The 72,089-nt window shown below is 40.7% G+C and overlaps 2 protein-coding genes across 2 annotated transcripts in view; both read right to left on the reverse strand.

The window, feature by feature from the left end:
* The window catches only part of LOC308662815 (olfactory receptor 5AR1-like), a gene marked incomplete at both ends in the record, with an annotated part of 1,482 nt that extends 603 nt beyond the window's left edge, over window positions 1–879 (reverse strand). Inside the window, 2 exons of the mRNA XM_081318960.1 lie at window positions 1–370; window positions 848–879. The exon at window positions 1–370 is cut by the window's left edge and continues 603 nt beyond it. Coding sequence (XP_081175086.1) covers window positions 1–370; window positions 848–879 — 402 coding nt within the window. The remainder of the gene's footprint in view (window positions 371–847) is intronic.
* Window positions 880–29,132: 28,253 nt separating this feature from the next.
* Window positions 29,133–54,982, reverse strand: COLGALT1 (collagen beta(1-O)galactosyltransferase 1). The gene is made up of 12 exons (XM_081316576.1): window positions 54,692–54,982; window positions 51,894–52,004; window positions 49,236–49,353; window positions 46,743–46,877; window positions 45,374–45,578; window positions 43,740–43,859; window positions 40,901–40,977; window positions 37,619–37,725; window positions 36,611–36,743; window positions 34,735–34,862; window positions 33,703–33,909; window positions 29,133–32,199 (listed from the first exon to the last, which is right to left on the reverse strand). The coding sequence occupies exons 1-12, from the start codon at window positions 54,910–54,912 to the stop codon at window positions 31,932–31,934; spliced, it is 1,830 nt and encodes a 609-aa protein (XP_081172702.1). The 5' UTR covers window positions 54,913–54,982; the 3' UTR covers window positions 29,133–31,931.
* Between the last annotated feature and the right edge of the window lie 17,107 nt (window positions 54,983–72,089).

Here is a 72,089-nt window from a genome sequence, read left to right on the forward strand (position 1 = left end):
GAGAAAACATTCTGTTGTCACCACAGTAGTAAAACAAAACATCTGAGCTGCACAAGATGGAAGGGAAATGGAAGCCTTGCCCTGTTGTAGCTGAGCCTCCAGTGCCTTGGGTGCAATGACCGAGGAATAGCAAAGATCCAAGAGAGAGAGGTTGCTGAGGAAGAAGTACATTGGAGTGTGCAGACGCTGTTGAGTTCTGATCAAGATGACCATCCACCCATTGCCAAGTACCGTAAGCACATACAGGAGAAGGAACATGCTGGAGAAGAGAGGACTCAGTTCAGGTTTCTCTGTAAAGCCTAGGAGAATGAATGTGGTCACAGTGCTTCTATTTTCATCTTCTGAGGAACTGTAGCTGGGCCTGTGAGATCTTCAGACGAAACCATAGATATGATACATCACAATAAATAGGCATAGGGTTAAAAGTAACCGTAAAACTTAAAATACAAACAAAGATGCTTCTTTAAAAGAAAGTGGAAGGAAAGCAGAAGCATTGGTAGATTAGATTATGTATCTATAAAATTGCCCATGGATGCACACGCGTGTACACAGAGATCCATACACACAAGCCAGAAAGCTAGAGGTAAGCAAACAAGACACCATCAGTGCAATCCCTTAATATGCCTATAACAGGGGTCCCTGACCCCCAAGCTGTGGACTGGTACCAGTCTGTGGCCATGCAGGCCATGCCAGCGAGTGAAGCTTCACCTGCGCATGTGCAGAATTTAGGCAAGTGTGTGAAACCATGACACCACCACCACCCCAAGTTTGTAGATTTTTTTCTCCAGTGAACTGGTCCCCAGTGCCCCAAAAGGTAGAGGGCTGCTGGTCTATAATTAGTCCTCACTTTGTGATCACAATAGGATCAGGAATATCCATCACTAAGAAATTCATTGTAAAGTCTGACATCACATGACCATGTGGCCATTGTAACTCTAGATGAACAGGTCGTTCACCAGAAAGCAGGCAGTTGAGGGACTCCCAAAGAAGGGTAGGAGGACCACAGGGGGATGGGGAAGTCCTGGAAGTCTCAGCACCAGCTGCACATGGGTTGCGGCTGCTACAGTGCGTCCTAAGCTTAGGGGATCCGGGGAAAGAGAGCGTGGGGTGCATGCAGGCCTGTATATGAGCGCAGAAAGGTTATTGAAAGAAGGCACCAGCTCAGGAGCTTCCTGGGGTATTGCAGCGCTGGAGCTCCAAGAAGCCTCTGAGTCACTGCGTGACACTAAGCTGCAGCCACCCCTGTATGCCTCAGCCAGCAACTCAGCGCAAAGCTGTATGCCCCGTCCAGCAACTCAGCGTAAAGCTGCTGTTTCCCTGGGAAGCACCAGCAGCATGGCACAAAGCTGTGGGTCTGGGTCTACAAGAAGCCCCCAAGCTGCAGCACAGTGTAAAGCCCAGCCCCAGCAGCCCAGGACAAAGGGGCTTCTTGGCATTCGGTGGCATTCTGGGTCTGCAAGAAACCCCTGGGCTACAGCGCGGTGCAGTACAGAGACCGGCCCCAGTTCAGCAGCATAAAGCAAAGGGATTTAACAAAGATATAAATCTGCATATTAGAATGGCACATCAGTTTGGAGGTTTAAATCAGTACTAAAATAATTAAAATGTTAAAGCTACAGTAATTAACTGCAATAAAGATGATTCAAACTGTAAGTCACAGACTGCAATAATTTCTGCCTAGTCAAGAAAATTGGGGGAATTTAACTGATCATAATATAATGAAATATTTTAGTTTTATGTTAGGAAAGCCATAAACCTGGGTTATAATAAAACCCATTTAGAAGATTTTAATCCAAAACTGGTTTCCAAATTGAGTTATGTTCTATGTCAGATTTCTTTTTCAGATATGAAATTAGTTTTGACACCAGTGCATGCTTCTGTAATTTAATGAATTATTCTTCTGCAAAAAGGATTGTTCATAATTTCCAGTAAGAAGCATAAAGAATCCTCGCAGTTGTTACCATGTAAACATTTTGTTTTGTATTCTCTGTAGGGATATTAGCAGTGGTGGCATTCAGCCGGTTCGCACCACTTCGGCAGAACCGGTAGCTAATTTTTTCTTGCCCAGTCCCAGAATGGACTTCCGGAAGCGGCATCCACACACAGAACTGGTTGTTTACATATTTGAAGCCCACCACTGAATATTAGTATTTCTCTGACAAATCATTTTTCAAAATCACTGGGTTTTACAACCCTACTAAGTGATACGAAAAAGTGATCCAACATGATTGTTACATTTCCAATAGTGCAATGAATTGTCTATTTCCACAATCAACACTGGAGTAATAGATAGAACATCTTACTGTATGCCAATTTGCTCCATGCACAGTATTGTAATGAACAGAAGGAATAACCTTGAGGGACAACAGTCAGATAAAAGAAACTTGAGTTCAGAGCAGTACTATAACCTAACAAAACATCTCCGACAAGATCCTCGCTGCCTCTCACGAAGACAATGGGAGGGAAGGGGGAAGCACATTTCAGACATGCAAGACTCTGTTATTATAACCTTATAATAAAAATGATATTACCCTGCATGGTTTTGGTTTCCTAATCTGGTCTACTAGGAATGGCTGACAAATATTGGCTGCAAATTTGACCGTTTTCTTCCACTGATATTCCCATTGTTGCATACCAATTATTCTATTTAAACTATGCATCCACTTTAAATCAAACGGTCTTTCTGATCTGTTCTTCACCAGCAACTCATCCATTTAAGTGTAAAGTATAAAGTGTAAGTCTACAAACTTTGCCATTACTTTTATGATATAATAGTTCATGCATTATTTTCATTTTCCATTATAAACATTGCTAAATCTTGCCATTGTGGCTTTGGAGAGGCTTTGGGGCTCCATCCTGCTCCGGGTTAGAATCCAGATCTGTGGCTGCTTTTATGTTTCCAGATCCCAGAAGGAAAAAATATACTAAGCCAAGCTTGCATCTTTAATAATATTTTCCAAGTGATATTACTGTACAATAAATACAGTAAACAATAAATAAGTAAACATTCAGCTCCATCCAATTGCCCTGACTCTACCTTGAAATAAGGGATTACAGAGTCATAAGAAAAGGAATTACTGTATAATAAATATGCCAAGTTAATTATGCATTTAGTTGGGAAAAATAACACCTAAAAGCTGTTTATCAAGCATTTTATTTTATTTGTTTGTGTAACTAATGATTAGGTATAGCTTATTTATTTATAAAACATATTTGTTGCTCCTTTCGTATCCATAGACTCTGCACAGCTTACAACAGTGAGAAGGGCTAGGAAACTAATAGATTTCGTTTTAAGCTGGTATTTTCTAACCTACACATTGTTTATCTGGAAGGCTGCCAAGGGGTAAATAGATGACAAGGGTAATGCAACAATGCACAAACTCAGAAGCTTCCACCCATACTGAGCCTGTTAGATGTTTAGTGCCAGCCATTGGCAGTTCCCCAAAAGGATCATCAGATGGAGGCAAAGAGGCTTCTTTGCTTCCACTGATGAGCCAAGGGTCCCAGACCCGACAGCCCCATTGGTGAGAGAGTTTTATGGTCAGGGAGGGACCAAGACCCCCCATAAATACCTCTGCACGAGGGGCTGCTCTTTGTTCTGCTTCTTGCTTCCAGTTCTCCTGTTTAGTCATGTAATGCTAGCTTGTTTTCTTTTATTTTATTTCTCTCTCACATGCAGGCATGAATGCTTTCATGCCAAGTATTTCTTTCTCTTTGATCTATCATGAATAAAGCTAATATGATTGCATCTCTGCGTGATGCTTTTTGCTTGGAAGCTCCTTTAACGATTCACTCGTGAGAACACCTCACAGAGCCCTCTGTTTTTGCCTGCCCCAAAAGGACAAATGAACAGATAGCAGCATGTGAGGAAGCCCTGCTATGTTTGGGTCAGGTTGGAAAGAAGTTTGATTATTTTAGAAAATGAATTATATACATTTACTAACTTTTAGTAGACATTATCAGTATTTTAAAATACTAGACAGGAAAGCAGCTTCCCACCGTCCTGCTTGCTGCTTCCATGTCTGTTTCACTTTGATTCCAGCTTCACTCCAACTTTGGCTCCAGATTTTGAGCCAGCTTCAGAGCTCAATCATTCCTTTTTTTCGTTCCTTCTGTTGGGAGGTTTTGTGGAATATTTTCCTATATCCAGTTATCACCCTTTTCTACCACCTGATTTCATTCCAGTGAAAGTTAAAAAGGAAAGAACTAGGGATGATTTGGGTTAAAAATTGTGCAGCATACTGAATAAATGCCATATAGTTACTTTTCTACTGATTTCTTGAAACTCTATTAACCACAGTTTTTAGAATTCATTTTAAATGATTGGCAGTGTCAACCCACACAAACCCACTGAGTAGGAAGAGGATCAGTGGTGGATTATTTCAGATCCGGAGTCCTACATTGCACCAACTTGTAAGGTAGAGGGCGGGTTTAACTCAATAAATTTAAATTTAACAAAACTATATTTCTGGATCTGATTCCAACAAGAAGAAAAATTAACTATTCCAGCTTCAGGGTTGATATGACTTCTGCCCTATTTGGGGGATCACATTCAAAATTTAATGGGGTTTTAGTTCTAGCAGGCTGAAACCTGCTCAATTTTTTATGTGTTCCTACCATGTCTTGTTTTTACTCTGAATTAATCAAATCAGTAGCAAGGCTATGAGAGGAATGGAGCTTTTTGATCATGGTAAAGGAGAAATCTTTTTACAAAAAATCTGACTGGATCCTGTATTATCCCAGAGACTATAGGAATGCATTCTTAATTGCCTTTATTTGATTGCATTAAAATCAATTTCTAATGAATATCAAGACTGGCTTTTTCAAAAGCAAACTGAAAGATTTAACATTCAAAAAATCATTTTTAAATTTTAATAATGCATAACATGAAACAAAGTATTCCAGCTAAGCTCTGTAAGATAAAGTTGTTTTAGTGACTCACCTGTCCATGATTTCTCATTGAACATTTATCAGCAAGCTACAAAAGAAGAATCATCAGATCACTTGATGGTAAGGAACAAAAGGGGCAATGGTGGATGCCAGCATTTGAGAAAATAATGATGCTAATTTGGGAAAGATAGAATGTTTTGCCAGCTAGCACTGGCATATTGGAAGTTTTCACATATATTGGTGTTTTTTTAAAAAAAAATAATAGTGTGCACATTTTTGAGCTTCCATTGAGGATATTTAATTTTCAAACATTTTACCTCAGAATAAGACTTCTTAAATGTTGGGTCCTGAAATCCTTCAGCAGTAAAAAAAAGTGTCCAGATTAAGTAACTGAAAGACCTTCTCCTTAATCATAGCATTGGAGATAGAGAGAAGTAAAGGTGTTCAAGATATAACCTTCTCCTCTCAGTTCTAGTCATAAATCATTTCAGTTGAATGTGGTAAAAGATGTAGCTGGACAATGGCTGGAAGATACAAGTTTTACCCTTGGCTCTGTGGAAGAGGATGCCTTTTATTTTAGAAGTGAAAGAAATAGATGTTACTTTCAGTCCTTCTGGGAACTAGTCTAATGCAATTACTAGCTGTGCAACAAATAATAATAATAATAATAATAATAATAATAATAATAATAATAATAATAATAATAATAATAATAATAATAATAATAATAATAATAATAATAATAATAATAATAATAATAATGTTGGAAGGTACCTTGGAGGTTATCTAGTCCAACCCCCTGCTCAGGCAGGAAACCCTATACCATTTCGGACAAATAGCTGTCCAGTCTCTTCTTAAAAACTTCCAGTGTTGGACCATTCACAGCTTCTGGAGGCAGGTTGTTCCACTGGTTAATTGTTCTAACTATCAGGAAGTTTCTCCTTAGCTCTAGGTTGCTTCTCTCCTTGACTAGTTTCCATCCGTTGCTTCTTGTCCTACTTTCAGGTGCTTTGGAGAATAGCTTGACTCCCTCTTCTTTGTGGCAGCCCTTGAAATATTGGAACACTGCTATCATGTCCCCCCCTTGTCCTTTTCTTCATTAAACTAGACATACCCTTTTGTTTGTTTGTTCATTCACTCAATTTCTACTAAAAACATTGTAAAACAATAAAAGCAATGAAAAATAATAAAACATCCAAGTTAACTTAAATAATGCATTAACCTAGATAATATTTCAATCATCTGCTTGTTAGGTTATTTGCATACTGTGAGAATTAGACCACCCAGATATGAAGACCTGGAATAAGGCAATCCTTGCTTCACCTAGAATTTGTTTTCAGGCAGTTTTCGTAAAATCATGAATTGGAAGGATCCAGTGCACTGCTCAGTGCAGGAATCCAAATTAAAAGCTCTCATATAGATGGCTATGTATCTTCTTCTCAAACACATCCATCTCTAAATGGTCAGGGCTAACTGCTTCCATTGTTGATTTGTTCTTAATGTTAGGACGTTTTTCAAGCAGAATGTCCTTTTCTATAATAAAGACAAGTATTCCATGTCTGGTATTTTGGAATGATATGTGAATAGTGATAGTCTTCCGTATGACATTTTTTCAGTTACATAAAGAGTGCTCTCCTGTTGTTCTATCCTATGTTAACATTCCCTCATATATAAGAAAAAGCGTGAAAGAGAGTTTAGTATAATAATGTGCCTATGGCAATGGTGAAAGAATATTTAAGAAAGACCACAGTGTCAACATATACTGGCTCTTAAAGCAATGCCCTCCGTGGGAGACTTACCTTCAATGCAAATTAGCTACCAATGAACAAGAAATCAGCAACAAATGCATTTGAGAGAGTTTAGTTCTGGACCTTGACTTCTCTGGTCTTTTATGAAAGCTGTGCCAGAGGTACAAATCTGTGATGTACAACCTGGCCTGAAAGCTCCATTAATTGTGATGCATCTGTGAGCTTTTATTTGTGATCTCACAGGAACTGGGGGAGTTGTAACCTGGCCTGAAAACTCCATTAACTGTTGCATCTGTGAGTGTTTGTTTCTGATGTCATAGGAACTGGGGTGAGGAAGGACCAAGAGAACATTCCAGGAAAAGTGCCAGCTCTGATTAATTCATCACCTAAGAATAGCAGCAAATGACAATTACATCAAATTCACATATAGGGAAAAGAGGGCAAATTCAGCTTCAGTCTGGCAAATCAAGAATGGCAGATAGCAGTTCTTTAAAACTGAGTTGTTTACCTATAGACAAAATCTTGCCAGACTGAGCACTCTGCGATCTGCATCTACAATATATTCCTCTTTCTCATACACATACTGTAGTATCTGAGCTGAGTTGCCTCTTACTCCTCTGGAATGCACCTCTTCCTTCCTGGGGACCCAACTCCTCACTACACTCCATCACTTCATTAAACACTAGACACGATCTATATCATAGAAAATAATGCATAATATTTCTTTCACAACCACCATTTTATATTCATTATGACTTGAGTTTTGATAAGCCCTTGGGGAGGACCAGAAATAAGGAAAAAAGTTTTACCATTAACCATTTCCTTGCCCTTTTCTTTAATACGTATCATGGTCCACAATAAAAAGTTGTTGCTTTTCCCTTGGTCATGACTTAAAGATAGCAAATCTTCAAGAGTAACATTAAAAAGTAAATTAAGGTCCTGTGAGCTCTGGAAAGTAACTACTGGGTCCCTGCTGACAGCAATGCCAGGAGCACATCTTGATATTGCTAGAACTTATTCTGTGCCACTATCCAATACTTTTAGGTCTCAGGATCCTTTGCCAGCTTAGCTCCCTCCAGCTTTGTGGGCTTTGGGTGATACGTAGATTGGAAATTCTTGGAATGGAAGACCAACTTACTTGAAGTGTTCAACATTTGGGAAGACTAGCATAGTGGATTCTGTCACAACTCTCCAACAACCTCATAAATATTAAATCTTTGGTGAGAAGGATGAAGCAGAAATGAAAAGAAATCAAGTTCTAGGACACTATTTTAAATGGATTAAAAACCAAGACTTTGAACGTTTATTTGATCAAGATTAAAATAGATATCATATCTCTGGTTACTCTTAATGAACTTTTGCTGACTGACTGAGATGCTGATGTTTTATGAATTTGTTTATAGATAAGAGATGGGCTATAGAAACGAGTTTATTTGTGGTGTTTAAGAGAAGATAATAAGTTTATTACCTTCTGTTAAACGTCACAAATGAACTTTTCTTTCTATATCCCATCTGTTATCTATAAACAAATCCATAAACAAATGCATTTGTGGTATTGAAGAAAAGGTAATAAGTGATAGCTCAGCACTTAAAGTTGCTGAGCTTTCAGATGGGAAAGCTGACAGCCCAGGTTCGAGACCCTAGCTCCATGCAACAGGATAAGCTCCCATTATTTGCCCCAGCTCTTGCCCACTCAGCAGTTTGAAAGCCTGCAAATGCAAGTAGATTAATAGGTACCACTTCGGTAGGAAGGTAACAGCATTCTGTGAGCTTTTGGCATATAGCCATGCTGGCCACATGACCATGGAAATCGTCTTCAGACAATGCTGGTTCCCTCAGCTAAGAAACAGATGAGCAGCATGCCCGAGAGTTGGACACAACTGGTACGGAAATATTTACCTTTCTAATAGGTTACTAAAATTATTTATAGGGAGATGTCATATATACATATGCATATACCTATACATAAACATATACAATTATTAGGCAAATATTTTGACCATATTGTCATTTTCATGCATATTTTCCACCTCTAAGTTGTATATACCTGAATGCTTAGTGGATATAAGCATATCAGGTGATGTGTATTTGTGTAATGTGGGAGGGTGTGACCTAAGGAGATCAACACCCTATATCAAGGTGTGCATTGTTATTAGGCAGCTTCTTTTCCTCAGGCAAAAGGGGGCAAAAAGAGATTTAACTGACTTTGAAAAGTGAAAACATGTAAAAAGTCTTTCAGAGGGATGCAACACTCTTGAATTTGCTAAGATATTGGGGCACAAACACAGAACCACAAAATGTTTTGTTGCAAATAATCAACAGGGTTGCAAGAAACCTGTTGAGAAAAAAAAGATGCACATTAACTGCCAAAAATTGGAGAAGAATCAAATTATCCTCCAGGGCTGTCATATTCCCAAACTGCAACGTGCCTGGAGTGCCCAGAAATACAAGGTGTTAATTGTTCAGAGACATGGCCAAAGTAAGGAAGGCTAAAACCCGACCACCACTGAACAAGACACATAAGTTGAAATGGCAAGACTGGGCCGAGAAATATCTGAAGACAGATTTTTCAAAGGTTTATGTACTGATGAAATGAGAGTGACTCTTGACGGACCAGATGGATGGGTCCATTGCTGGATCAGTAACAGTCACAGAGCTCCACTTTGACTCAGACCCTGGCAAGGTGGAGGTGGGATACTGGTATAGGCTGGTATTTTTTTTAATGTTTTATTGATTTTCTAATTTTACATTTGGGTATTTAAAAAGCAAAGTGGCGGCTGAGTTAATCGATAATTCAATGACATACAAGTATCTTTAGTACAAGTCTCAAACTACCACATTAAATATTTCTTCTCTTGTCTCCTTAGTATTTACTGTCTCTTGCTTAAACTAATACAATTCTTATTATATCGATTAAATAAAAATAACATTCTTACATTTATCAATAATTTTTAGCTTATACATGTCCTGCTTGTTTTAACATTCAGTCTTTATAGACAAGCAATGTCCTAATTATTTTTTCCTAATTTTTAATTTCCGAATAATATTTAAATTTAACATTTAATATTTATAATTTCCAAGTTTTAAGTAACCAAAGTTCCCTTTATCACAATTCCTCACAAAATCTAATATTCAGGATACACATCTTATCTATTTCAATATATTCTATTTCTCACCATCTTACATCATCTAATAATACAGTATAACATTCTTATTTTTTATTAATTTCCAAATGTCTTAAATTTAGTAACCAAAGTTTCTCTTTTTTTTATATTTAATACTTTATTAAATTTATTATTTAAAAACATTGGACACGGACTGACATACCTTCTTGTCTACAATATTCATATATATATATATGTACACATAAAATACACTTAAATACACTTAAGATACAAATCAATTAAATATAATACAATACTTAGAACAATCAACCAATCTATAAGTTCTAATAGAGACCTTCCTTTTGTTCCCGCCAAAGATAAAATGTATTCCAAATTTTGTAGTAACCTGATTGGTCTTTATTTTTAATTTCCAAAGTTAATTTATCCATTTCTGCGCATTCCCAAATTTTCCTTATAACCTCATTTTCTACTGGGATTTCACTCCTTTTCCAGTTCTGAGCAAATGACATTCTTGCTGCTGTAACAATGTGAATCATCAGATACAACTCGTCTTTAGGGTATTTCTCTTTTGTTATGCCCAATAGGAAAAATTCTGGACTGAACTCAACTTCTTGTCTTAATATTTCTATCAGCCATGCCCAAATCATTCGCCAAAATCTTTGTGATTTGCTACAGGACCACCACGTATGAAAGTATGTACCTAGTTCTTCGGAGCACTTCCAACATTTGGGAGATACTGTCTTATACATTTTAGCTAAACGTGCTGGGGGAAGATGCCATCGATAGAACATTTTGAATAGGTTTTCTTTGTAAGATGAAGCCAATGTTATTCTATTATTTCTGTCCCAGAGCGTTTGCCATGTATCAAGATCAATGCCATGTCCCAGATTTTTAGCCCAAGTCAACATAGGGTCCTTCACTTGTTCTTCGAACAAGCAGATTATATAGTTTCTTTATCTGTTTATTATCTGGGCCCAGTAATATTTTGTCCAAGCCCGTTTCCTGGGTGTTTATCCCCCATTCTTTTTTATCCTTCCTGAATCTTGATTGAATCTGTAAGTAGGCCCACCAATCTAGTTTTATTCCTTGTGAATCTAATTCATTTCTAGACTTCAATTCCCCCTCATCATTCATAATATCCTTATATGAAATTATGTTGCCCAAATCAAATAGATTTGGGTAAACAATCGCTTCGAGAGTGGATAGCCAGACTGGTACTTTAGTGTAATTGTGAGTTCTAATTTTATTCCAGATGTTAAATAATGCTTGCCTAATCCGATGTTTTTGAAAGTGTGAAGATAATCCTTTTTTCTCAGTCCATAAAAAGGCGTGCCAACCAAATTGTAAGTCATGACTTTCTAAAGTCAGTAATCTTCTATTTTTCAAAATTATCCATTCTCTAATCCAATTTAAGGCCGCGGCATGGTAATATAGCTCCCAGTCTGGCAATCCAAGACCCCCGTTTTCCTTCGTATCCTGCAAGTATTTCATTTTAATTCTTGTTTTTTTCCCTTGCCAAACAAAATTTAGTGATAGTTTGTTCAGATTTTGAAAGAATTTGGAGTCAAGTTGTATTGGAATATTTTGGAACAAGAACAAGATTTTGGGCAGGACATTCATCTTTTTTTTATTGAAAAGTTTTACAATACATTTTATTTATAACAAAACAAAACAAAACCCCTCCCAACCCCCTCCCCTCATCCCAACCCTCCCCATCACCTCCCTCCCTCCCCCTCCCCCCTCCCCGACTTCCCAGAGCTAAATACAAGGTATAAAAGTAAAAACAATCAAAATCTACCATATGCAAACAACAATAAACTATTAAATCTATCGCACTTTAACTCTTATAAAATGACTACAAGCAATATAAATATCACATCAGTACTTATTCAAATGCTAAATGAAACTTTTTAGTCCCATACTTATTCTGGATGTAATCAATCCATTTTTTCCACTCCATAATATATCTCTGTTGCGAATGGTCTTTCAAATATGCTGAGATCTTTGCCATTTCCGCCAGGTTGGAAACTTTTAAAGTCCATTCTTCTATAGTCGGCAGTTCTTCCTTCTTCCAATATTGCCCTACTAAAAGTCTTGCTGCCGTAATTAAATTCAACATCAACTTGGTGTCCACAACAGTAGTGTCAGTAATAATGCCCAGTAGAAACAATTGCGGACAAAACTTTATCCTTCTCTTAAATATCTTCTGCATATTCCACCAAATTTTAATCCAAAATGCTTTAACCTTCTTACAGGTCCACCATATATGAAAATACGTTGCATCTTCACCACCACACCTCCAACATTTAGGCTGGCAGTTCGGATACATACTTGCTAATTTTTTAGGATCTAAATGCCACCTATAAAACATTTTATAAAAGTTCTCTCTTAAATTTTGAGCTTGCGTAAATTTTACATTTCTCACCCAAATCTTTTCCCATGTATCCATTGTAATGACTTCTTGAAAATTCTGAGCCCACTTTATCATACAATCTTTAACAAGTTCTGTCTCTGAATCAATTTCTATCAATGCAAGATATATCCGTTTGATATGTGCTTGACCTTGATTTCTAATTTGCTTTACCAAATTTTTGTCAGTCATTGAAAAACCAATTTTCTGATCTTCTTTCCACCTGGCCTGTAATTGCCCATACTGAAACCAAGTTTGAACAATCTTTCCTTCTCGTAAAAAATTATACGGCTTCAAATGCCATACATTCCTTTCCAAACTTAACATTTCCTTATATGTAGTCACATCATGTTTAAACCCAACACTTATATTTTCTATTGCGTGTTTCGGTATTGCCCATAAAGGTATCTTATAATTTAGCTTATGTCTATACTTTTTCCAAACTCGCAACAGAGCATGTCTTAAAATATGCACCTTGAACACATTATCCACCTTATCATACAATAGGTATGCATGCCAACCGAATAGCAAATCATGACCTTCAAGATTTAATAATCTCACTTGTGTTAGATTAATCCAATCACTTATCGCTGACAAAGCAGCAGCTTCATAGTATAGTTTAAAATTAGGCATTTTAAGACCCCCTCTCTCACGCGTATCCTGCATAATTTTAAATTTAACTCGTGGCCTTTTCCCTGCCCAAACAAATTTATTAATACCCTTTTGCCATTCCTCCAAGTTTGAATCCTTCAATTCCCCCTCATCATTCATAATATCCTTATATGAAATTATGTTGCCCAAATCAAATAGATTTGGGTAAACAATCGCTTCGAGAGTGGATAGCCAGACTGGTACTTTAGTGTAATTGTGAGTTCTAATTTTATTCCAGATGTTAAATAATGCTTGCCTAATCCGATGTTTTTGAAAGTGTGAAGATAATCCTTTTTTCTCAGTCCATAAAAAGGCGTGCCAACCAAACTGTAAGTCATGACCTTCTAAAGTCAGTAATCTTCTATTTTTCAAAATTATCCATTCTCTAATCCAATTTAAGGCCGCGGCATGGTAATATAGCTCCCAGTCTGGCAATCCAAGACCCCCATTTTCCTTCATATCCTGCAAGTATTTCATTTTAATTCTTGTTTTTTTCCCTTGCCAAACAAAATTTACTGATAGTTTGTTCAGATTTTGAAAGAATTTGGAGTCAAGTTGTATTGGAATATTTTGGAACAAGAACAAGATTTTGGGCAGGACATTCATCTTGATAACCACAATTCTCCCCAATAATGAAAGTTTCAGGTTTCCCCATCTTTCCAAATCACCTTTTATTTGTTTCACTATTTTGTCATAGTTATCTTCTTTAAGTGAGGTGCATCTAGCCGTGATATTGATTCCTAAGTATTTTATTTTTTTGACTATTTCTATGTCCATGATTCCAGCCAATTTTTCTTTTTGTTTATTAGTCATATTTTTAACAATCATCTTGGTCTTATGTCTATTTATTCTCAATCCAGCAGCTTCACCATATTTAATTAATTCTTCCAGTAATTTTGGGCCCGTGTGGTATGGGTCCTCCATGATGAAGACCAGGTCATCCGCGAATGCTTGGAGTTTAAAAGTTTCCTTTTTAATAGTTAATCCTTTTATCTGTGGGTCATTTCTAATTATTCTCATTAGAACTTCTAGTGTCAGTATGAACAGCAGTGGAGATAAAGGGCAACCTTGCCATGTTCCCTTTTGGATTTGAAATTTCCTAGATGTTTCCCCATTAATAATTACTTTTGCTTCCTGGTTAGTGTAGATTGCCCTAATTATGTTTATAAATTTTTCACCCATATCCATAAAATTGAGTTGTTGATATAAAAATGACCATTTTACATTATCAAAGGCCTTCTGGGCATCTAAAAATAGTAGTACCATCTGTTGTCCGCTGTGCAGTTCGTAATACTCTAACGTATCCAGTATTACTCTAATATTATGTTTAGTTTGCCTCTTAGCAAGAAAGCCATTCTGGTCTACATGTATAAAGTCATTCAGGAATCGTTTAAGTCATTCAGCTATGATTGATGTGAATATCTTATAATCCGAATTGAGTAGAGATATAGGTCTATAATTTTGAATTGATGTGTGATCAATATTGTCTTTCGGGATGAGAACTATATTTGCCTCAGACCAAGATTTAGGCGTTCTTGCGTCTTCTAATACTGCATTAAACACCTCCAGTAGGGGTTGTGCTAAAATATTTTGTTGTTCCTTATAAATTTCTATCGGGAGACCGTCAGGACCAGATGCTTTATTGTTTTTTTGTTCATTAATGGCCTTTATCACCTCGGACAGCCTAATTTCATCGTTCAGCATATTTCTGATTTCCTCTGTGACCTTAGGTAATTTGGCTTTTTCGAAAAATTCCTCCACTTTCTCCACATTTACCTGACTATCTTCTTTGTATAATTGCTCATAAAATTCCTGGGCTATAATTTTTTTCTCCTCTTCCTGATAATGTATTCTCCCTTTGTCATCACATAGTTTACTAATCCAGCTTTTCTCCTTTTGTTTTTTCAATTTATATGCGAGCCATCGGCCCGGTTTATTTGCGTTTTCAAAAAAGCTTTGTTTTATGCCTCTCATTTGTTGTGCTAGTTTCTCTTTATCTAGAATATTAAGCTTATGTTTAATCAAATCCATTGATTGTTTGATATTCTTTTTTGTGGATCTTGTTGGAGTATTGTTTCTAAACTTTTATATTCCCCTTCTAATCTTTTCCGTTGTTGTTTTTTCCCCTTGTTCTTATTTATCATATATGCCATCGCTACCCCTCTCATTATTGCCTTGGCTGTGTCCCAATTATTTTGTACAGAGGTGTCTTCAACTTTATTTTCCTTGAAGAAGAGATTTAATTCTCTCTCCATCTTTGATTTGAAATCATCTTCTTTTAAGATTGATCTTTGTAAGGTCCATCTAGATATTTTTTTTGAACCTTTCCAGCTAAATTTCATGGGGTTATGGTCTGCCCAAGTACCTGTCTCAATACCCACCTCTTCAACTTCGGAGTTGATTTCTTTTGTCATCCATACCATATCAATTCTAGACCATGAATTATGCCGATTAGAGTAATATGTATATTGTCTTGACTTGTGGTTTCTCTCCCTCCAGACATCCTGAATGTTTAAGTCTCTAGCCAAATTAAAAAAAGATCTCGGTAAAGTTCTCCTTTTCTTTTTCCAAATCATCTTGCCCATATAATCCAAATTCGCATCTAAGATAGCATTAAAGTCTCCTAGCAAGCAGATCTCATCATGATCGATGCTGCATATCTTATTGTGTAGTGTTTTGAAGAAATGTTCTTGATTGCAATTTGGGGCATATATCTCTACCATCATCACCTTCCTATGGTTTATTTCAACCTCAACTATCAAAATTCTACCCTCTTTGTCATTATAAATTTGTTTGGCTGCCAATTTCTGATTTACATATAATGCCACCCCTCTCTTTTTCTTTTGTCGGTCTAGTGAAACGAATAAGTTCCCTAATTTTGGTTGGGCTAGCAAATGTTTTTGTTGTTCCTTTATATACTTCCTGGATTGCAACGATATCTAATTGTTGGTTAATGAGCTTATTAAAAAGTTTCCGCCTTTTCACTGGCGAGTTTAATCCATTAATGTTTAAAGACAAAATTCTACACTCATCTCCCTTTGTCTTACTTATTTCTAGTTTTTGTAGGTCTCGTAATTCGGGGTTCTCTCGCATCCTTATCTCTGGCTCCATGTAACTCTGTTGACTCTCCAGGTTTATTCCTTCTATCCTCTACTCCTAAAGCTTTCCCTTCCGTAGCTATCCATCTTGTGTCTCTTTCTCTTACCTCCCTTCCGTCTTGATCTTCTACTTCTGTTTCATCCTGGCTATTAAAGTGGAGTTTATAAAAATCTTCTGCCTTCTCTATCGAGTCCAATCTATACCTTCTATCCTGCCATGTGACTAAAATACCTTCTGGAGTTAGCCATCTAAAGTTCACATTTTCACTAATCAGTTTTGAAGTTAAAAATTGATAGCCACGTCTCAAATACCTCATCCTTCTAGGTATCTGTTTGAGAATAGTAATTTGTTGTCCGTGAAATTCTAATGGCTCCTCTCTAGATCTATGCAGAAGTTCATCCCGGATTGATTTTTTAACCAGTCTTACATGTACTTCTTTAGGGAGATTGTGTCTCCTCGCATAGTTTGTTTCATCAATTTCCACCAACATTTCCTCCTTCCTTAAACCAAGTGCCTTTGCCATTAATTCTGCCATCATATCCAACAAATGTTCCCCTCTTTTTTCTTGAACATTTTGGAAATGTAGGTAATGAGCAGCCTTTTCCACTTCCAGAAAAATAATTCTTGTCTCTAACTCCTTATTTGCCTGAAGTAGTGTTTCATTTAGATCATCAATTCTCTTCTCCTCTTTTTCCATTCTAGCTTCCATGTCTTGTAACCTTTGTTCATTTTTAATTAATTGTTGTTGAATCCCTTCAAATTTATCATCTATCGCTTGAATTTTCCCCTTAAGTTCACCAGTATCATTTCTTATTTGACCTATTTCTTTCTTCATCTTCTCATGATTTTTGGTCATTGCCTCATGCATATTTTGTAAGAGGGCATGTAGATTTTTAAAATAATTTGAATTTGATATTTCCCTTTGCAACATGTCCTCTATGGATTTCTGACTAGAAGGGCTTGAGGACATCCCTTGCCCCTGTGTTGTCACCTTCTTACCTGCGCTAGACTTAGTTAGACCTGGAATACTTGTCATATTTAACCAGGTTGCTAAACGCACTTTACAAGTATTTAGTTCCTTTAGCCTTATATAAACCTTTTAACTATATAACAAAGGATTATGTATAACAATTACAGCCAGATACTTATTACCAACTAAACAGATTATATAATAAAATTATGTAATATATTTATCTGGATATGTTCAGAATCACGTTCTTATTTCATTTCCAGCTCAGAGATTGGCACCTTTTATGTCTTTCTCTGCCACCAAAGACCAGTAGGTGTCCCACTATCCAGACTTCAGTTACTGTTGCTATGTCAATTACTCCATCTTAGATCCATTAACCACCCGTGGCATGTAGAGCAAAGTTTCAAAAGTTCAAAATTTACCAGGACAGTCCAAACAGATCTCTTTCCACGCCCGATTTTCAAAGGCTCAGTCTCCGAGGCTCCAAAGGTAAACTTTGCCCTATTGCTTTTCTGTCATTTCGTCTGGTTTCACGGCTAATTTACAGTTTACAGCAGTATCCACAGCTAGTTTGCAGTGAAATGACTTCCTGGCTTCCTCTTCTTGTCGTTCTCGCCTAACGCCTTCTCTCAGCGCTTCTATCGCCGCTTGTTCCCTCTCCGTGAGGGACCCACTTCAAGCCAGTGTCTCTTTCTCAAGCGCTTCCTAATATTTTCAAATATAAATATTCGGATATACTTTCTGTCAGCTCCGTTCTACCGTTGTACAGCTAGTTCCGTGCTGGCTCCGTCCCTCTGTCAGATCTTCATGTCGGCCATTACTGGCCTCCTTCTCCCCAGTTCGCTCGCATCAGGCTTTCTCCGGATCTCCAACACGAACCGCCGCACGTGTAGGTTCTCCGGGATGCCTGCAACTTCAGCTGTCCCTACAGGACCTCCTGGGGCTCCGAAAAGCCCCCGCGAACACTGGGTGAGAGGATGTGTGTGACAGAGAAATCCGTTCACACAGCCGCCTGCTCTGACAGCTGGCTCCGCCCCCCCAAAGTTTCTCTTATTTCAACATCAAATACTTCCTCTCTTTTTCTCTTAATGTCTACTATCTCATTTTCAAGCTAGTACAGTTATTATATCAGCTAAGTAAAAACATGTTTATTACATTTATCAATAGATTTTTAGCTTATATATATCTTAATTACTTTTACGTTCAACCCCTTATAAAGAAATCAATATTCAAATTTAACTTTTAATATTTATATTTCCAGGTTTTAAATGACCAAGGTTTTCTTTATCTCAGTTCATAACAAAATCTAGTATTCAAAGTACACATCATGTCTATTTTATTCTATTTTAATCCGCACTAATTAGTCAAAACCCCAATTTTCTTCAGCCTTATTCCAGCCTTCTTTCTTTGCCCACTCACCTTCCAATCTAGTTTTCAAATAGATCTCCCTCTGTTACTATATCATTTGAGATAAAAGAGGCCATCCAGTTGCCATTTTTGGAAGGGCTAACAAATTGTCTTTCTATTTTTCCATCTCAATGTAGTTGTCCTGAAATGTTTATCTTCCCTTCGGTCTGTTCTTTTTCTTCATCCTCAGGTTTCTTCTGGTTTATATAGAAAGTCTTTTCCATTTTCAGTGTTGTCAGTCCCTTTTCTGGGTTTTCTGTTAACTGTGCTTGTTGATCAGTTGAATTTTCTTTTCTTTTTTTATTGAAAAGTTTTATAAAAGGTTACAGAATTTTCTATCATACTATTTGATTGTTCCACTTCTTCTATTATATTCTGTGTAGTTGATTCTTTAGTTGTAATCAAAGTTTGGGCTGACATCTTGTTCTTTTCTGTAGCTTCTTATTTCATCAGAAGCTGTAAGAATAGTTTCATAAATTACTTTCAACGTAAAGAGAATCTGTTCCTGATCTTCATCCATGTTCTCTTAGTAATGTGTTAAATTAAAAGCTTTACAATCAGAGAGTAATAATAATAATAACTAAGTATAGAACACAGATGGGCTTCTCACAGCTGATATCTGCCAAAGTTGCAGATATCTATAGTCTAGGCTTCAAGCCAAGTCTCTTTTAGACAAAAACAAATTGTAATATCAGGTTTAGCCACAGGATGTCGCCCATACTGTTTAAGGTTTTTTTAAGTCCAATATTTTTATAATCCTTTTTCCAATTTTACTTCTTTTTTGCAAGTAAAAACCCAAATCTTCAGTAAGAATAAGAAATCTTTTAGTTCTCGAATTTTAGAAAGATAGAAATCCAGTTAAAATCAGGTTTTTCTTTCAGTGTTTTAAACTCCCCTGGATAGTCAGTTGCCACTATTTTTAGAGGATGGGATAGAATTGCCCTTCCCTCTCTCCACGGGGCGGGGAGCAGAAATACTTTGGGCAGCTTATACAGGTAGAAAAAATAGGATTGAAGAGAGGTTCAGATCTCATCCAGTCTTTATAAGTGCCTGGTGGTAAGTTTGACTTTGGCTGTCTGAAGCCTAGTGACAGGCCATATTTCTATGGTCAGTGTTTCGTTTGCTGGTTTGAAGGGCTGCCCCAGATCTAGCAGCGGTCCCCTCCTTGCTTGTCGCCCCTACAGGGAGACTTTCAACCTTTTCCAGGGTCCCTCAGCAATGCAAAATCGGATGTGGAAGACAGAGCTCGCCTTCTAATGGCTGCGGCGGCCGCGGCGGCCAACTGTAGGTCTGGTATAGGCTGGTATTATTAAAGATGAGCTAGTTGGACCTTTTGGGGTTGAAGATGGACTCCAAATCAACTCCCAAACCTACTGCCAGTTTTTAGAAAACATTTTCTTCAAGCAGTGGTTCAGGAAAAAGACTGCATCTTTCAAGAAGATCATGATTTTTATGCAGGACAATGCTCCATCACATGCATCAAAGTACTTCACTGTGTGGCTAGCCAGTAAAGGACTCAAATTGAATGAATAATGACATGGCTCCCTTCCTCACCTGACCTAAAACCTATTGAGAACTTTTGGGCCCTTTTTAAATGGAAAATTTACGGTGAAGGAAAACAGTACACCTCTCTGAAGAGTGTCTGGGAGGCTGTGGTTGCTGCTGCACAAAATGATGATCGTCAATAGACCAAAAAACTGACAGACTCCATGAATGGAAGACTTATGACTGTTAGTGAAAAGAAGGGTGGCTATTTTGGTCGCTGATTTGTTTATTTATTTTGAAATGCCAGAAATATTTATTTGAACACTTGTTTGTTTATTATTCTTACTTTAACAGATGCAAATAAATGAGTGCGATGGGCAAATTTTTGTTTTTCATTTAGCTACATGATAATTGTGCACATTAAGAGTTGCCCAATAATTCTGCACACATCGATATTCTTCTGAGAAAGCCAAAGCCTCACTTTCACGTTCTTAAATATTCAGGTTTGAGGTTCATTAGCCTTTTGGATTGACCAAGAGCACTGTAGTTGTTCAGTAAGAAAATTAATCCTCCAAAATACAACTTGCCTAATAATTGTGTCCACAGTATACATATTTTATTTACTAGATTCTTTTTTTCTTCTCTATTTTTCTTCCCTTTTTCCTCTCTGGGCTTTCTGTTTTTTATTTTTATTCCTTTCTTAGTGTTGTATTAATTTTAGCTTTTTATTGTAATTTTTAATACAATTATTATGAAAAAATAGCTACCCCACCATCTCTAGTCCAAAACACACAGTAGAACATGTCATTAAAAATAATAATTGTCTATCCAGAGAATTGATATAACATAGCTTATTAGCAAGATGTTCCCTTAAAAGCATACTATATGTTGCTGCACCAAGGGCCTTATTAAAACTTTGAAGAAGTTTTTAACATAAGGTAGGATGGGGGAAAAGAAAAGTTATTTATAAATTCTCAGGGGAAATCACTTTGAGTAAGCAGGCAGGTCCCATGGATAATAGAAAGATTGGTTTAATTTAATGAACCAGAAAAGAGTTACATTCTGGGGAAAAAAGATCTCCCCCTTTAATAAGAAGATCCTATGCTTGGACAGATGAAACTTTTTAAAATAAATACAATTTCTGATTAGCATCCTAATTGGAAGCACTGACAGGATTTAGCAGTTTTCACTAATTCAGAGCTACAAAATGTCTAAATCATTCAGGTAGTTAAGGCTTCTTTGAAGGATGTCTAATTCCGATGCTCTCTTGAAAGACAACAGAAATCAGTCTCTCATGGGAATCTGTTCCAGCATTTGGCCCTATCTTTAAACATCATCATCATCATCATCAGAAGAAGAAGAAGAAGAAGAAATAGTAGTAGTAGCAGCAGCAGCAGCAAAATCGCACAAACTGATTACAAAGCTAGACATGACCGAGTTGCTAAACTACTCCACTGGGCATTGTGTAAAAAATATGAGTTTAAGTTTAAGTTTTATTAAATTTTTATACCGCCCTTCTCCCGAAGGACTCAGGGCGGTGAACAGGGCATATCATAAAACTACAAAAATACAAAAGTTAAAAAAGAATTAAATTATTGCCCACAGTAAAAACAATAAAAATATATATAAATATTAAAACCCAAAGTAACTCCCCATCAGGCCAGGCCAGCTTGTTCAAATAAATGGGTCTTTAACCCGCGCCGGAAGGAGCGGAGATCCGGTGCCATCCGCTCAACCGGCAGCTGATTCCACAAAGCCGGAGCGCCCACAGAGAAGGCCCTCCCCCTGGGGGCCACCAGCCGACATTCTCTGACTGGAGGCACCCTGAGGAGGCCCTCTCTGTGGGAACGCACAGGGCGGAGGGGAGTCGACGCTGGCAGCAGGTGGTCCCCGAGGTATTCCGGACCCATGACTTGCCTGTGTCTGAAAAGTTGTGGGAACATAGGGTGGAAATAGTTGTTGAGAATGAGAGGGTGAAGATCTTGTGGGACTTCCGAATACAGACAGATCGCCATTTGGAACACAACACGCCAGATATCGCAGTCATAGAGAACCGAAGTGTACAGTTGATTGATATCGCTGTACCAGGAGATGCTAGAGTCGAAGCAAAAGAACTGGAAAAAATTATGAAATACCGCAACCTGGCCATTGAAACTGTGTGATTATGGATGAAACGTGTAACAGTGACCCATTGTCATGTCCAAAAACTTTGCAAAATACATCAAGAAATTGCAGCTTCCTGCAATAACTCCAGCAATGCTACAAAAAACTGTGCTACTTGGAACATCTTACATTTTAAGGAGATACCTGGTTGATACCTAGGATGCTGGCAGCAACTCGTGTCAACCATTAGTGCCAGTCAATTTGAGTGTTCAGTTGACTGAGTTTCATGTTTAATGAATAAAAGTTATATAACAACAACAACAACAACAACAACAACAACAATAACAATAACAATAACAACAACAACAACAACAACAATAATAATAATAATAATAATAATAATAATAATAATAATAATAATAATAATAATAATAGTTGGAAGGGACCTTGGAGGTCATCTAGTCCAACCCCCTGCTCAGGCAGGAAACCCTATACCATTTTGGACGAATAGCTGTCCAGTCTCTTCTTAAAAACTTCCAGTGTTGCAGCATTCACCGCTTCTGAAGGCAGGTTGTTCCACTTAATTGTTCTAACTGTCAGGAAGTTTCTCCTTAGTTCTAGGTTGCTTCTCTCCTTGGTTAATTTCCATCTGTTGCTTCTTGTCCTGCCTTCGGGCACTTTGAAGAATAGCTTGCCTCCCTCTTTGTGGCAGCCCCTGAGATATTGGAACACTGCCATCATGTCACCCCTAGTCCTTCTCTTCATTAGACTAGACATACCCAATTCCAGCAGCCGTTCCTTATATGTTTTAACCTCCAGACCTCTAATCATCTTTGTTGCTCTTCTCTGTACTCTTTCCAGAGTGTCAACATGTTTTTTTACATCATGGTGAGCAAAACTGGATGCAGTATTCCAAGTGTGGCCTTGCCAAGGCATTGTAAAGTGTTTGTTTGTTTATGTTTTATTTGATTTCTATACCGCCCTTCTCCCGAGGGACTCAGGGCGGTTCACAGGGCATATATAAATAGCGGTACAAAAGTTAAAAGGAAATTAAACCAGTGCCCAATTAAAATACAACAATAATAAAATACTAAAAAAACAATTAAAAACCCATATTCCCCCATCAGGCCAGACCAGCTAATTCAAATAAGTGGGTCTTCATACGGCAGCAAGACTTTTGATAGGTCAATATTGGAAGAAAGAGGAACTGCCGACTATACAAGAGTGGATTTTAAAGGTTTCCGACTTGGCAGAGATGGCGAAGATTTCGGCCTATTTGAAAGATTACTCGCAAGAACATTATATTATGGAATGGAGAAAATGGATTGAGTTTATCCAGAATAAGTATAGGGTCAAGAAGTTTTATCTAGCATTTGAATAAGTCTTCTTTCGTTTTCTTTTTTCTTTTTTTATTTTGTCTTCTATATATATTTAATAATGCTAAGTTTTGTTTGATCCTATATAAGTTAGAGAGTGATGGATTTTAGAATTTATAGTTGTTAGTATATGGTTGTTTATGATTGCTTTTTTATATATATATACCTTGTATTTAGCTCTGGGAAGTCCGGGGGGGGGAGGGGGGTTAGGGGGAGGTGGGGGGGAGGAGGGAGGGGGGAGGGGGGGGGAAGGGGGGAGGTAGGGAGGGGAGGAGGGAGGGGGAAGGGGTTTTTTTAAAGGAAAACTGTATTTTTAAAACTTTTCAATAAAAAAAAAATAAAAAAAAAAAGTGGGTCTTCAGCCCGCGGCGGAAGGATCGGAGGTCTGATGCCATCCGGAGCTCAACCGGCAGTTGGTTCCATAATGCCGGAGCACCCACAGAGAAGGCCCTCCCCCTGGGGGCCACCAGTCGACATTCCCTGACCGGAGGCACCCTGAGGAGGCCCTCTCTGTGGGCACGCACAGGGCGGAGGGGAGTTGACGCCGGCAGCAGGTGGTCCTCGAGGTAACCCGGACCCCATGCCATGTAAGGACTTAAAGATCATAACCAAGACCTTGAACCTCACCCGGAAGACAACTGGTAGCCAATGCAGCTCGCGGAGCAAAGGTGTAACATGGGAGTACCGGGAAACTCCCAGGACAACTCTCGCGGCCGCATTCTGTACCAGTTGGAGCCTCCGAGTGGTCTTCAAGGGAAGCCCCATGTAGAGAGCATTACAGTAGTCTAGGCGAGAGGTCACGAGCGCATGAGTGACCGTACACAGGGCATCCCGGTCCAGATAGGGCCGCAACTGGCGCACCAGGCGAACCTGGGCGAAAGCCCCCCTAGTCACGGCCACTATATGATCTTCCAGAGTAAGTCGTGAATCTAGGAGGACTCCCAAGTTGCGAGCCCTATCCACGGGGGGTAAGAGCTCACCCCCCATAGAAAGCGATGGAACATTTTGAATGTCCCGGGATGCCGGAATGTACAGCCACTCAGTCTTGTCAGGGTTGAGTTGAAGTCTGTTCCTCCCCATCCAGACCCGAACCGCCTCCAGGCAACGGGACATCACAGCGAGGGCATCACTGGGGTGGTTTGGGGTCGAAATGAAAAGTTGGGTATCATCGGCGTATTGATGATACCCAACTCCAAAACCACGAATGATCTCACCCAGCGGTTTCATGTAGATGTTGAACAGGAGAGGCGAGAGAACCGACCCCTGAGGAACTCCACAAATGAGAGACCTGGGGGCCGATCTCTGCCCCCCTGCCAACACCGACTGCGAGCGTCCCAGGAGATAGGAGGAGAACCACTGAAGAACTGTGCCTCCCACTCCCAATCCCCTGAGACGCCGCAGCAAGATACCATGGTCGATGGTATCGAAAGCCGCCGAGAGGTCTAATAGGACTAGGATAGAGGAATATCCCCTATCCCGAGCCCTCCAGAGATCATTCACCAGAGCGACCAATTCCGTCTCCGTGCTGTACCCGGGCCTGAAACCCGATTGGTACGGGTCCAAATAATCCGTGGTATTAGTGGTATTAGTACTTCACTTGATCTTGATTCTATCCCTCTGTTAATGCAGCCTAGCACTGTGTTGGTTTTTTTGGCAGCTGTAGCACACTGCTGGCTCATATTTAAGTGATTGTCCACTAGGACTCCACGATCCCTCACAGTTACTACTATTGAGCAATATACTATACTATACATATACTATACTATACTATACCTGTACATTTGGTTTTTCTTGCCTAAATGTAGAACCTTACTTTTTTCACCATTGAATTTCATTTTGTTACATAGCGCTCAGTGTTCAAGTCTGTCCAGATCCTCCTGTATCTTAAGCCTGTCTTCTGGAGTGTTGGCTATTCCTGCCAGCTTTGTGTCATCTGCAAATTTGATGAGTTCCCCATCTATCCCCTCGTCCAAATTGTTGATGAAGATGTTGAAGAGCACTGGGCCCAGAACAGAGTCCTTTGGTACCCCACTACACATGTCCCCCCATGTAGTTGCAGTTCCATTGAGGACCACACACTAAGTGTGGCTGGTAAGCCAGCTACGAATCCATCTGGTGGCGATGCTGTCTAACCCACATTTTTCTATCTTATTAAGTAGTAGGTTGTGATCTACTTAATCAAATGCCTTACTAAAGTCCAAGTAAATTATGTTTAACCATGTGCTTCATGAGAATTTTTTAAAAGGTTGAAAAGAAGATGGGTATTTAATCTTGGCTATTGTATCTATCTGATCCATAAAACTATATTTTGAATTCGGAGCAGCTGATTGGTTCTCTTGTTGATCAGCACTTCGAATGATCATATAACTTTGAAATAATAGGAAATACTTGTAGCTCGGATTTTAGCTTTTTCTATCATTTCAAAGTTATATGGGCATAAACATATTGAGACCTGATATTCCACCAGAGGCGCAGTTAACAAACATATTGATTTAGATTCAAGATACCAATATGTAAGAAACCAGACCATTTGAAGTGCCAATCAACAAGTGAACCAATCAGCTGCTCGGAATTCAAATATCGCTCCAAACAACTGACCACACTGGCACACAAGATGCTTATGAGCTAAGGAGAATAGGAGAAGGAAATCCTGCTGCTGATGTTACCTAGTTTGGTAATGAAACGTTCAGGAATGATATTAAAACAAGCTTGGAGAACAAACCACAACCAAAATTTAAAACGCGGGCTACAAGTATTTCCTATTATTTCAAACTCATAGGTCTCCCCACTTCTAGTCAAAGATTACATTAGGAACAAAGAATCTGTGAACCTTCAGATAGTCGTGAAGCACCGACAGAGGAAAATATCACAGTGATACAATAGGAACAAGGCTCTCCAGATATTACTGCACTACCATTGCCTAAGCAGGCCAGATCAGGTAGAGGACTATTGGTACCTTTTCTCTCTTTTAGGATATTTCATTTTATATCATTTCGTACCTTGCTCAATAGTAGCAACTGTGAGAGGGATCGTGGAGTCCTAGTGGACAATCACTTCAATATGAGCGAGCAGTGTGTTGCAGCTACCCAAAAAAACTAACACAGTGCTAGGCTGCATTAACAGAGGGATAGAATCAAGATCACGTGAAGTATTAATACCACTTTACAAGGCCTTGATAAGGCCACACTTGGAATACTGCATCCAGTTTTGGTCACCACGATGTAAAAAAGATGTTGAGACTCTAGAAAGAGTACAGAGAAGACCAACAAAGATGATTAGGGGACTGGAGGCTAAAACCTACAAGTAACGGTTGCTGGAATTGGCTATGTCTAGTTTAACAAAGAGAAGGGTGAGGGGTGACATGATAGCAGTGTTCTAATATCTCAGGGGCTTCCACAAAGAAGAGGGAGTCAAGCCATTCTCCAAAGTGCCTGAAGGAAAGACAAGAAGCAACGGATGGAAACTAATCAAAGAGAGAAGCAACCTAGAAGCTGTGAATTCTCCAACACTGGAAGTCTTTAAGAAGAGACTGGACAGCCATTTGTCTGAAATGGTATAGGGTTTATTTGCCTGAGCAGGGGGTTGGACTAAAAGACCTCCAAGGTCCCTTCCAACTTTATTATTATTGTTGTTGTTGATGATGATCATCGCACAGTCAGCCAGATGTTCAGACTGGATTTGGCATTTTTGTCTACCTATCGAGTCCTTACCAAGGACCTGGGATAGGCAGATATGGATGTTTGATGGTATTACAGATATCGTCACAGGATGGAAGCAGTTCCTAGTAAGGCCGCCTTTTGCAATTGACTGATGGCAAATTTGTCAATGCCAATGGTGTTCAAGTGGTGCTCCAGTTGTTTTGGGATTGCACCCAAGGCACCTATTACTATTGGTACTAACCTTGCTTGCCTTTGCCACAGTCTATTTCTATTTGTAGGTCTTTGTGTTTTGTTATCTTCTCCAGTTCTTTCTCGTCTATTCTGCTGTCTCCAGGCACTGCCACATCCACTATCCAGACTTTTTTGTCTTTCTTATTGACAATTGTTATTTATTATTATTATTTCTCTCTGTAATGGATTGCTTTGTGTGCATGTTCATAACTTCAAAACAGTAGCCTTTCCCAAGCGTTATTTTGTAGGTACTAAATCAAGATTAAGTTTTGATGCAAAGGATATAGTTTTCTTGTCAACGTTAAGACTGGTTTTCTAGTGCCATTTTCCAGGAGAGGTTTCAACTTCCTGATTAGCCTATAGCTCTGACCTAGGATTCTCAAAGCTCCTGTTGGTGGCAAAGAAATCAGAAGTCAGATAGCATCTTTTCTGGTTAACAACTTTTATTAAAAGGCATAGGCTTTTCTGAATTGCAGCTCCCAATCAGATATGGTGCTTTTTCAAAAGGCAGCTGGAATTTCTTTGTTTTTCCTTGAAGACGTTTTGCTTCTCATCCAAGAAGCTTCATCTCATCTTCATCTCATCCAAGTGGCTTCAGGCTCTCAGAAAGAGTGCTAAAGAGCAGTTGGCTGAAAAGAAATATGATCCTTCCATTCCTCTCATCCTGTTAGGACTAATCTTTCCATCCGCCCCATCATCCTGCCAGAACTGATGAAGCCTCTTGCTTTCCTGCTTAGTTGCTCATAGTCCCTAGAGGTAATATTTCCAGGCTTTTGGATGTATTGTTCGTCCCAGCATGAAGGAGAAAGGGATAATAATCAGTGGGCTTGATTATCTAGTAAGCCTCTCGGATACATCTTCGATCTTAGCTCCAGGCAGACAACTTACCGTACTTTCCTTACTTCCCTAGGTTATCTATTCTAGTCTACTATAGATTTCTGATTCTGTTTCTCTGAGAAGTGGAGCAACCTATCACCAATACACTCCTTTTTTTCCTTTGGGAAAGCCTGAGCTACTGAAACTCTTGTTTGCATGTTTTCCTCTAGGGTGAGGTTATGAAAACGTTTCTTCAGTTCCAGCAGTTGTGGGGGGAGTCTTCCAATGATTTTGTCCTACAAGTAACATGCTACCTATGGTCTTGATCTTGGGGTTCACTTTTTCTGATAGTTTCTTCATTGTTTTGCTCAGTTTGGATAGAGGGTTTCTTTGTCCTAGTAACTGTTTCCTTATTGCTACGTTTAGTTTTGATACAGACCGGTCATAATAGGTGTGTACATGTTGAACCACAATTCCAATAATTTGTCATCTTTGGACATAATACTGATGGGAGTAGGAGTCTGTTTCTATTGTGATAATGAAATCCAAAACTTCACGTTCCCCTGTATTGCTATATTAAAATAATTAGTGGAAAGAAGACTATCCACTATCACTCAACTTCTGATTTAAAAAGAACTTCAGATTAATGTGAATCTGAATGTACCAATGTGGTATAGTGGCTTTGGTGCTGGGTTGACACTGTGGAGTGTTTAATTCTCCCTACCCCAATCCCTCGCTAAAATCATTGATGTCAAAAGTTGGCTCCAGTTAATACCCTTACATTGGGCTACATCAACTGTTCAATCGTGTGTTGTTTTTTTTCAGGGAGCTTGCTTTTTTGATAAGTCCAATTAAAAACTACTAAATGTATAGCTAAATTGTACCATCCAGGGGAAAGTATTAGAGGCTCCAGAAAATCATAATTGCTCCAATCCATACAGCACTACAAAGATCAGGAAAATCTGATCACCTATACCAGGGGTAGGCAACCTTGGCTCTTTTATGACTCATGGACTTCAACTCCCAGAATTCCTGAGCCAGCCAAGCTGGCTCAGGAATTCTGGGAGTTGAAGTCCATGAGTCATAAAAGAGCCGAGGTTGCCTACCCCTGACCTATACAGATAAAGGGAAAAAAGGCACGGATTGTCATATGAATGCCAGATCATTTTAGTGTATTGATTGTTCTAAAAAAAGAGAAGACAACAATTACAGAATATATGGTGATGTTTTAGAACTTGCAAATCATTTACATGTTCACAAAGAAATGTATTGATTTTTTTCCCCTAACATGAGTCAACCTTCGTGAGGGCATTACTCTACAAATGTCATTATAAAAGCTGGAGAGAATGATTGCATCCATTTCTAGGCCTTTAGCATCTTTTAAATATTAAAAACTGTCAACTGATTTCAACTACCACAGGAAGTAGAAACTAATCACCCATTCCTGTTGAAAAAGAAGTCATGAATGGAAATCCCAATAGCTGCACAGAACATCCAAGGGAAGGCAGAGATATGGTCCCAAGTTGTATACCTTAAACCAACATTGGCCTTGCATCTAGAAAACTATCACTTTGTATTTGCCCAGTCATGTCATCTCATTCTGTCAGCTGTACATCTGATTTGTCTGAATTTCTGTTAAAATCGTGAGGGCAAGTGTCTGCATATTCTCTCTTCCTCAAATTAATGATCTATGCAAGATTGCACAAAAGGTCCTGCTGGTGCAAGATCAAACAGCAGTTGGGTGCTGGTTCTCCTTCACACCAGTCGTCAGAGATACAAAACTTCTGGACTAGTTCTAGCTTTTGGTTTATCTGCATAAAGAAATGTGAGGTCAAAGCACATTATCTCCATCCCAAATTAGTCAAGGCATGATGCTACATCAGATGCTTTTGTATTCCATCCCTCTCACTTTTCTCCTAGTTTCTCTGATGTTTTTCCAAACAGGGCAGGCAGCTGATCTGATCCTCCACATGTCATTGAAGCATAATCCCCAGCAGTCCTTATGCTATAATAAGATTCTGGATATTATATTTCCCCACTTATGCTGATGATGTAGGCCTTCCCTCTTCCCCATTAAAAAGCACTGTTAAAAATTTACTATAATTAGTACCATCAGTTGTAAGCCTGGTTTTTTTTAATAAAGTCTGTCGCATCCGATTCCATTAATGTAACTACAAATATCAAAACAAATGTAATCAAAGGCTGCTCCAAATATGTATATTAGGCCCAAGCATCATTCATTGCTGTACCAGCATATGTGCTAAAGAATACTTCTGTTAGAAAACAGAGGCAGGAAAAGATGGGTATTTCATTAACTTCTTCACAGCACAAAGGGGACCAAGTGAGACATAACTAGATGACTACAAGTTTGAGTGTAGACATAAGTAGCAAGAAGCAATGAAGCACTTAATGCGTGTGTGTGTGTACAAATCCATGCATGTGTATCTTATGAGTAAGTAGGATAGGTCAGAAATTTGGGGCCAAAGGTCTGACAAATCATGTACAGAATACAGAGGCAACATAAACTGGCGACAAAAAGCTTTATAAACACCGCAGCACACACCTGGATATGAACGCCATATCTGAGGTTTCTCTCAAATGCCATCCAGCTGCAATATCATCTACATCGTGGGCTATCCATCACATAACATTGACCAAACTTGTAACAAAAATGTAGTTATAGGACAAGGCACATCCTGTACCACAAAGACCTGGGTAGGGCTTGCTAAGTAAAGTAAGCACACCTGCACATTCTGGGGCATCTGTACCATCACCAGAAGCTCAGTCCATGGTGGGAACATCAAAATTGTACCTCGCTTTCCCACAGGGTAAAGGAAAAGCCAGGCTGCCACATATAGGGAGAGCATTCCATCAATTCTGGATCCTGTGGGACATCCACATTCAGACAGATAGGCACGACATCATGGTAGTAGACAAGGGCCAGAAGGCAGCAGTGGTGATAGATGCAGCAGTGCCACGTGACAGCAACAACCGGAAGAAGGAGAAGTACCAGGGCCTATAGGAGGAACTACAGAAGAGGTGGAAAGTAAAAGCAAAGTGGTCCCAGTGAACTGGGAGAGTAGCTACAACAGATCCCAGGAACAACTTCAGATCTCTCTGTCCAGAAGAGTGCAGTGCTAGAACAGCTAAGATACTGTGCGGTCTCTGACAGAGGACTCAGGATTGAGGAAGATACATAATTCCCATAGGGGTGAGAAGGGAAGTTTTAATACTGTATCAAATGTCAGACCCCATAGACAATTTACAACATAAATGATATTAAATATTTGAATTGGTTGCCATTCTCTTCTAAACAATTGATACATGACTTTTGAATATTCCTAAGTACAGTAACATTTTCATCTGGGGAAAAAAAAACCCGAAGAAAGCATATTGTGATTGACTAATAAGGCCTGACTTTTGGTAGCCCATACTTGAGACTTCAACACAACCAAGGAACCAGGGGAGAAAAAGGTCAAGGTTCTTCCGAAAAGAGGTGTTCTTGGAAGAACTTCTATCTAAAATTAACCTACATGTTTTTGCTGCCTTAAACCAACTGAAATGCTCTTTGTCAGATACAGAGCCTAGTGGCATCGAAACCTGCTGAGCTGAGCTGCATCTGTTCAACATGTCCCCCTCCCAACGCATGGGAGTCCGTGTAAAAGGCCTATGATTAGAGAATAAAACTTCTCAAATGAGTACTGCAAGACTGCCTCCACCCCACATTCATGCACAGAACAGGAGAGCAGGAGATGGTGGAACTAAGTAGAGGCCACCATTTCCATATCAGATTCCTCAGGCTGCAAGGGACTGAGGCTTCCCACAGGCACTGCCAGGAGGTGTGATGCACCCCACTGTTGACATCCGAGAGAATCAACCCATAAACACCCTTGAGACGAAGAGAAAAGCTTCCCCTTGCACCGTCTCTCTCTCGGTCTCCTTCTTCAGCATCCGCGGAGGGTCATAGTTCATCCCGGGCTGTCCTGTCGAGTGAGGACTGGAGCACGTCTGAGTTCCTGGCTTCATTCCTCAACTCCTGCTGCTCCTTCATTTTCTGGGACTTGGCCCGGTCCCAATCTGTTCTGACATTCTCATTGTTCCACACCACGGAGGTCTCTGTGTCGCTGATGTAACCATCATCCCCTGTATAGTGTGTTGGATAAACCAGCAGGGGCTCCACTGAGAAGGCCAGCAAATTCCGGTTGTCAAAATGTTCCATGTATTCAGTACTGTGGAATAGGAAATGAAAGTTGGGTCAAAAAAGCACCTTTCCCTGGATTTGGGATTGCTACAAAATACACAAGTGAATGAAGAAGCGAGTGTAGAAAACTACAAAATAAACAAAGTATTTGGGGTGGGGATTGGAGGGAGAAAGGGGCCGACAGGAGTCACAGCCCATATTCATTTCAAATTACAGCAAAGGCAGTATTACCTCTATCCCCTAGTTTTTGTATAGAAATACCCTGTATCAAGCTCCTTTCTATCTAATTATATATGACATTAGGAACATATTTCATAAATTGAAAAGGATGAATATCAATCTATACCTTGAAGATTTAATTCATCCCTCTCCATCTACAGATTCAGGAAGATAATGCTTACTCGTTTAGGAGTTTCTCACCAACCTAGACTAGACTAGACTTAGAATTAGAATTAAAATTAGAATAGAATACAGAGAACAGAACAGAATAAAGAAAAGAATAGAATAGAATTCAGAACAGAACAGAATAGAATAAACAAAGTTGGAAGGGACCTTGGAGGTCTTCTAGTCCAACCCCCACCCCACCCACTATATCATTTCAGACAAATGGTTGTCCAATCTCTTCCTAAAAACTTCCAGAATTGGAACATTCACAACTTCTGAAGGAATGTTATTCCACTGATTAATTGTTCAACTGTCAGTATTTAAAATACTCTACTTGCAGCATAGAAAACTTTACTTGGCTTTGCTCTGAAGTTAGTAATTAGGACACCTATGTTCTAGAAAAATCAGGATTTTTTTCCCCAAAAGACAAAAGGAGGGAAAGCAAAACTTTATATTTAAGAGCCATCTAATAAAAAGCCAAGAGCCAGTATGCTGTGCTATGTAAGGCACCAGGGTGGAAACTGGGAGACCATGACTTGTAGTCCTATGTTGGACCCAAAGACAGCTGGGTGATGTTGGACCAGTCACTCTCTCAGCCCTGGGAAGCAGGCTATGGCAAACCACTTCTGAAATCTTGCCAAGAAAACTACAGGCATCTGTTCAGGCAGTCGCCAGGAGTCAAGACACAAAATAAATGAATCGATAGCTATGATATTCCACTTGTGTCCATTCTCCAACGACACAGTAATCTATCCCCTCTATCCAACCAATTCAACTTTTGGTGCTATAAATTCCTTAGGGTAATGGGGAGAATCAGCCTTTTCTAATATCTATTTTGGAGCTTCCTCTGAGGAAGCAGGCAGTGATAATGTCAAAATGGCCCAAAGCAAAGATCCTGGTCTGTTTCTTAAGAGCCCAAACTGCTACTGACAATGGCTTTTATACTGCCATTTATACTGCCAAATCTCAGCAGTACAATCCTAGGGGATTCGGGAAAGGAATGCTGATTGCATCGCCCATCTTTTTCTACCAGGTGGAAGATCTTTTAGCTCCATTGTAAGAAATAAAAAAACTTATGTAAGCTTCCATAAAGTTCCCATTTTGTTTTTGTTGTGGTTTTTTTTTCTCACAAAAAGGCAAGCCTTACACAGGGTGTTTGTTAAACATGACTGGAAGAAACTCATCCACTGGCAACATTTTGGAGAGGGGTTCAGCATCCAGCAGTTTCTTGGCCCCTTGGAGGGAGATGACATAGCCCAGTGTCCAGTAGGAGTAGTCAGCTTCCACCAGATTGCGGATGTGGGGCACAGCTTTCTCTGGATGCTCCACCTGCATGCGCTTCCGTCCAATGTAGCTAGAGGGGGATAGAGAGCAAGAACTCAGGTAGAGTAGGCATAGCAGGTATGAAGTTGTTGCCTTTAAAAGGCAAATGTTACCAACTGAAAAATTCCTCTTGAAAATTGTCTTGACAGCACTGGATTTAGGGCTTTCTGATAATGCAGCTGGGAAAGTGTGTGTGGGGGAGTCTCGTTTAGAATTGCCAGTCTCTCCTTTCCTTTAATGTAGTTATTACGTTTGAAATTAATACGGTTTCATTCATACTTTTCATTAATATTGTTGCATGTACTTAGATTTTATTCTGTTAGTTTTGCACAATAAAATTGTTTTAAAATGGCTTTTATTGCTACTTGACTGTTGTAAAGACAGTGTAATCATCATGTATGGTGCTACTCTATAAGCAAAATATCCAGAAAACTGGACTGAACTATTTTGGTACAACTCCAATTCATAAGTTTGGGGCTGCAGTCTACAAAGAGGCTCTGAAATTCAACTTATACAACCCCATATTAGGATTCTTGCTATTCTCAGTGTAACTAGAACTGCCCTCAATGAGTTTATGCTTTAATTCCAAATTTCAGCTGGAGCCTTCTTAGAAAAAGTGCATTGTGTTGTCCCCACCACTGTCGATTTTAACGTTTAAGGTGCTTATTTTAATCATACTCAGGTTCAGCCACCTGCATCCATAGTTCACCAGTTCACTCATTCATCCCACCACTTACGTAGCAGGCGAAGCTGTATATTTGCACAAGCAAGGCAAAAAAGAAATAATGTTCTGTGGGAAGGGGGGGAGGAGCAAGATTTCCTAGCCAGCAACAACCTGAGCATGTTCTGCGCTCACATTAAATCCCAGTCCAGGCCCTCTTCTTCTAAGTCAAACATGAGGTTCATCATGCGCCGTTTGAAGAAGATCTCAAAGCGTAGGTCGTCCTCAAACACCACCGACTTCTCCAGGCCTCTCTCAATGATCTGTCAAAGCAACAGAACGATGCTTGGCTCCTTTTCTGAGGATTCAATATATTTAATAGAAACATTCTCATCTTGGTTTTCCTAGTAGGTTTGAACCATTCAGCTGCTTCCCCCCCCCCTTATCTCCCATTTCAAACGTCTATGGAGATTCTCAGTCATCCAGGTCATGGTTGTCCCAAAGCTGCTTTTTCATGAGGCAACTGGACTTTCAAGTCTTGTAAAAAAAAAGCACCTTTGCGACATCTCCCATTTTGGTTCTAGAAATGGAATTGGCCCACCCCACTCATTCTGACACAAAGGGACCCTGTCTGTCAAGAAATTTCGGTTCAGGAGAAGAGCTTTTTCTGCTGTGGCCTCAGCCCTTTAGAACATCTTGCTACTGTAGGCGAGATCCTCCCCACCCATTTGACCTTCCAAAAGGGCCTTAAAGCCAGGCTCTGCCATTGGCTTGGAGATCCGATGGGGGCACTCAATGCTGAAAGTGGCCGGTGTAGTAACAGAGATGATGTTTGTTTTATTAAATTTATATGCCTCCCTTCTCACTATCCAAAGCGACTCTGGGCAGCTTACAATTCAATGAAAGCACGAATATAAAAAAGAATTAAGATTACTTTATTAGTTAACTAAAAAGTAATTTTAATTCTTTTTTTATATTCGTGCTTTTATTGAATTGTAAGCTGCCCAGAGTCACTTTGGATAGTGAGAAGGGAGGCATATAAATTTTAATAAAACAAACAAACAAACGAATGAATCAGGGTTCCATAATCAGGTATCCTCCAGGTAGGTAAAATTGCATTTCCCATAATTCTTAGAGCTACTACCTAGAGTTACAAGGCAACACAACAACTAATTTTATTCATTCATTCATTTTTTTTATATACCGCCTATCTCCCCTGCAAGGTGACTGCAGGCAGTTTATTTATAAATATATGCTGGATAAGCTGAAAATTCATGCACTGGTTGAGAACACTGAGCTGTATAATATGGAAATTGGGGAGCACTCAGAATAGGGAAGATTAGGGTTCCCTCGCTCACTACCTTTATGCACGTTGCAGTTAAAAACATGGGGACTTATATTTGTCGCGGATGGAATAACTTGACCTGACCAATAGATGGCAGCCCAAACCAAGAGATGCAGTAAGATTCAAATCCAGTGAATTAGTTCCTGAGTCTTCATGTATTCTCTTGCTGTTTTGGCAGACAGAGAAGAAATCCCAACCACAGTTTGGTTTTGCTGCCAGAAAGAGCCAACACCCCAGCAGTGAAAGTACAGCATTTTACAAAGGTTCTTTTCATTGCTCATAAGTTGGAGCCCGAAACAGCTGCTTCTTCCATTAGTTTGTTTCCCTGCCTCTGCTTACTGAAAGAGTCAACTTAGGTAGAAGACACCCAGAAAATCATCAGTAGCTTAAAATAAATCCATCCATTTTAGGCTGGTCTGTGACTATAATAAATATCTGATCTGATTAAATCCATTCATTAAAATCCTGATCCTCACTCCACAACGCAAAGGGCTGAATTCTGCAAATTGATGGGCAGGCTTAAACATCAAGTGACAAACTTTCTTTGTTTTTAAACAAACAATGGAGATTTGGAGGAAATTGGATTTAGAGCTATTCCAAGACCTGTAGTTCTCATTGGATATGTTTTGTGTTTCTGTCTGCATATGCACAACATACCAACTCCATCTTTTAAACAACAAAGATAATGGTTTCTGGCTTTTATTTTGCAGTATAAACATAGTTTACCTCTTTCCAAATTTTATAGTGGCTGAGAAAGCAACCCAATTCTCCCTTTGTGAGTGGACGTCCATGGTATGGGTCCTTGTAACCTGGCAACATTTTGATGCCCATGGCTTCCACTTGGCTGCTATTCATTGCCCTGAACCAAACAGAAGAAGAAAAAAAGAGAGAAAGGGTAATTGACAGGAGAGGCACTACCTGAGAACTGGATGCAAACCCAACATAGTTTCAATTTCCAAATCTCTGCCACAGACACCAGCTGGTGAAACAAAAGTAATGATTTGCAGGAAAGCAATTTTATCTAGATCAGCCTGGGAATTTTGGAGAGTGTCAAGCTGGAGAAGTCCACATACCTCAACTTCAGATGGAGCAGAAGCTTCCAACTAGCACAGAATTCTTCACCCAAGTAGTTGAATCTCAGTGCAAAATTCGAGATAACACAAAATCCTATGTACTATTATTCCACTTGAAGATCGTTTGCCAACCACCCTTTGCTCACGGGCTGGAGCAAAAAGCTTCTGATTCTCACAGTTCAGAACAAGAGAAGACATTGATGTTCATCAAATTAGATTTGCCCTAAACATTTTGCTCTTATGAACTGTGGCTCTCCAAAAGCAATCTCTGGCCCAGAAAACATCACTGACTTATGCTTCTAGCAACCCCAGAAAAGCATCATCCATGGTGAAAATGCTAAACAGAGTAGTTCAGCAACTTCTACAGGGCCACCAGTTGCTCACCTACACCATAGAAAGAAAGGGGATGGTCTTACTATCTGCTGATTGAGATAAAAGCCAGAAAATCAGCACAGGTTTTTCAATATAAGAAAGTTGGGATCTCCCCCTAGATTTGAGCTACTTGTTTTAATTGGGGCATGGTTAAGGGTTGCCCACTCCCTTACAATGATCTAAGAACCTTCAATCACTGTGTGATTGGACTCAGATTCCCTACTCAATTCTGGGGACAAAGCCACCAAGCTTTGTATTCTCCAGCAAGGCTTCATCTGACGACACTCACTTCCCATCTACAGCTTCAACAATTTTGCAGTCAATCTCCTGCACGTAGAGGGTTTTCAACATCCGTTCCCGTCGATCTGTCCGATGTTTGAGATTAATCATGAAGACCTGAGGAAGAGAAAAATGACAACATGGTAAACACAACTACAAAGCAAAGGACACATGGGCAAAACTAACAGTTCAGTAATAATTAGGTGATGTCTCTGCTTTTTAGTGTGCTGTCTATATTTGCCATGGCTTTCCTCCCCAGGAGCAAGCGTCTTTTAATTTCTTGGCTACAGTCCCCATCTGCAGTGTTCTTGGAGCCCAGGAAAATAAAATCTGTCACTACCTCCATTTCTTCCCCATCTATTTGCCAGGAATTGAGAGGGCTGGATGCCATGATCTTGGTTTTCTTAATGTTAAGTTTCAACCCACGTTTTGCACTCTCCTTCTTCACCCGCAACAAGAGGTTCTTTAGTTCTTCTTCACTTTCTGTCATTAGAGTGGTATCATCTGCATATCTTAGGTTGTTGATATTACTTCCGGCAATCTTAATTCCAACTTTTGATTCTTCTAGCCCTGCCTTTCTCATGATGTGCTCTGCATATAAGTTAAATAGGCAGGGCGACAGTATACAGCCTTGCTGGACTCCTTTCCCAATTTTGAACCAATCAGTGGTTCCATGTACAGTTCTCACTGTTGCTTCTTGGCCCACATATAGGTTTCTCAAGAGACAAATAAGATGGTCTGGTACGCCCATCTCTTTAAGAACTAGCCACAGTTTGTTATGATCCACACAATCAAAGGCTTTGGCATAGTCAATGAAGCAGAAGTAGATGTTTTTCTGGAACTCTCTAGCTTTCTCCATGATCCAGCGTATGTTGGCAATTTGATCTCTAGTTCCTCTGCCTCTTCGAAATCCTGCCTGTACTTCTGGTAGTTCTTGATCCACATACTGCTGAAGTCTAGCTTGTAGGATTTTAAGCATAACTTTACTAGCATGAGAAATGAGTGCAATGGTGCGATAGTTTGAACATTCTTTGGCACTGCCTTTCTTTGGAATTGGAATGTAAACTGATCTTTTCCAATCCTGTGGCCACTGTTGAGTTTTCCAAATTTGCTGGCAAATTGAGTGTAGCACTTTTACTCCATCATCTTTTAAGATTTTGAATAGCTCAGCTGGAATACTGTCACCTCCACTAGCTTTGTTGTTGCTCAGCTTTTCTAAGGCCCACTTCACTTCACATTCTAGGATGTCTGGCTCGAGGTCAGTGACCACCTCATTGTGATTATCAGGGACATTAAGCTCATTCTTGTATAGTTCTTCTGTGTAATTTTGCCACCTCTTCTTAATCTCTTCTGCCTCTGTTAGGTCCCTGCCATTTTGGTCCTTTATCATGCCCATTTTTGCATTAAACGTTCCCTTCATCTCTCCAATTTTCTTGAAAAGATCTCTGGTCCTCCCTATTCTATTGTTTTCTTCTATTTCTTTGCACTGTTCATTTAAGAAGGCATTCTTATCTCTTCTAACTATTCTCTGGAATTCTGCACTCAATTGGGCGTATCTTTTTCTCCCTTGCCTTTCGCTTTCCTCCTTTCCTCAGCTATTTGCAAAGCTTCCTCAGACAGCCATTTTGCTTTCTTGCATTTCTTTTTCTTTGGGATGGTTTTGGTTGCTACCTGTTCTACAATGTTGCGAACCTCTGTCCATAGTTCTTCAGGCACTCTGTCTATCAGATCTAATTCCTTAAATCTATTTGTCACCTCTACTGGATATTCAACAGGGATATGATTTAATTCATACCTGAGTGGCCTAGTGCTTTTCCCTACTTTCTTCAGTTTAAGCCTAAACTTTGCAATGAGAAGCTCATGGTCTGAGCCACAGTCAGCTCCTGGTCTTGTTTTTACTGACTGTATAGAGCTTCTCCATCTTTGGCTCCAGAGCATAGTCAATCTGATTTCTGTGTTGACCGTCTGATGATGTCCATGTGTAGAGCCGTCTCTTGGGTTGTTGGAAAAGAGTGTTTGCTATGACCATCGTATTCTCTTGACAAAATTCTATCAGCCTGTGCCCTACTTTATTTTGTACTCCAAGGCCAAACGTGCCTGTTATTCCAGTTATCGTTTGGCTTCCTACTTTAGCATTCCAATCCCCCATGATGATAAGGTCTTCCCAGTTGCAATGTATGGCAGTGAAAGTTGGACCATAAGAAAGGCTGAGCGCCAAAGAATTGAGGCCTTTGAACTATGGTGCTAGAGAAGACTCCTGCGAGTCCCTTGGACTGCAAGGCGATCAAACCGGTCAGTCCTAGAGGAGATCAACCCTGACTGCTCTTTAGAAGGCCAGATCCTGAAGCTGAAGCTCAACTACTTTGGCCACCTAATGAGAAGGAAGGACTCACTGGAGAAGAGCCTAATGCTGGGAAAGATTGAGGGCAATAGAAGAAGGGGACGACAGAGAATGAGGTGGCTGGATGGAGTCACTGAAGCAGTAGGCGTGAGCTTAAATGGACTCCAGAAGATGGTAGAGGACAGGAAGGCCTGGAGGAACGTTGTCCATAGGGTCGCGATGGGTGGGACACAACTTCGCAGCTAACAACAACAACAAAATAATTAGGCCGTGGGATTCCATGGGAATAGAGAACCATGGCTCCTTACAACTTTCAGCTGCTCTGGCTGGTATTGCGAATGGTAAGGGATGTTATGAGGCCATAATCTCATTGGAGAGTCACAGCTTTCTCCTTCCTAATCCATAAAACTTCCCAGCGCAGCAATTTATTTGCAAATGTCGCTTGTATGCAGAGATCCTCCCCACTCAAGTTCTTCTATTATTATTGTTGTTGTTGTTGTTGTTGTTGTTGTTATTATTATTATTATTATTATTATTATTATTATTATTATTATTATTATTATTATTATTATTATTATTTCTTCAGTATAGGTACTCAAAGGTTGTAAGGGCAAGGATTGATCACAAAGTTACTTTTTCATCACTCTCATAATTGTGACAAGGGAGTCACTAAATGAGGAGTAGCTGTACTGCATTCTGGACCTAAGGATGGCAGACTTGAAGATTAAATTCCAAACTATCTAAAGCATTCCTTGGTCAATTTTAGAAGAAGAAAGATGAATCAAATTCCCCCCTCTAAACAATGTTCTGATCTGGCAACGCAGCTGAAAAACGTAATATAGTGCACAGACATAATCTTAATATTTGGCCAGCATTTGGGAAATAAATTCTACTGATTTGTTCTAATTGTTTATAATTTCTATAAATGTATCCCAATTCTTCATTTCTTACCTCATCAAATCCCATCTTATCTGGGATTTTGGGAAGCACAGACAAATGCTGAGAAAGTTCCACTGGAGGATTCTTAACTGTAGAGAAAATCAATACAATGAGATGCATGGTCTTTTCCAAGGAGACATCTGTTTTTAAGGAGAAGGAGCTACTCCCAGATTCTTGGTCCAATTTTAGGCATAAAGCACGTAGACCAATTAGATTCATCTCTATGAATAACAATGAAGCCAAACAGCCCATGAGGCAAATTCAGACGGAGTTTAAAAAAATGGATTTCCTACTCAAAAAATGAATTTTTAACCTTGAACCTGGGGACTCTAGTATGGTCAAATTTACACCAAGATTGTAAACAGAACTTCGATGCCTACAATAAATTATGTACAAATAAGCAGTGAAATTTTATAGAATGTAAAATATAATATATATAAAAAAATAATTATTGTATTGGTACATTAGTAAAATCCTGTAATTGGGTAATATTCTTTATTAGGGTTAACCAAAATGACACAAAAGACTGTATATGCCAGTACATTTTAAAATCAAACATATTCCTTTTTTAACTCATCTTTATACCAGTATTTCATTTTCTCTCACATTCCCAATTTCTCAGTCAGAATGTGGCCTTAATTTCCAGTGCAATTCATAACTGTGTAGAAATCTGAATGTAGGCCTCTTCATATTAATCAGGCTTTTAATGTGGACTAGAAACTTCAACGGACTATGGCAAGGCTCACTTTTTCATATGAAGATATACATTATCAAAAAGTCTGCCCTTCAATCTGTTTCCATAAAGGAGGAAACCACAAACTGGATGGAGAATTTGTTCATAAATACTTTTTCACAAAATACTTTGTGAGACTGGAGGCTCTGCCATTTGAAAACATGCTCTTTAACACAGACTTTCATAATATAAATCACACAATTTCCTCTTCCTCATCTTCTCTTGATTCAAACGGTTGTTACATGTTTCTCATACCTCCCTGCTCAGTGCCTTCCTACCAGGTGAAATTATAGTTTTATTCAAATCTGCATGAATAGAAATCCATCCAATAATACAACTGGACATCATCCCTTTGTGGACATGTATGAACAAAGCAATCTGATGCATTAAGGAAACTGATTCTTTTCAAAGAAAAGGGTTTGAATACATTGCACTCATTTACCACATGCTAAATTCTTTCACCTAAAATTAATACAGGTAGCCCCCCACTTACATCTGGTCACCTAGTGAACGTTAGAAGTTACGACAGATCTCTCCAGGATTAGTTATGACCTAGATTCAAAATTCCAGTGGTCACCCTTTCCGCGGTCACATGATCATATTTTGGAAAGCTGGTAACTGGCCGGCATTAATGGCTATTTGCAGTGTCCTGCAGTCATATGACTGGTATTTAGCACAGTTTTTGCCAGAAACTAGCATTTACTTTCAGTTTCTAGCAAAAACACCTATTATGGATAATGGATTTACTTAACGACCACCGCATTCATTTTACGCCTATTACGTTCGCTTAATGACCGCCGCAAAAAAGCTCATTAAATTGGTGAGGTCACATGGTGACCCATTTAATGACCAGAGTGACTTCCGCTGTAATTCTGGACTCAACTGTGGTTATAAATCGAGAACAACCTGTACTGCAGTTTATTTATAATAATTAATAATAAAATAAGCCTCTACATATTTACATAGACCATGAAACATGAAATGCTTGAAATAAATACAGGCATGCCCTTTTATTAGCTTTGTTTTCCAAAAGGAACGAGTCTTTGAAAAAAATCCAACATCCCAAAGCTTAATTTTCTTTCCTCCTTGATGGTCTCATGTGGAGAAAGGTTTGGACATCAGAAAGCTTCCGTGAAGCCTCACTAAGTCTTAGAAAACATCCTTTGAAAAAGACTCCTATGACTACTGAGCTTCTCACTCAATAGGGTGACCTGTTGTGTTTAGTCCTCATGAATTCAATGTAAACAAATAAAAAGGGGGGGCAATGCTTGGCATACTGAATTACCCTTTCAATTCACAAAACAAACAAGTTATCAATGAAAAGTGATTGTCCTTTGAGTTAGCTCCTCTTCCACACTGACTGTATTTTCTCAAGTGGTGGCAAATTCCCCTTTAAGGGCAGTTGAAATTTTATAAAAAGATCGTTGTGGAGCCAAGGACATACAAAGAATAACTGTGAAACATCCCCACTAGGAGAATTCAACCAATTCCTTCAGACAGCCAAGATGGTAGGTTGCCTCAGAGGCCTCCCTGGCAACAGAGGACATTCTTGGGACAGATCCAGACTGTCCAATGGCTGCCATGTTCCCTGGCCTGTATATCTGCCAACTGGAGGTGGAGGAGGGACGGAATTGGCCATTTATAGAACAAGTTTGCCAAGCCTTTATCTAACCCTTTGCATGCTTTCACTAAGCAGGAGTGGAATTATACAAAAGAGGAAAAATGAAAATCCTATCAGCCGTATAAGCATTAATAAACAACTCAGCTTAAATAACAGCAAACCTGAACTGTGCCAATGCCAGATTCTTATTCCTTGATCTTGGCTCCGTGGACACGTGGCATTTGCTAGAACAGAGGTAGGGAAACTATGCCCCCTTTATGACTTGTGGACCATGCTGGCTCAAGAATTCTGAGAGTTGAAGTCATAAAAGAGCCATGGTTCTCCACCGCTGTTCTAGAAGAACCCAGTGGTGACATCACAGTACGGCTGGCTATCTCGCTTTTCTGAGGCTTCATAACTACCCTTGTGTTGTGGAAAGGTGATACTTCATCAAGCATCTGATTTCCTCCACTGCAATTTTCCCCTTTAGTTAAACTACTATCGTACAGCACACTCACCCATGACCTCCAGCTGCACATGCATGAAGCTCTCCATTTCATCACGCAGGGTGCCATGAGATCGTAGAGGCACCGGGAGGAAACCATATTCTTCTTGGTTACACACATACATCTGAACTTCTAAACCAATTGGGAAGGGTGGAAGAGTGAATGCACAAAACCAGATGACACAAGGTAATACAAAATCCTACGGCCTTTCCCTTGGCAGGACTGAACAACTGGATCGACATCATGCTTCATCTCTATTTAATAAACTTGGGCAAATGATTTAGAGTCATTCCCATCGCACACAAAAACACAGATTTAGGTGACTAGCCAATTAAACCCAAACATGGAAGCTAGTTAGAGAACCAGAGGTGTTAAAGCTGGACATGAGACCCCATCATCAGGAGGCCATCATGCAGGAGCATGGGGGGGGGAAATCAGTTTGAAAACCTGTTTGTTTGGGGACTTTTAGTATGGCATACAGAGAATCCCACTGACACCAAGGTGTGAAGATTATAGTCTCTAAGATTTTAAAAAAGTGCATTTACACATTCCCAAGATCATCAGCTTGGATTGTTAGATATTTTTAGAGGCTCTCCTAAGCTGAATTGAGTCAGGCAGAAAATTAAGTTTATCTGTATTGCTCTTGGCTCCTGCTGTTGCCACTCGAGTCTCACTCTATTACAGATCTCTCTCACATGTATACCTTCATCCAGCTAATGCCAAAAGGGCAACTGAGAAAACACAACAGTGTCTTGGCAACTGCATTTTCTTTCTCTTAGAACAGGTATGTCAAACACGCGTCGTCACATGACGTTGTGCAACGTATCAGGATGGTTTTGCCATTGCCGGCGATGGGGTAGGCGCGGCTTTCGGATGACGCATCCAGCCCACGGGCTGGCAGTTTGACACCCCTGTCTTAGAAGGAGACCTGCTAAGTTTTAGAGGTCAAAGCAAGACAGGTTTGCTTGCCAGAATCCTGCCGTTTGCAAGTGGGAGAGAGTATTTATTTATTTTTTATTTATTTTATTGCATTTATATACCGCCCTTTCCCTGAGGACTCAGGGCGGTTTACAGGGAGTTAAAAATCAACCGTACAAAAGTTAAAAACCAATTTAAAAAATATTAAATCAACCCTGTACTATTAAAAACCCCAATTAAAATAAATTTCTCCTCAGCCTGGGCCCGAGAGCTCAAAGAGCCAGGTCTTCAGGCCCCGGCGGAATGATCGGAGGTCGGGGACAGTCCTCAGCTCCACCGGCAGCTGGTTCCAGAGGGCAGGCGCTCCCACTGAGAAGGCCCTATCCCTGGGTGTCACCCGCCGGCAATCTCTTACCGGCGTCAAAACCGCTGAACCATCTCTCTTATGACAGCCTTCCCCAAGCTGAAGAAGGGAGAGTTGGCACCCCAAGAGACTTGGGAAAGACAGACCAGTTGCAAATGGGACAGTATTGAGTTGAGAAGCCAATGCAGCTTGGGACAGTCTGACAATCATATGCATAAAGCTCTGTAAGGCAATCAGAGATACGATTTGTCCTAACAAACAATGACTGCGGCTTAGCTAATGAAAAAGGAGATGCTTGTACAGTAGGTTGACCAACAGGGTTAATAATGTCTTCCTGACCAAAGCAAGGCAGCATTTTTCTCACCTGCCTGTCTGCAGGCAAATGCAAAGACGATGATATCATCAAAAGCCCAGGTATAATCTGGGTGGGGAGGGTAGAAAACAAGGTTTTGCGAGGCCTCTTTCTGTAGGTTGATGAGGAAGGTAGAGTGCACCATGGGTACGGCAAAGCAACCACGGCGATCCCGCTTCCGGATGGGGATGTAAGCAGGGGTGCGCTTATAATAGCCCTAAGAGAAGGAGAAGGAAAACTCCAGGTGAGCTTTGCTGCAAAGAGACACAAATGGGGAGCCTAACTTAAGACAACTTGTAACAGCAGCAACTGGGGAGAAAAAAAAACGCAAAGCCTCATCGTAAATGTAAATGAATAATATTTTAAAACCATAATCTTAAAAATTTGTAATCTGGCACATCTGCCAGCAGAGGAAGAATTGACAGGCCATGGGAGGCTATGGGGTGACAATGCTCAAAGAACATCTGGTTAACCCATCATTTCTAAAAGCATCTCACAACCCAGGACTGCATCAGGAAAAGGAAAATCTGCTGATATTCCTGATTTCATTCTGGAGTGGCCTTTCTGACCTTGAGGCATCACTGAGGTCTGGATGAGCAAGGATGGTAGGGCTTACCTGGTACAAACCCATCTGCCAATTACTTTGCAACGAGGCAGCACAACCCTACTAGTGTCCCCCGTCATGGAAAGTTGTCTAGTGGTTTTATATGCTTGCAGCTGACATGGAAAGTTCAGAACAGGTTATGGCTGTAGGACCTATTGCCAATTCTGCTTCCTAATATGCTCCCTGTTAGATGGGTTGGTATTCTCTTGAGTAGCAATGGTGTCCTTAGGACTTACTGGAACTGGTGGGAGTTGGACACTCATGGATGATAGATCTGTCAAAGGGAATTCATCTTGAAAATTCATTGTTATCTCCAGACTGGAGATAGCATGCATTCAAACACCATGTGCGGGGGAACCACAGCTAGAGAATGCCACAACTCCATGTGTGGCTTGAAACAGCTTAAATGTACCGGTATTCGGCTAGCCACTGGAAGAAGCAAATAAGAGGACCCAGAACTGGAATAAGAGTACTGGAAGCACTGGAATAAGAAAACCCAGCAAAGCTATTCTTGTGGAATCCTGAGGAATCCCTGGTAGTCATGAAAGCCACTGGTGAGTCCAAATAGTAACTGGAGGCACTTCACCTTGTATTTTGGCTTCACTTTGTATTTTGTTGGAAATAAGGAGAAAGCAATCCAGCTGAGGTGGCAGCAGAAGGACTCCTCCTGTCATGACCAGTGCCTTATTCGGTCTACATTGCCATCACTGGCTGTGGCCTCAGCTGCCAGGAAAAAAAAAGCCCTGGAATTCAGCCATAGCATCTGAATCTGCATACCTGTGAGGTCATCCCACACCAGAAGTTTGAATAGGCTGCTCGCGAGTCCAGCATTGGTGCCACCACAGTCTTGTTCTCAGCTATCAAAAGGCCCAGAGTGTCAGGGTTTGTTAAGAGATTGTCCGCATCCACAAACTGCATAAAGGAACATTAAAAAAGAAACCAAAGTGAATTCTACATCAGCCAATTCTACTGACGGTTATGAGTCTGTGTGATAACTGGTCAGTATGCAATCTTAACTGATCAGGTACAGATCAAGAGAGTGATTAAGTTATTGGGCTAAGAGCAGGGAGAGCCAGGTTGAAGTCCACCCTTAGTCACATAGTCATGGGTTAAACCTACGCCGAGCTGGTCTTGAACCATAATAAAGATACTACTGCTATTACTACTACTGCTACCACTACTAAACTCCTGTGGACCATTCCCTCTCCTCAGACCAAGTTACCTCACGCATAGCTTTTCCTTAGGCAGTAACTGGTATAGAAACAAGGGGTTACAAGTGCACAGAAGGATCTCTCTCTTCAAATGTGGAGTAACAGAAATACATGATTTATGTTGCAATTCAGCTGTAGGGGATACCCTGCACAGCCTGTTCAGAAAACTCAGACAATGAAAAATCATTCAAGGATGACGCAATGTAACCAGAGCCAGGTTCTGCTCCCAGAAGCTCAGGAGCAATGTGCACAATGGGAGTCCTATCAAAAATAAACCTGCCAATGTGAGTTCCACGCCAAAAAAAACCAACCCTCAAAGAAACCTGCCAGAAGATCCAGATACAATTTCTATAGGTTCTACTGCTTTTCCTGCATTGGCAGAGAAAACATAATCTGTATTTAGCCTCAGTGAGAAAGATCCATTTATACAAGTTATCCACTGCCAAAATATCTGGGCTGGAGACCAATTCCTCATTTCATAACGGAAGTATCAGTCATGAGCAGCCAAGAGGCCAACCCCATCAAGACCAGCTGTTCTACTGGCTCCCCCTTTACTCTGAAATTTCAGGGCAGCTGCTCTCCTTGGGAGAGACAAACAGAAAAGGAATGGGAGGCGGGAGGGGAAGGGAGAACACACAATGGACGGGCTGAGGAACCTCAATTACATTCACAGACCATAAAGTGTCAGATCCAGCCAGCTTCAGAAGGTAACATCCAAACCAAAGGAAAAACAATTGGCCTTCAGTCCTGTGTGATATTAAATTCCATATATTGGGAATGCTAATACTGTACAGTACACTTGTCATACTCTACATCTGGTAGTTTTCTTTTGGGTGGATTTGACGGCATTTCAGAAAACATCAAATGGGCAAAAGGAATGAAGTTGTAAAAAGCATTACGAACACAGAGGCAAGATGACTAACAAGCATGAAAAAGAGATGACAAGAGTTTTTAAATTTCATTCCTGTTTTCCACCCTCAAGCGTTTTCTATCTCCTTCACTCTCTAAAAGCATCAGGAACTACTGCATAGCAAAAAGGGAAAAAAATGGAACATCCTAGTAAAACTCACCTGGATGAATTTGGCCTCCCGGCCAGTTAAAGAAAACAGGTAAAATACAATACAAAACAGAAGGCTAATTTCAAAAGTATCTACTGTGTTCCAAGAAAATATATTTATTCTTCTCCACAGCCAAGATCTAGGCAAACTAGTGTCCTTCAACAATTCTGAACAATTCTTATAGTTGCCTGCTGCTGAGCATGCTAGTTGCAGCTAATAAGAGCTAAGTACAAAATAACTGCAGGCTACTAGATCCTCCTCCAAACTTAAGCAGAAATTCACAATGCAATAGACTGAGTAACCAACTCCTAACAAATCTCTATCTCGGCTGCCATATCTTATGTTCTTTAACTAAGATCACATCAAAGGGTGCTCCTATTTAAACTGGAAGCAAAGAATTATGTAAATGTGTATGTGCAACACACACATACAGCCATACTGCTGAGAACTACAAATTGGCAAGCGTCATCATGGAAGCAAACCTAGGAAGAAGGACTTGACCAAACCTTTGCCTCTGACAAAGCCCACAAGCAAAAAGCAACAAAATAAAATGAAACAGCCTCTCAAAAAGACCCACATCTGATTCAAGGATTGGGTTTACACGTTGAGCCAAAATTAGGATTCTTTGTGGCTCAGTGAGTTGTGCAAGTCCAACCTTATTGGCCACGCTTGACTTTTGGCTTGACATTTGGCTAATAGCTGCAGCTTAATATTTGACAAACAGTGGCAGAATCTAAACAGATAATGCAACGGAGTGAACTGGTAAAAGTTTATGCATTATTTTAAAAGTGGGCAAGTCCCAATGCCACAAATGGACAGTCTGGAGTCTCTCGGCAATCACTTCGCTGAGCCGAGGATCAAATACAGGCTTGTACAAACCCCGGGACTACAACAAGACAACCTGTGCTGATGCTGTAAGGAGAGATCCCAGACAGACAACAATCCAATCTGAGCAAGGCACTCAGTCCTGCCACCAAGCTTCCTTTCTGAACTTTCCTTACCAAGATATAGTCAGCCCAAATGTCTCGGGCAGACTGCAAAGCTGCTTGTCGGAGCTTCATGATATAGTCATAGCGTGAAGTGGACCAGTCTTTGGGGCCTTCTTCATCTGGATAGAACCTGTAAGGAACAATGGGGCTTTGTAAATAATAATAATAATAATAATAATAATAATAATAATAATAATAATAATAATAATAATAATAATAATAATAATAATAATAAGAAGAAGAAGAAGAAGAAGAAGAAGAAGAAGAAGAAGAAGAAGAAGAAGAAGAAGAAGAAGAAGAAGAAGGAGGGACGTGGTGGCTCAGTGGGTTAGGACGCTGAGCTTGTCGATCAGAAGGTCGGCAGTTTGGCGGGTCGAATCCCGAGTGCCGCGTAACAGAGTGAGCGCCTGTTACTTGTCCCAGCTTCTGCCAACCTAGCGGTTCGAAAGCACGTAAAAATGCAAGTAGAAAAATAGGGACCACTACGGTGGGAAGGTAACAGTGTTCCGTGCGCCTCTGGCATCTAGTCATGCCGGCCACATGACCACGGAGACGTCCTCGGACAAGCGCTGGCTCTTCGGCTTTGAAACGGAGATGAGCACCAGCCCCTAGAGTCGGAAACGACTAGCACACACGTGCGGGGGAACCTTTACCTTTTACCTTAAAGAATAATTATCCCAACATATGCAAGATGGGATTCATAACCAGTAATATGTTCTGGTGTATTTCTTGGCAGAGTTCACCCAACGATCCATATGTTAAAGTGGATTTATTTCTCATTCAATATTGTTCCTAGTTTTTGTATGAAAATTAACAGAAACTAACCACTGTTCAGAATTATTCCAATTCACAAAGTACACAAAAGAAGCCAGAGGAAAAACACCCAAACCAATATTTGAAATGGGAGTTACTGGGCTTCAAAACCCCTCGACTGGAATATCCCAGATTTTGATTTGAGTCTTAAAAACAATTTGCAGTACCAAATGAACAATAACTTATTCCAATCTTCCACAACTTGTACATTTCCAGTTTGCTGGGATTGCGCAATCCAATACTGCCATAATGCTATGCAATTACTGATTCATTTGTGGGGGGGTGTTTCTCCTTCCTTTTCCAAGCTACTATTTTTGCTTTGTTTCTCCTTAGTGTTTAACTTACAGTAACCTTTTCTATCTCGTGTATTTTAATGGCCATGATGTTTTGAATGGTAGAATTGTAATCTAATAAATCTGGAAGATATGAGATTCAGGGAGGAGGATGGAAACTTTTATCTCTTTTTTAAAAAAAATGAATGTAATGATCACTACAACAAAACAAGCACTAAAAATTGTATCAGAGAAACAAAATCAATAATAATAAAGCCAAATTCCATCAGAGGAAACAACTGGTAGTCCTTGACTAACCAACACAGTTGCGACCAAATTTCTGCTCATAAGTCATTATGGTCATATGTCATAAGTCATGTGACTAGACCATTGTTTTGCGTCGGTTGCTATGTAATCACTGCAGTCCTTAAGCAAATCCATGGTTATTAAGTAAAAGTTGTGGTCATGTGACCCCATTTCGTATGGGGGTTTTCTGCCAGAAACTGGCAAGTTATGTTACAAACTAAGATCTCGTGAGCACAGGTCACTGCAACAGGTTGTAAAGTTGACCCAATTGCCAAGCATCCTAATGCAGTCATGAGATTTTGGGGGGTGGGGGGGAGGGGGGAATACATTTTACAATAGCCAGTAGTGCTTTATGAGCTGTAAAGCATTCTTCTGGATCGTTGTAGTTTCCAACAGTCATTAAGTGACCGCTCGTAAGTCAAGGACTACCTGTAACTCCAAAGGTCCGCTTCAATAAAAGATTCAAGAGCCAGTCACAGATTAGGTAGAATGGAGGCCTCAAGAAACTACGTGGGAGATTATTCGATCTATTTAAAAGTCCCTTCCTACTACCCAGATCTCATTTCATAAACAAAAGGGCATTGAGGAAGCAGAGTTCCTGCAAGTCAGCAATTGATGGAATGTATATGGAAGGTGTACATTTAATTTTTAAAAACTTTTGTATATTTTTTAAAGATGCTTTTTAGCTCTTATATTCACTTAAAAAAACTAAAAAAAACCTGCTGAAATCTGAGAAATTAAAAGAATAGTTTTAAGGACAATTTGCCACAGCAAAGTTGACAGTTGAAATATATGAAGCAAAAGAACACATGTTCTGGGTATATGTACAAAAAGAAATGACCACGATACATACAAGTCACTTAATGTATTTCTACAACGACTTCTTGCGGTGAAAATGCAATTACTTGGCATTCGAATTTATTTATGCACTTCAGTGCAAGGACCCTTTCCCATATATATTCCCATGGGATTTGGCCACTCTCTTCAATTCACTCATTGCTACAGTTTTTGGATGGTAGTAACCTCTGGTTTACAATCTTGTATTCCTTGTCCACGGGTCCCTCAGGTGCTAATCCCAAACTGACTGATTTATGCAATATTGCCATTTCTCTTTTTGCAGGTTATCCATTCCAACAAGGCTATCAAAACTAACACATTTGCAGTTATTTCAGTTTCTGCTTCAGAACTAGTTCCATTTTCAACTCCAGCTTCCACTTTTTTTTTTTGCCTTCCTTGCCTGCTAAGAGGTCAGCTCCTGTGCCATCCACCCCAAGCTCACCTGGGATGGTCCATGGGCCGCCACTCCACTGAGTGATACATGCTCTGAACGTTCATGAGCCATTCCCGAAGCACTGCGGTTGTGTTATCCATGTTGTGATCTGTTGCTACCCTGAGAAAAGAGATTTTGAAAGATGAAATACTACCTTACACTGAGCAGTTTTGCAACTTATATCACCTGCCTGAGGATAAGCCTTTTTTTTCCCTCCCATCTCCATGAGGGTCAGATTTAATGTCAGATTTGTTTTATGCAATTCTGAGCATGGGATGCAGTTTGGAGGGCATGCCGAACTTCAGCTTTGAAAAAGAGAATATGCTTTGGAACACAGGTGGTCAGGCATGTAGCATCCGTCGGTAATGCTTTTTCTGGGATCGTGTAGCATCTGCAAGAGGTCAGCCACCCAGTCCCAGGAAAAGATGTACAGATGTACAGTTCTCGACTTACAACCACAATTGAGCCCAAAATTTACATAATAATATAACAACAACTTTATTGTCACTTTGAATGTACACCGATCGGCATACATCAAAATGAAATTTCGTTGCATACAGCTCCCAAAGGGTCACCACTTCCGATATACACTCCTTGTTCATGGCCAGCTCAAGTTTCAGATCATCCATTTTAATCTCTAGGGAGTGCACGATGGCAAACAGGACAGATGGAAACGGAGCTCCATGTGAATTAACCCTCAAATTAGCTTGAATTCCTACACGACAACCTCGCCTCCTTTCCTTTTTCTGATCCTGACTCTTCCACCTTTTCCTTAAAGAGGCTGTGAAGAGAAACATTTGTGAAGTCAGTTTTGCCCCATTTTATGACCTTTCTTGCTACAGTTGTTAAGTGAATCACCACAGTAAAGTTAGTAAGACAGTTGTTAAGTGAATCTGGCTTCCCCCTTGATCAGCAAAAGCTGATCCCACGACCCCAGGACACTGCAACCATCATAAATATGAACCAGTTACAAAGCATCCGAATTTTGATCACACGACCAAGGGAATGCTGCAACGGTCGTAAGTGTGAAAAATGGTCAGAAGTCACTTTTTTCAGTGATGATGTTAACTTTGCACGGCCACTAAATGAGCTGTTGCAAGTCGAGGACTACCTGTACAGGAAAAAACGGACAAACATGGTCTGATAAGAAAGAGAGGAGATACGATAAGGGAAGGAATGAGGTTGATGCTACTCTTTAAAGCCACTCCTGGAGACTAGATGGGTCTCTCCAGGGCAGGGGGGGTCTTCCAACTTGGCCCTTTTATGACTCGTGGACTTCAACTCCCAGAATTCCTCAGCCAGCGTGCCTGGTTGAAGAATTCTGGGAGTTGAAGTCCCCGAGTCATAAAAGGACCAAGTTTGAAGACCCCTGCTCCAGGGGAACTGCCTTTCTTGCCGGCTTATTTTTAAGCCTTTCAAGTCAGCACCACCACTGTTCAAAGAGCTCTGTGCTCCTGAAGAAAATGCATTTTTCTCTCTCTCTCTCCTTGCTTACACCTTAGACAGGCGGGGTCCTTGGGGGCTCTCCGTGCTTGCTTGTTCTCTTGCAGACGTTTCATTACCCAAACTAGGGCAACATCACCAGCGGGAGCTCACCAAACCCGAGCTACAAACATTCTCCTTCATTACTACCTTAGACCTCTCCGATTCACGAGCCCAGGCCAACTTCAGAGAGAATCTACTGACGTTAAACATGCCAGGGTTAACAGATTAATATGGGACTAAAAAGTTTCATTTAGCATTTGAATATTCCTTGTAGTCATTTTATAAGAGTTAAAGTGCGATAGATTTAATAGTTTATTGTTGTTTGCATATGGTAGATTATGATTGTTTCTACTTTTATACCTTGTATTGAGCTCTGGGAAGTCGGGGAGGGGGGAGGGGGAGGGAGGGAGGGAGGTGTTGGGGAGGGTTGGGAAGAGGGGAGGGGGTTGGGAGGGGTTTTGTTTTGTTTTCTTATAAATAAAATGTACTGTAAAACTTTTCAATAAAAAAAAACATGCCAGGGTGTTGTTGTTGTTGTTGTTAGCTGCGAAGTCGTGTCCGACCCATCGCGACCCTATGGACAATGTTCCTCTAGGCCTTCCTGTCCTCTACCATCTTCTGGAGTCCATTTAAGCTCACACCTACTGCTTCAGTGACTCCATCCAGCCACCTCATTCTCTGTCGTCCCCTTCTTCTAGTGCCCTCAATCTTTCCCAGCATTAGGCTCTTCTCCAGTGAGTCCTTCCTCCTCATTAGGTGGCCAAAGTATTTGAGTTTCAACTTCAGGATCTGGCCTTCTAAAGAGCAGTCAGGGTTGATCTCCTCTAGGACTGACCGGTTTGATCGGGACTCGCAGGAGTCTTCTCCAGCACCATAGTTCAAAGGCCTCAATTCTTTGGCGCTCAGCCTTTCTTATGGTCCAAATTTCACTGCCATACATTGCAACTGGGAAGACCATAGCCTTGACTATACGCACTTTTGTTGACAGGGTGATGTCTCTGCTTTTTAGTGTGCTGTCTAGATTTGCCCTGGCTTTGCCAGGGTGTTGCCAGCCAGCAAATCTTTCTGCCCCGCAGTGGATAGCCGCGATCCAAGGGAAAGAGAAGAGCTGGAAAGGCTACACGTGGAAGCTAACGTCATCTGCACCCTCAGTAGAATTCTAGACTCGGGGCAGGGTGGAAGCCGCCGCTTCCTCCTCCTCCTCCTCCTCCTCCCCCCCCCCACAACCGCCGCCTCCTTCCCCACCAAAGCACAGCCGAGCGGCGCCGAGGCTTTGGCCGAGCGGCGAGCGCAGCACAAGGAGCCGCCCGCCAGCCACTCACCAGAGCGCGATGCGGTCCTTGGGATAGCTGAGCCTCTCCAGGCAACCCAGCGTGGCCGGCAGCGAGTGAGCCGCGTTGCGGGCGAGCAGAGCCAGCAAGACGCGCGGAGGCCGCAACGGGGATTCGGGCACCCAGCGCTCCTCCGGGAAGTAAGCGCCCGACCGGCGAGCGCTCCATGTCGCCAGAGCCAGGAGGCAGAAGCAGAGCCACCGGGGCTTCATAGCCGCCGCCGCCGCCGCCACTCCCTCGCTTGCCCTCCGACAGGAAACGCGGCCTTAAAGGGGCAGAGGAGAAACTCCTCCCAATCCTGCCCTCCGACAGAGACGTGGAAGGCAAGGCTTTGCCGAGGGCGGTGGGCCTAGGTTTCCTAGGAGGAGGAGTTTTGCTCGCCCCGAAGCGGCGCTCCCGCTTCTAGGTTTCTCGCCTCTCTTTCGGCTCGTTTCTGCAAAGTCAACCTGCAAAGTTTTTTTGGCTGCAAAAGCCACGCAGGCAGGCAGGCAGGCAGAAGGCATTTGTCCGCAATGGTATAGGGCACGGGTAGGCAACCTCGGCTCTTTTAGGACTCATGGACTTCAACTCCCAGAATTCCTGAGTCAGCATAGCTGACTCAGGAATTCTGGGAGTTGAAGTCCATGAGTCCTAAAAGAGCCGAGGTTGCCTACCCCTGGTATAGGGTCTCTTTTTGAGCAGGGGATTGGACTAGAAGACCTCCAAGCTCCTTCCAACTCTGTTGTTCTGTAATTCTGCAGTTGGATTCCTGTAGGAGAAGGAAGGCAGGTATTTGTTCGGAATTGTATACGGTCTCTTCCTGAGCAGGGGGTTGGACTAGAACAGGGGTCTTCAAACTTGGCCCTTTTATGACTTGTGGATTTCAACTCCCAGAATTCCTAAGCCAGCATGCCTGGCTGAGGAATTCTGGGAGTTGAAGTCCACAAGTCATAAAAGGGCCAAGATTGAAGAACCCTGGACTAGAAGACCTCCAAGGTCTCTTCCAACTCGGTTGTTCTGAAATTCTGTAATTATTTATTTATTTATTTATTTAGTTACATTTATATACCGCCCTTTCCCTGAGGACTCAGGGCGGTTTACAGGGAATTAAAAAATCCAACATACAAAAGTTAAAACCGAATTAAAAAATATTAAATTGACCCTGTACACAATTAAAACCCCAATTAAAAATTTCTCCTCAGCCTGGGCCCGAGAGCTCAAAGAGCCAGGTCTTCAGGCCCCGGCGGAATGATCGGAGGTCGGGGGCAGTTCTCAGCTCCACCGGCAGCTGGTTCCAGAGGGCAGGCGCTCCCACTGAGAAGGCCCTATCCCTGGGTGTCACCCGCCGGCAATCTCTCACCGGCGGAACCCTGAGCAGACCCTCCCTGTGGGAGCGCACTGGGCGAAGGGCATTTGATGCCGGCAGCAGGTGTTCCCTCAAATAACCCGGACCCAGGCCATGTAGGGCTTTATAGGTAATAAACAGCACCTTGAATTTCACCCAGAGGGCAACCAGAAGCCAATGCAGCTCGCGGAGTAGAGGTGTTACATGGGAGTATCGGGAGACCCCCATTACAACTCGCGCGGCCGCATTCTGCACCAGTTGAAGCCTCCGTGTGGTCTTCAAGGGCAGCCCCATGTAGAGAGCGTTACAGTAGTCCAAACGGGAGGTCACAAGCGCATGAGTAACTGTGCGTAGGGCGTCTCGGTCCAGATAGGGACGCAACTGGCGCACCAGGCGAACCTGTGCAAAAGCCCCCCTGGTCACGGCTCCTACATGGTCTTCAAAATTGAGCCGTGAATCCAGGATTCCTATAGGATCATGGAAAGGAAGGAAAGAAGGCTTTTAGCAAGATGTAAGGCTGGTGACACTTGAGGCTCCACCCAAAATGCTGGGTACCCAAGACCACTGAAGCAAGGTCCAGAGAAGGTGAACTTATTTAAATAATGTCTTCTCACCACAAATAGAGTCCTGTTGCATCTGGCCAAGGCCTGTCCTTATCCCACCCTTGTTTTTTTGCATCTTTCAGGGCTGTTGCCCCAATCCAGAAATAACATTATCCAGAGATAAAGCCCTGCACTGCATGGAGCCAGGTTAACTGAGGAACCAGCGCACCCCATTAGGACTGTCCCACCCTACCTGTCCCACAGAAAAGGCAAGCTGCAGGCCCCGTCAGCCGAGAATTTTCAGCTGATGGGGTCCAGGAGAAGAACCTTTTCTAACATGCCTCCTGCCCTTTGGAACAACTTACATCTGACACCCCCCCTCCCCAGGTGAGATCTGCTCCCACCCCTCTCAACTCCATAAGGGCCTGAAAACCTGGTTCTGCCAGCTGGCTTACAGCCCCAATAGGGGAACATCATGCTGGAGACAGTTGGTGGATTAAGAGGAAATCCTACCTCTGCCCACTGCACATCCTGCTTCCTCCATCTCTATCATTTAACTGTAGTCTTTTTCTGGTTGTACTGCTTTTTCTAATTGTTGCTAGAAATAGCTTTGTGTTGTGGTTTTCTAGCTTTTAGTGTTATCCATCCAGAGTAGCTCCAAGGCGATATGGGCAGCAAACAAATTTAATAAATAAATAAATTCAAGGATCAACTGTGTTTCCTGTCCTGCTTGCCCTGGCAAGAGGTGACTCATTAACAATATCTCAAGGACAGGAAGGCACAACATTGTCCACAACTCTGTAATGTATTGATTTTGTTTAGATCTAAATAGATCTAGTTTAGATTTGGGCTGCCCATCTGGTTTAATGTTTTTTTTTGCTGATCTTATGTTTTTTTTACACCATCCAGAGTCCATTGGAATTGGGCAGCCAATAAATATGATTGATGATGATAGAAGCCTTGGTTTGCTTTACATTCTGTTGGGTTCCGTCAGACGAATGACTCAGAGAGGGTTTACAGTTAGAAGTTTATTAATACACATATGTCAACTGACAACTGTCAAAATAACTCCGGCATATATACTCTAGCCGTTTGAATTGTATCCAATCCGCAGCCCGGAATTTCCCGCCGTTAAAACATTAACCAATTAACCAATGAATGCACCCAAACTGCCCGCTTCAAAGAAACCCTTTTTGCAATTAAGCTACAGACACAACACCCCTTCCCCCCCAGTTGATGTTATTTGTTGACGTAATCTCTTAAATATTTAGGTGGCTTATGGACCCTAGATGGGTATCTATTGGACTTGCAACTTACATCATTGTTGACTGACTGGCTGATTGTTATGGGCCTAGAATTTTGGGTTCCTGGCTCCGCAGCGTCTCTACTAACTGATTGTTCAAGCTGATGAGGCTGTTGTGGTTGTTGTTGATCAAGCTGTTGTTGTTGTACAGGTACTGCTGGCCTGTCCCTGGAAACCCACTCCCAATCAATTTGACTATGTTGTGGAGTTTCTACAGCTAATCTAGGTTGAGTTTCCACTTCTCCCCCACTAGCTGACGAGTCATATTGGGTAAGCCACGATGCAGTATCACCCCTGTGTTCCATTTGACCCCCATTGACTGGCACACTTCCAGAAACACTCTTCCTTAGTTGATCAATATGTCTTTTGCTTACTCTATTCCCTTCCCCCTCAATGGAGTAAGACAACGGCCCCAAAATGTCAGTGACTACACCAGGAACCCATTTGTCCCCTGGTCCATAGTTCCTTGCCCAAACTAAATCTCCGATGTTGAAGGACCTGTTTGGGATGTCAGGTTCTGCACTTGAGGGTAGTCTGTCAGGGTGTAACCTGTCCAGTTTAGTGGTTAGCCGTTTGCCCCACCTCATTTCCGCAGGGCTTTTCCCAGTAGCCGTGCAAGGGGTTGTATGTTGAGTCAGCAAGAAGTCTGCAAGTCTTTGGTGCCAGTTGCCACGGATGATTCGCTTCAAGGCGTCTTTAGTGGTTCTTACGTTGCGTTCAGCCAAGCCGTTGGTGGAAGGGTGGAAGGGTGCCGATGTTGTATATCTAATCGAGTTGGCCTTGAGGAAACCCTGAAATTCAGCAGAGGTGAATTGGGGCCCATTATCCGATACAATCACATCAGGTAACCCATGAGTGGCAAAAAGGCCCCTTAAAACCTGTATTGTTCTAGTAGATGACATTGAAGTAACAGGCACAACCTCCAACCACCGGGAGAAACTGTCCACCACAACTAGGAAGGTTAGGCCTTGAAATGGCCCCGCAAAATCAATATGAATCCTAGACCATGGATTCCTGGCCATTTCCCACTTATGCGTTTGTGCGTGTGCCTGCTCTGGCCTGGAGCGCTGACACTGGTAACACCCAGAAACACACTCTTCAATATTCTTGTCTAACCCCGGCCACCACAAATGACTTCTGGCTAATGCCTTCATTCGGACAATCCCAGGGTGACCTTCATGTAATTCAGTTATGACCTTATTCCTGTGAAGTTCAGGAATGACGACTCGGTTACCCCATAATATACAACCCAAATATGATGATAATTCATCTTCTAAAATATGCAGTGTAATTAGGGTCCGGGTTTTTACTTGGCCATCCCCCAAGTACCCAGGTCATAATCCTATTGAGAATATGGTCTTTTTTAGTGGCCTCAGCTATTTCTCTAGCTGTTAAGGGACATTCAGGTATTTCCTGTAGTGACAGGATTTGTCCTACTGGGGCAGGGTCACCATCAGTGATAGATAAAGGTAGTCTGCTAAGAGCATCTGCATGACCCATTTCCTTACCGGGTCTGTGTTGCAGGGAAAATGAATATGCAGAGAGGAATATTGACCACCTCAGCATCCTGGGAGACATTATTTGGGGTGTCTGTTTATCTGTGGTAAACAGTCCCAGTAACGGTTTGTGGTCTGTGAATATGGTAAAGTCCCTACCATAAAGATAATCATGGAACTTTTTTACTCCTGCCACAATAGCTAAAGCTTCTCTATCAATCTGAGCATAGTTCCGTTCAGCTTTGGTAAGCGTCCTAGAATAATATGCTATTGGCTTTTGGTTTCCCTGACTATCCATGTGGCTGATGACAGCTCCCACACCATAAGGTGAAGCATCACAAGCTAAATAGATCGGTTTGTTCTCAATAAAATGAGTAACAGTGGATTGGCTAGATAAAATATCTTTTAAGGTTTGAAAGCTGACTCTATGTTTTTCTTGCCACTGCCATGGGGTTTTTCTATCTAATAGTCTGTGTAATGGTTCAGCGATAGCAGTTTTATGTGGCAAGAATGTGTGATAGAAATTGACTAATCCTAAAAAGGCTTGTAATTCAGCCTTGTTCTTTGGTTCAGGTGCCAATTTAATTGCTTTAATTTTTTCCGCTGTAGGGTGAATTCCTTTTACATCAATTCTAAATCCTAAGAATTCAGTAGATTTAACTCCAATACAGCACTTTTCCCTTTTTAATTTAAGTCCAGCCTCCCTGAATCTCCCCAGTACCTGTTCCAAACGCTCTGCTAAAATTTCTTCATTTCTTCCAGCAATTAAGACATCATCAAAGTAAGGGCATACACCAGGTATGCCCTTTAAAGTCCTCTCCATCACCTCCTGGAAGATGCCTGGAGCTGCTGCAATACCAAATTGCAGCCTATGGACTCGGAACGCCCCCTTCTGGGTAACAATTGTTTGAGCTTCAGCAGCTTCCCTGGAAACAGTAAGTTGCAAATACGCCTGCGCCAAGTCGAGCTTGGCAAAAATGGCGCCGTCCTGGATCGTGGCGAGGACCTGTTTCACCGTCGGGACCGGGTAAGCATGCTTTTTCATTCCGAGGTTCAGGGTGGCTTTATAATCTGCACAAATCCTCACATCCCCATTAGGTTTAAGGGGTGTGACGATTGGTGTTTCCCACAAGCCACCCTCAACCGGTTCTAAAACGCCTTGGCCTACAAGCTTATCGAGCTCGGCCTCGATTTTTTGCTTAAGGGCGAAAGGCACCCGTCGGGCCTTAAGCCTAATGGGTTTAACTGTTGGGTCTAGATTAAAATTAATTGGGGGCCCTTTATATTTACCTAAAGACCCATCAAATACGTCTGCGAATTCATCGCAGACAGATTTGAGGGTCTTATTCTTATTAATGGTGTTTATTCCCCCGACCCAAATTCCCAGGGCTGGAAACCAGTTAAGACCAATTAGACTAGTTCTATGGCCTTCTGTGACTAATAAGTCTAAGAAGCCATTAAACCCTTTATATTTAACTTTTAGGGTAACCTTCCCTTTAATAATTATTGGGGTTTTTTGAAAATCTGCCAATTGAATTTTAGTTGAACTAAGTGGAATTTTTCGTCCAATTTTAAGTTCAATTTGCTTAAGGGTCTCACTGGAAATTATGGACACTGAGGCCCCAGAATCGACTTCCATTTTGCAAGGGATTCCTTGCAATTGTACTACGATTTTAAGTTTAGGCCTCAGGATGTGATGTATTTTAGATTTCCCTATGTGGTTGACTCGCGCCGCCTCCCCGCGGTTGGGGTAACGTGCCACAGGTCTAGGGGTCTCAGTGCCACTATAATTAAGGGTTACCTTACCTTCGGCCCAAACGTCAATTTCGTGAAGCCGATTGTCTCGGGGACGACCTCTGCAGATAGCCTGAATGTGGCCTGTCTTCCCGCACATTCTGCATTTGGCAGAGCGGAATCTGCATGTTGCTCTGGGGTGGTTGCCCCCGCAGCTTCCACATCTGCTTTCATTGTCGCGTGGTCTGGACTGGTAGTCTCTTTGTTGACGTTGCGGTGCGGTTGTTTGAACTCGGCGTCCCGGTTCGGGTCCGTCATTTTGAGGGGGTCTCGCTGCCATTTTACCGAACCTTCGGGAGACTTCGGCTATGTCGGCTTCCCATTGTTGGTCCTCCACCCCGCTGTCCACAAGGTTTTCTTGGTTTATTTCTGCTGAAGCAGCCGTGCTATTGCGGGGGGGGGTCACGATTCCCGGTTGATTCATAGGTTAAGAGTTCGTCTAGGACTTCCTGTAAGTCGCCGGTGGGCTTAGCGATAATACGATTCTGAAGCTGTTCGTCCCGCAAGCCCAACACCACTCTGTCCCGAATCCTAATTTCTAGGTTATCATATTTACAACGCAACGCTGCTTCTCTGACTGCAGCGACGAACTTAGTGATAGATTCGCCCGGTCTTTGATTGCGTTTTTCAAAAATGCGCCGCCAAAAGAGCTCTGATCTTTTTGCCGTAAAGTGTACTTTTAATTTGGCCAGTAAATCAGCGTACGAGACGCTTGATACCGGCAAGGGTTGACAGAGTCCAACGGCAACCCGGTACACGGGTGTGCCACAGATAGTTAATAAGGCAGCCGCCTTCTTACGATCGTCTGTTATGCCGTTCACGAGCAAAAACCCTTCGACCTGTCCCACATATTCTTCCCAGTCCTCTGGGTAGTTTGAATCAAATTCTTTTAAAGAGCCAATTTGCGCCATTCGGAGGTTTGTTGATTCCGCCACGGCCGCCAACGGTTGACTGTGTATTCTTTAATTTTACCGCCTTACGCTCAGCTGTTTGTCGCCGACCCGTCTCTAGTCTGCTGCATATCCCATCCTCGTCGCCACTTGTTGGGTTCCGTCAGACGAATGACTCAGAGAGGGTTTACAGTTAGAAGTTTATTAATACACATATGTCAACTGACAACTGTCAAAATAACTCCGGCTTATATACTCTAGCCATTTGAATTGTATCCAATCCGCAGCCCGGAATTTCCCGCCGTTAAAACATTAACCAATGAATGCACCCAAACTGCCCGCTTCAAAGAAACCCTTTTTGCAATTAAGCTACAGACACAACACATTCACTGTGATCTTTTCAAATATCTTTCCCCTTAATGGTGCTCTGTAGTCTATTTGCTACATTTTATTTCCTTGCAAGGCTATTATATGGTGTGGTGCCCACTCCCCTCTATGGCGATTTTATCCTGGGCTCCTGGACCAGTGGAATGATGAACATTTTCTTTTTAACAAATATGTAGTGGAATCTGGAAGAAGGAGCCCTTTAAAACCACTCATTGAGTGAACAGTGAAAATTGAAGCTCCATCCCCTTTTTTTTAACCATTTGAATTCTGCCAGCCTCCTTTTCTAACCCAAGAAATAGAAGTAATGGTAAAACTGTGGTCCTTCCTTCCTTCCTTCTTTCCCTCCTGTCTCCAGAGGATGCACCAGACAAAAAGGTGTCAAGTATAAGGGGGACTCCTACAAAAGGTCAATCATTATCACATGTCCTCAAAGATCTTCTAGAAAGAAAAAAGTTTGGGAGTTTGCTTTCCACAACACAAATGGGTGAAGATAGTGATGCAGGAGAATCCATCCATTAGTCAGACGCCGCATAACTGTGGTGCAGAAATACCACTGAACCCTCAATGCAGCCAAAGCAGAGAATAGGGTTACAAGGGATTTCAGAAGCAATCTTGGCTTCCTATCTGTGGGGTTGCTAAGAGTCCACAATGATTTGATGGCATGTTATCAGTCAGTCAGTTACTCCATAGAAGTCAAGCAGCTTAATTCTGCAGTGTGGGTACCCCCAAGTTTCAAGACTAATTGCCCTTGATGGACCTGTCCTGTGAGATTGAAAAGAGAACCCCTTTAAAACTACTCAAGTTAGTGGCTTTCAGCATATCTTGGTCTTGTGAATTCCATTTTTCAGTCATGTGCTCTGTGAAGAAATGCTTTCTTTAGTTCAAAATCTCCTTTCACTCAGCTTCAACTGGATTGCTGTCACCCTACTGTTATGAGAGATGGAGAGAATCTTCCATTTTCTTTCCATTTACGTTTTCTCTCCCCCCACCCCAATTCATTTTTCCATGCCATACAAGGTTTTACACCCTTGGTAATGTTTTCCCCACAAGTCACTTGTTTTCTGAGCATGAGAGTTCCAAATGTTCAAGCTTCTTATTATAAAGAAAGTTCTTGAGCCCCTGTTTTACCCCCCCTCCCCCATGATGAATCTTGACACTGTGCAAAACAGGTCTCTAGAGGCTCTACAAGGTATTAGTAAAATAAAGCATAGTAAACCATCTTGTAAAATCTGTTTCTAGGTCCTTCTCAAATCAGAACATTTAACAAGCTTTACAAGAATTCAAATTGAAAGTTTGGCTGTTTCAGAGGAGTCCCACTTCAATCTGAATATCTCTTTGAATCAGTCTGATTAGATTCAGCATCAGGTTCAATATTATCTTCTCTGATTGATGAAAACTGTACACATTTCAGGAAGAAAATGGTCATTTTCATCCTCACCCAATCCCTTTGGCTGGAAATATATTCTTTATTCAATTTCTATAGCCACCCACCTCAATTCGATTGACTCTGGAAATGCCAAGAATAAATCTGGGATACAGTGCATATAAATATAGTCTCCATCACTGTGATGATGCATTATTCACAATTAAAAAGCTTTGTACATATTGGACTGGTTAATATAGGACATTTAATTACTCTACAGATGATCTCCAACTCCAAGAATTGTTTGAATTCTGCAAACATGCTAATACATATTGCATCCAAGTCTAGAATCTGGAGAAGTATTCCATTGCTCTAAATTTCGATGTCAATAACCTTGTAAAAAAGTAACTGAAAAATACAGGATAAATTATTTGAAACTGACCCTCTGCAAATGTGGAACTTGGGTTTAGGAGCATTTCAGATTTCTTCTTGCTTATAAAATCTTTCAATTAAGCATTTTTTCAGTTTCCCGCAACATCTGTCTTGCTAGGAGCTGTCAGCTAGACATTTTCAGCCCATTGATTCATTTCTTGGAATTATTTGAGGGCAGAAACTGCAGCTGCAAACAGCATCCCATAATAAACACAACCCCAGTTAATCAGATGGGGTAGCAAAGCCATTGAATCAGATGTTATGAGCAAAACAAAATCGTAGTTGGCCCATTTGAACATCTGGAGTTGCATCAGAACAAATCTGAGCTCCAAGCACACTTTCTTCCAGTACATTCATAACAATTTCCTTATTCAGCCCCTAGATTAGAATAACAGTTTCCTAATTATACACATCAAAAGGCTGTCCTGTTCAGTGCCTGTTTTTTTTTTACAGTTTAAAAATTCAAGAAGTATTTTGAACCATAGCGAACTATCTTCGGTTATTTATCTTATTATGTGACAAATCTATTCAGAGGGAAACTATACCCTTAATACTTTGTCCTGTCCATGTTTAATTAATAGTAAATGCTACACAATTTGAAGTTGCTTTTAATTGCTACAGTATGCCCCAATGCACGTACTAGGAGTTATTCGTAAGTAAATATAAATCAGAACACCAAGGCTTGCTGTTGCAGCAGTATTGGTACTTTATAATTGCCGTTGATGTCTTCATGGTTTAAATGAACTGATTACATTTTACATTAGCAATTGTATACTTACGAAAAGTCAGAGGATTTACTTCCACTCCTCTTCATAGAACAGATGGTCTACCCAGAGGTCCCATTGAATTCAGTAACACGTACACCGAAGAACTGTGCTCATGGCAGCCAGTGCAGAGCAGACCTATCCAAATATATTCAAAAATGTATTCCACACAGTTCAGTGAAATTTCATCCTCAATAAATATCATAATCATAATAGTAAAGTTGGAAGGGACCTTGGAGGTCATCTAGTCCAACCCCCTGCTCAGGCAGGAAACAAATGGCTGTCTAGTCTCTTCTTAAAAATTTCCAGTGTTGGAGCATTCACAGCTTCTGGAGGCAGGCTGTTCCACTGGTTAATTGTTCTAACTGTCAGGAAGTTTCTCCTTAGTTCTAGGTTGCTTCTCTCCTTGGTTAATTTCCATCCATTGCTTCTTGTCCTGCCTTCAGGCACTTTGGAGAATAGTTTGACTGCCTCTTCTTTGTGGCAGCCCCTGAGATATTGGAACACTGCTATCATGTCCCCCCTCGTCCTTCTCTTCATTAAACTAGACATACCCAATTTCAGCAGCTGTTCCTTATATGTTTTAACCTCCAGACCTCTAATCATCTTTGTTGCTCTTCTCTGTACTCTTTCTAGAGTCTCAACCTCTTTTACATCATGGTGACCAAAACTGGATGTAGTTTTCCAAGTGTGGCCTTACCAAGGCATTGTAAAGTGGTATTAATACTTCACGTGATCTTGATTCTATCACTGTGTTAATTTTATCCCACTTTTCAAAATTTCCCAAGCGTCTTGAGTTGTTTTCCCCTTGAAGATTCTCATCCATGGAATCCTTCCCAAGCTCTCTAAGTTTATTGAAATTAGCTCTCTTAGTCCAAGACTCTAGTTTGACTGTATTCTATTGCTTGTGCTTCCATAATGTTGAATTCCAATATTGCATGATCACTTCTTCCCAAGGTTCCTGTGGCTTCAACACCTTCTATCATTTCATCTCTGTTAGTGAGAATTAGATCCAAAATGGCTAATTCCCTAGTTCCCTTCTCTACTTTTTGGGTGACAAAGTTGTCTGCTAGGTTTGTCAGGAATCTGTTTGATCTTCCACTTGGTGCAGAGTTTGTCTCCCAGTTGATGTCAGGGTAGTTAAAGTCCCCCATTACTATTGTGATGTGCTTCCTACATACCTTAGTTAGCTGACCAGCAAAAAGTTCATCTATTTCCTCTGTTTGGTTGGGTGGCCTATAGTATACACCTATGACAATGTCATTTTTCTCCCTTTTATATTGACCCAAATGCATTCAAGTTTACAGTTTTCATTATTGTTGTGCTCTATTTCTGTAGAGATGTAGTTATTTCTTATATAGAGAGCAACTCCACCTCCTCTTTTATTTGGTCTGTTTCTTTTGAATAATTTAAATCCCTCTAGCTGTGTGTTCCATTTGTGGGTTTCATCCCACCATGTTTCCGTAATGGCAACAATATCATATCTGCCCTCATTAACCTGAATTTCTAGTTCACCCTGTGCATTGGTGTATAGACATTTGAGTCCTTTATACTGATCCTGTGTTTACTTTGTACATGACCTCTGTGGTGCCTGAGTTCCCCTATTGTCTTACCATCTATTTGGTTAGTGCACTTTGTGTGGCACTCGCTATTAGAAACTTGATTTTGCTTGACAGCAAGGTTGATATTCTTGTCCACACACACACATCTATGTTACATGCAGTTTTTAGATTTAGATAGATTATGTTTAGGATTGCAATCTTTTTTTCTGACTATGTAATGATTTGGAAGCATATCAACATCTTAGCATATTTAGTTACACCTAACAACACACAACTGGATTTAAATTGGGGATTGGGAAGGACACAAGCATTCAGCAGATAAAAAATCCTGTCTTTTATTTTTTTAACATGAAGATGCAGTAAAAGGTAGTGGGGAGAACCCATAATTGCCTATGGCTTGTAATCCCCTCAGCCTTCTATCCCACCGGAAAAAAAGAATAGTCATAGTCTTTGATTTGATATTTCTGGAGGAAATATCAGGAAAGATGAAAACAGAACTTGGGAGTTTTGCAAATACAGCAATGTATGTGCACTGTGAGGAACATAATAAATGCATCCTGCAGAAACTTGGGGTCATTACTTTAGCCATCCTTGAGGTATCAAAGCTGATTTTCAGGAAAGATTTCAGTCTCCCAAACAATGTGATGAAGTAGAGCAAACAATCCCTTGCTTTTTCCTGTTCCAGATATATTGGATTACAGCTTGCAGAAATTGACTTCATTCGACTAAAGATGTCATGCAGAAGGAAAAAAAACTTAACACAAATTGCGTTATTTTGTGTGATGACACAAATTATTTAATTTCTGTCATACAAGTAATGACAATATTATGTGAACACACAGACGAACAGAAATGCTGTCCCTTACAGTGTCTGTGACACTGAGGTACAGTAAGCCATAACATAGTTTGACTAAATTTTTTGCAAAGCCAGTGGTGTTAAGTTACACAAAAGATATTTTAAGAGTAAAGAGCTGGTGCCTCTCTCTTGTAATTTGCCATAAATAAAAGAGGAGCAAAGCAGCACAAGAAGATGGAACAAGGAATACACTTCTGGGCCTGCCCTACCGTTAGGCAGAGCGAGGCAACTGATTTACTGTAGGTGGAAGTTACTTGAAGTATCTTCTCACCTCATTTTGTCTGGATACTTTATGTTACCCTGCTCTGTGCCCCCAGTCAACAATGTAGTCCTGTTACTAATGTTAGAATGTAATTTAACCAGTGCTTTTTTTCTAAAAGAAAAAGGTGCCGGAACTCACACATGTCATACAACCCGCCTTGCCTACCCTACAAGGTTCCATCCAAAAAAGGTGCCGGAACTCTGTTCTGAGCGTTCTATGAGGAAAAAAAGCCCTGAATTTAACTGACCCTGAACTGCAGATGCATTTTTGTAAATGAAATTATGGGGAGGTTGTTAGCTGCCTCTTTGCTTTGGACAGCAAGATTGGAAGCCAGTTTGGTTTAGTGGTTAAGGCACCAGGCTAGAAAGCAGTAAACCAGAAATTCATGACCCGCCTTAGCCGTGAAAGCCAGATGGGTGACTTTGGGCCAGTCACTCTCTCCTAGCCCAGCCCACCTCACAGGGTGGGTGTTGTGGGAAAATAGGAGGAAGGTGCGCTGGATATGTTTACCACCTGGAGCTCTTTGTAAAATAATAATGGTGGGATACAAATAAATAAATAAATAAAAATGTCTTGCTTAGCTCCGTGAAAGGTCCTAGTTTGGAAGAAAAAGGGTTGATTGTGAAGGAGCTTCATGCATTTAATGTATAATCTATTCTGAGCCACTACTTTATTCTGTTCATAATCAGTTCACCTCCTGCACTGGACAAGATGTATAGTGTTTTGAAAAATTGATACCATCTTCTAAAATAACTAAGATTTCCCAATTTATGTTTCACCAAAAGAACCAGCAGATTCTATTTTTGAATCATGAAGCTATTACAGGATTAAAGATTATAGCAAACAGAGAAGAAGCTTTAGTAATGTTTAGGGGTAAATTCAGATAAGGCTGGTAATCCTGGGTGAGAAACAAAAGATGAGAACACAAAACACAGAAAGGTCCCCGTTTTCCTTCTTCAGAATATTGAGCCATCTGAGCTTGTGCACTTTGCACTTCCAATTAGAAGTCAAGCTCTTTCCAAAGGAGTCTTCTTCAAGAAGATTTCGGCTCTGTAGATTTTTGTTTTTCTAACCGGTTACATCCTAGCCAAATTCATCCTTGGCCATAATACTGTATTATGGTTGAAAAAAACACATTGAGGTCAGTTCCCTTATACAACAAATAAAATCTCTTAGTAAATCTGTATCTGGACTTCAGAGAATTCTGAGTGGCCCATTTAGCAATATTTTTATGCTGATTGTTAACCGTAGTTATTCTTGCACTATAATCAAATCAGAATTATAGGCAATATTGGCATGCTAATTATGGATGGCTTCGTATTTTGGCACAGCGAGGCCTTCTCCAGCTTGAGGCTTTTCAGATACATTTGAGAAGAACATGCCTTGGCACCAGAGAAGACACTTCCTTAAACATCTTCCTACTGGAGGAAAAGCAGTCCTGAAGCAAAATAAAATGAATCTTTCTTAAGTCATCTCTTTGGAGAATAGGTATCAAGTAAATATTTGCTCTTCCTCCATTGAAGGAACAAAGATGATCCTTGGTATGCTCCTGAATTTTGATTCCAATGGTTTTTTTTTCACTCTGGGCAAATGGCATCACTATCATCTCATTTCCATTGCTACCATTTAACTTGGCACAGAACGAGTGGGTTCAACTGGAAACTGGTACATTCACATTCAGAGGGGACCACATTGGCGAAGGTGGACACAACTGGTTCCTGAGGAAGAAGAACCAAGAGCAACTCATCTTAGTCAAACCAATTGAAGGAAACAAGCTGTCTTTTTCTGATGTAGCCTTATGTTGGTGGACATTGAGAGAAATCAGAACCATCACAACGGAGAACTGATCAGAGCTCAGCAGAAAAGCAGGCTTTGTATGGAGACATTACTGGAGTCAGTTTTAATCTCTAATGTGGTTGAGATTTTGGAGAGATGCCAAGATAGTCCAGTATTTTGATCATACTTATAGTCTCATATTTTCCTGTTCAACAAAGGCTCACACAATTGAATCCTGAAGCTTATAAATATCCCAAACTACATATCAGCTGAAGGAAATGTAGTATACTCTTCTGCATGTATACATTTTCTTTAATGTCCCCATCACTATCATCAGAGAACATTTTATTCCAGAAGCTCCCAGCTATCGTTTCAGAAGCAAGATAATCCACCTGAAGTCTGCCACCTTCTTGGCTGTTTGTGAGAAGCAGACCTTCGTTAGATTCCAATTATTCTAGAGTGGCATTTTTGCAATTAGAAATGTAATCCTTCCAAATTGATACATGATGCCATGATGATGAACAAACATGTTTTTACAATGGTGTGCCATGAATCAAAAAATCCCAGAAAAGCACACCTGGCTAGCTTTCCTGCAAAATACAGGAACGGTTATACACTGATCATTTAAAAATATATAATTTTGTGGTGTTTGCAGAAGTAAACCCTAAACGTGCATCTTTGTAATTTTCAACTTTTACGATCGTGCCAAAGTGATTGGTACCAGATGATTCATAATTGTATGATGGGTGAGAGAAAATGATTATTTTCCACTAGTGCCTGAGGCCAAGGTCCAACTTCTGTCAGCTACCAGTCTAAGATATCTCTACGTCTAGGATAACTTCAGAAACTCAATCTTCACATTTGTTAATATTACTACGGGTAGTCCTCGACTTACAACAGTTCATTTATTGACTGCTCAAAGTTACAATGGCACTGGAAAAAAGTGCCTTATGACCATTTTTCACATACTATCTTTCCAGCCTCCCCATGGTCATGTGATCAAGATTCAGATGCTTGACAACTGGTTCATACTTATGACCATTGCTATCTCCCAAGGTCATGTGATCCCCTTTTGGGACCTTCTAACAAGCAAAGTCAATGTGGAAACCAGATTCACTTAACAACCAGGTTACTAACTTATCAGCTGCGGTGTTTCACTTAACAGCTGAGGCAAGAAAAGTCGTAAAATGAGGCAAAACTCACTTAACAAATGTCTCTCTTAACAACGGAAATTTTGGGCTCAGTTATGGTCATAAGTCGAGGACTACCTGCATTATGATTACGAAAATATATCCCATTGTTTTAAAAAACAAAAGCCAAGAACCCAACCCAACAAATAATGAAAACCAATTTACCAGAAATCCAATAACAGCAGTTAAGAAGTCATAACTTATTCATTCCAATCATTTTTATTCATTATTACCACTTCATAATGCTAGTAACATATTGCCTATATCAAACCAAAATAGGTGCTAAACTGAACCAGATGCTTAAGAATATGAACAAGCTTGTTGCTTTAATAACATTCTGGGTGTTTGGGATATGTTTATTTTGCTGCATATTTTAAAACAGCTAGTTCCAAAACAGAATATCTTTTCTGGAGTTTTTATTTCTTTTTTGTTTAAGTGGGATTTATTTATTTATTTATTTGTTTGTTTTTATAAACCGCCCTTCTCCCGAGGGACTCGGGGCGGTGTACAGAGTAAGGTAGGTATACAGATTGAACAATAGTGAAAAACAATAGTAAAAACAAACTGGGACCCCCCAAACTGGGATTGCGTTAATATCTTAAACCTTAAGGGAATGTTTGCCAAGAACTTGGAAAGATGCTAATTCTTTCTTTTTTTTTGTCTTTTACACCAAAATGTAATTAACATTTGCAACATTTCATGGCCATGAAACCAATTTTAGTTTCATATTAAAAGAAGACAGGACTGAGCTGGATCTTTTTTAATGCAAGAATCCTTTTCCTTCCTATAGGAAGGAAATAACTTTACCGCAGAAGCCATGATGCATACTGTACACTTTTAATTTAAATTTTAAATTTAATTTAAGCAGAATTAATAACCACAGTTTATGGTCTGAAATGTGTTGTACTGCTGCAAAAGAGTAAAAGGGAGAAAGGATAGTGTGCTTAAAAGACGCATTTAAAAGACTTAGACTCCTTAAACACAATTTCATATTTTGGGCACTAATACCACTACAGCTCAGTGCATTAAAATAAGTAAGTAAGGACTGTACGGGAGGTAAATTTGATTTATGATTAAAAATGCATTTTAAAATTTCAAAGCATCTATTAGGAAAAGCTATTTATAATGCAGTTTGACACACAAAATTAGCACATCTAATTTTTACAGTTCTGAGACAGGCAGAAATTCGGTGAAATGAAGTTGTCTTGATCCCTGTAATTCCAGAGCCAAAAAAAATTCACCCATTGTATTTTGGTGTGCTATAGAAGCAGCAGAAGCTTAGGCAAATGTTTTAATATCCATTGTATCTTCCCGTTAATCAAACGTCATTTTTCCAGTTTAAACAGAAAAAACAGATCTCAAATCCATTTTTTTTCCATTCTGTTGATTACAGGTGACTTGGTGTACTGCTGATGGTCTGCAACCGGCATCATTTTCAGTTGCAAGTG

Source organism: Vipera berus (genome assembly GCF_964194415.1).
Source record: "Vipera berus genome assembly, chromosome: 2".
Lineage (NCBI taxonomy): Eukaryota > Metazoa > Chordata > Lepidosauria > Squamata > Viperidae > Vipera > Vipera berus.

What these genes read in the sequence shown, in the direction of transcription:
- COLGALT1 (XM_081316576.1), bottom strand. Translation starts at nt 54,912, where the DNA reads ATGAAGCCCCGGTGGCTCTGCTTCTGCCTCCTGGCTCTGGCGACATGG. An exon ending in CGGCCCATGGACCATCCCAG is followed by an intron (nt 49,354 to 51,893) that starts GTGAGCTTGGGG and finishes TGTTCCTTACAG; the next exon opens with GTTCTATCCAGATGAAGAAG. An exon ending in GGTGTGGGATGACCTCACAG is followed by an intron (nt 45,579 to 46,742) that starts GTATGCAGATTC and finishes TCCTTCTCTTAG; the next exon opens with GGCTATTATAAGCGCACCCC.